The sequence below is a fragment of the Aedes albopictus genome, chromosome 2, assembly GCF_035046485.1.
Source record: "Aedes albopictus strain Foshan chromosome 2, AalbF5, whole genome shotgun sequence".
Classification (NCBI taxonomy): Eukaryota; Metazoa; Arthropoda; class Insecta; order Diptera; family Culicidae; genus Aedes; species Aedes albopictus.
In genome coordinates this window covers 403,301,856-403,373,944 of record NC_085137.1, presented here as the reverse complement: position 1 = coordinate 403,373,944, position 72,089 = coordinate 403,301,856, and positions in this window count along the sequence as shown.

Sequence of the window (72,089 nt, the reverse complement as noted above, 5' to 3'; positions counted from 1 at the left end):
CTTCCTAATGTTCATATTTCCAGCTAATTGGAGATATACACAATCGTTGCACATTTTCCTTTCGACACAAAACAGGACCGGTGAAAATAAAACAAATAAGTTCACTTGTTTGAGCGTTTAAATGAAAAAAAAGTTCGAAGAGTCACCAATCTTACAACACAACACCGTGAATTACTGACACGTTGTAAACAAACAAACTAATTAGCATGCATGCCTTATGATTAAACGTTGCGGTTACAATTATTCAAACATTGATCAACTTCAATGTTTATGAAGGCAATTAGTTGAATAAAATATGTAAGCAATGTTTAAGCAGCATATGTACGGTAATGTATTCGACTTAGGAATTGAATATTTATATACTGCTTTAAATCTGCCGATTCGTGTAATTCGGATTGAAGCGGAGCGGATGCAGACGAGTGTGAACCCAAAGATCCAGAGTTCGAGTCTTTCCATTGATGTGATTTGTCCCATAAAATGTAATAAAATAAAGATGTTGGGAGTACATAATCAGAGCTATTCCAGACACAAATGCAGAAATGTTGAAAGTTAAATCATTTTCTCATTTTATTGTTACATGATGTAACATGATGTTGAAGAAACGTTTAAGAATCGTTTTTGTAGCAATTATAAAATCATATCTATAAATAGAAATAAATTTCGTAAGTTTTATCACGGCTCCAGCATGTTTTGATTGTATTATGGTGGAATAAATATCGAAGAAAGCTTGTTATTATGCGCTATGCTGCTAGTGCACAATAACGGTTTCTAAAACCATTCTTAAATTATTAAACAAATAGCGTCATACAACATTGTTTAATAAACGTTGAAGTAAAGTTTATGATGTTTGTGTAAATTGCTGATGGTTCTAACGTTGAACAAGAGTTTCACAACCGATGTACGATCATTGGATAAACTTTCATTTCATCGTGCTTATAGAACGGTTGACGTTGAATAAATTCTCATTTTTGGGCGAACAAGAGTTGAAGAACAGTTTCATTTTAAAATTATTCAAATATAATACGACTTCCAGTTTAATAACGTTGCTTTGAGAAACATTTCTTAAAGCAAAAATTGTTTCTTGGGACTACCGCATGAAAGTTGAACTTTCATCCGCAGATAGCGCTGCGATAGTGTTCCCCCCAGCATAAGCGGAGTGGGCATTCTTGATATTCTTATTCTTTGAAGAAACTCAGAGAGTGTTATTACTGCCCAAGCAACACACATGTCATATTATGGTTACGGCAGCGCAAGTTTTGGTTGTATAAAAGTTATTTTTACGTTATTTTAACATTATGTTAAAATTACGTGAAATTTACTTCTATACAACCAAAACTTGCGCTGCCGTAACTGTTATATGACATGTGTGTTACTTGGGTGAAGTGCAAGATAGTATGGATAGGAACGATATGCGAAGGTTTTTTTTTCGTAACTGTCAGTAGTTTGCAAGGCTTTTGGAAAGCACGAGATCCCAGTCAAACTTCTGAAGCACGGGACACACAATCAATCCACAAGATTTTATGAAGGTATGGGAGGATTAATTTTCCACCATTCAAGATACTGTCGTGAGTCCTGTTCAACAGACTGAGACCTCTTCAGGAGTTCGTTCATCGGTGGATAGGAGGCTAGTTTTCGTGAGGGCTGATCAACGATGGATCAAATGCTTAGGTGGAGACTTGACGAAGCCACACCCTGTATTTTCAAAAGCACAAAACCTGAAGAACCACATGGCGGTTTGTGCTGAAAAGTTGAATGGTTTACTACCACTAGCGGATAACCAAAAAATGAACTATTCAGCGCAAATCGCCATTTTATCCTTCAGACTTGTTCTCTTGAAAATTGGGGGTGTGGTCTCGTCATATCTTAGCCTGTGAATAATCCTTGATAAATTTCGGGATAATAGCGTGCAGCCTTATCGCTTGATACGTAGCGCAAATTCCAGGTAGAGATCAGCGATTTCATGGGCGATCGCGAACGCGCTAGCTGCACGCTGTTAAAGTAGACCTGGGGACCTTTACCTTCTACTCTACGCTCGACGCTGGAGTAAGGTTACTTTATGGTCAACAAGGTGACAAGAATGGTTTGGTTAATTGTTTAACTTTTGTCCTTACTTTTTCAACTCCTAACTAGGTAACTTGGGAACCTCTGCCACACCGCTACTATCAAACCGATCAACGAAGAAACCCGAAAAAGTGCTTTCATGTGTATATGGAGAGGCTGTGGTGGTCAGTGGTTGTTACCTATACCGTACCTACATACGTGTTTGCTCTTTTGCGGTTTCATTATTGTCCAAGCCCCGTGATATAATTTGAGGGTTGGCTTGGATTTTTAAGTGGCACGTAATTAACGTTTTTTTTTCTCCTCTACATGAGGCGCAGCCTATTCGCATCATTGGCGGGATTTCTTCGGTCCATCCAGTACCTAGTGCGACGCTAGGCCAAGCCAAAGGAATGTTGTTGGTTGTTGACCCATTCGTTCGTGGCTCGTTGTTTGGCATGCAGATGAAGGTGGACAGACGGGGATTGACATCCAACAACGGCCCGGGTAACGACTTTGGCTAATTTTAATTTTCGGCAGGATTAGCGCAGGCTGTAAAATGGAATCGTAAATGATTGCTGTTCGGCTGACAACTTGTTTTTGTGGCTGTCCGAAGAATTTCATTCAAGAGGGGGAATTCGATTCCCAGGCTTTTGCGAGATGTGACATATTTTTTTTAATTGCACGTCGACTGAAAGGTACTAATTTGATGTCACTGTTAGTACTAGCAGTCATTAACACCGGTTGTAATCGGCAACGATGACGCGATTGAGAAAGTGATAACGTCGGTGGAGGTGCATGGTAGATTGCAATCACCATATAGACGAACCAAAACTAGTGCGTAGAGTAAGCCTGCTGGTATAGTAGTACGCATTGTATTCCTAAACCGTAGCCAAACACTGTATGTACCCATGTCTCCGTCTTTTTCAACCGATTGATCTAATTTTCATTCAATAGTTATAGCAGCAAGAACGATTTTTATCTACATTCCCGACGTTTTGGCCCAAGGTTTTGGCCTTTTTCAAGGGTCGTAGTGTCTACCGTCTATCGTTTTTGGGGCATTTGCATATGTTATTTTAGATTTTTAATTTTTGCATAATACACTGTGCACTGGTAACGACTGATTTAATTTTTTTTTAAATTCTTTTAAAACAGCCGTTACCAGTGCACAGTGTATTATACAGAAATTGAAAATCTAAAATAACAACATAGGCATTTCAAATGGTTTACGGGGATTTCAAAAGCTTTTCAATTGGATTATGATGCTTTCAGGGGCATTTCAAGGCGTTCCAAGGTTTTTTTTTTTTCTGGGGGAGTCTGAGGAGCTTGAGGTCGCTTCAAGGAGTTTCATAAGGCTTCGGGAGGTACTAGAAGTAGCCTTTTAGGGGCGTTCAGGGGTATTTCAATGGGTTTACGTGGATTACTGGGCTGTGCCGATAGTAGAAGCAATGGCAATTCAGAATGGTCTCAGGAGCCTTTAAAGTGCAATACAAGAGGTGTTTCTAGATAATTGAGAGAGTTTCAGAGGATTCCAAGAACGTTATAAGGCCCGAGGTGAATTTTAAAGATGGCCTCTCAGTAATATCTACACGCCATCATAGTCAGTTAGTTCAGTTGTTACATTTATTTGCTTGACATCACATTTAAGACAATACATAATCAAAAATAGTACGCCACAATACTCGGTTCGTGGCTGCCGTTCTCCATCCTCGATCGCGCTCAATGCTCGTCAGGTCACGCTACACCTTGCTCTCTGCGCTCCACGCCTTCTTGTGCCAACCGGATCAGTTGCAAACACCAGCTTTGCAGGGTTGTTGTCCGGCATTCTTGCAACATGCCCTGCCCACCGTATTCTTCCGGCTTTGGCCACCTTCTGGATGCTGGGTTCGCCGTAAAGTGCAGCGAGCTCGTGGTTCATCCTTCTCCGCCACACACCGTTCTCCTGCACACCGCCGAAGATCGTCCTTAGCACGCGTCGCTCGAAAACTACGAGGGCTTGCAGTTCTTCCTCGAGCATGGTCCATGTCTCGTGTCCGTAGAGAACCACCGGTCTTATCAGCGTTTTGTACATGGTGCATTTGGTGCGTGGGTGAATCTTTTTCGACCGCAGTTTCTTCTGGAGCCCGTAGTAGGCCCGACTTCCGCTGATGATGCGCCTCCGAATTTCACGGCTCACGTTGTTGTCAGCCGTCAGTAAGGATCCGAGGTAGACGAATTCCTTCACCACCTCGAAAGTATCCCCGTCTATCGTAACATTACTACCCAGACGGATCCGGTCGTGTTCGGTTCCGCCTACCAGCATGTACTTTGTTTTTGAGGCATTCACCACCAGTCCGACCTTTGCTGCTTCGCGTTTCAGGCGAGTGTACAGCACTGCCACCGTTCCAAATGTTCTGGCAATAATGTCCATGTCGTCCGCGAAGCACACAAATTGACCGGATTTTGTGAAAATCGTTCCCCGGCTGTGGAGCCCGGCTCGTCGCATCACACCTTCCAGAGCGATGTTGAAGAGTAGGCATGAGAGTTCATCACCTTGTCGCAGTCCCCGGCGATATTCGAATGAACTAGATAGTTCACCCGAAATCCTTACGCAGTTTTGCACACCATCCATCGTTGCCAGAGTTGATGTACACGTGCTGTAGTCCCATGTACGGGAGCCACATTGCAAGCGAGCTCCCAGGAGCACAGTACATTTTGAGACTGAAAGTTGTGCGCCTCATTTTTCTCAAGATGTGTCTCATGAGCTTCGTCTCATGCGCTGATTAAATTAGAAAATTTCACGACAAAAACTTCCTAAACGAGCAAGAATGGAAACCTTAAGCTTTGCATTGAGAGTCGCTAGTCGTATCGCATAGACCAACCAGACACTTGAGTTGTGTACGGAAAAAAGTTGTTGATGTGCTTCGTTACCAAGAAGTTGTTTTTCACCTTAGATACCAACAGCTCACGCAGCGCATGAGACGAGCTCCCCGGGAGCTATGTGCCTAGCTCGCACCCCCCAGATTTTCGTGAGCCTCCTAGCAGCGCAGCACACTGCGATTTTGAAGAGCTGTGAGACAATTTGGTGGGAGGCTCGCTGTCACATTTAATAACACTAGCCTGGTACACGGTTTATATGGGAAGATATAAAAAATGGAAAAAATCCAACTCCTGTATACTTTTTGAGTTCCATTTTGGTCCCATATCAACTGTGCAAAATTTCAGATCGATCGAAGAAACTATATTTTAGCGCCCACCATTCTTAGTTTTTCATACGATTTACTATGGGGAAAGTTTACTTCTTCAAAGAAAAATCGCTTGAGGTTACCCATTGAACCCTAAAAATAAATCGTTGAATGATTTCTGTAGATAACTTCTCGAGGAATCAGACCTCCGAAGACTGCAAAGCGATGCGACATTCGTGGAAAAAGTTATTAAGCCTTAAACGATCGATAAATTGACGAGATTTTATTATTTATTGTTATTCCTTACATGTTAAACAGCGTTTGCATGCCATTCGGTTTTCAGTCAATAACTTTTTCCACATGCCTTAGATCGCTTTGCGATCTTCAGAAGATTTGTTCCTTGTAAAATTTCCAACAGAAATCATTCATCGATATATTTTCAGGGGTTAAGAAGCAACCTGTGGCGATTTTTCTTTGAAAAAGTGATTTTCCCCATACTAAATCGTATGAAAACTTAAAATGGCTGGCGCTAAAATATAGATTCTCCGATCGATCTGAAATTTTACACAGTTGATATGGGGCCAAAATGGAACTCAAAAAGTGTACAGGAGTGAAATGTCTTTTAGTGTCCCACGCTAATGTACACATGAGCAATCGGAAACTCTGATCGTTGCTTTAATCAGTCTAGTCAGCTTCCCAAGAAAGCCGTTTAAGTCCATGATTCTCCATAGCTCTGCGCGGTCCATACTGTCGTATGCCGCTTTGAAGTCGATGAACAGGTGATGCGTTGGGACCTGGTATTCACGGCATTTCTGGAGGATTTGCCGTACGGTAAAGATCTGGTCTGTTGTCGTGCGGCCTTTGATGAAGCCGACATGATAACTTCCCACGAACCCTTTCGTTTTAGGTGACAAACGACGGAAGCGACCTTAACTTCCCTCAGCGCGGGAGTTGGTTCATTTTCGTCCGCCGCTGCACTGGCATCGTAGAAGCGTGTATTCCCCGAATCAACATATCACTGTCGTATCTCTAAGAATGTTCCAAGGGGTTTCAGGGACATTTCAAATGGATTACGGGGATTTCAATAACTTTTCAATGGAATTATGGAGCTTTCAAGAGCACTTCAAGGCATTTAAAGGGTTTCGGAAGGTCTTAAGAGGAATCTTTTAGGGGTGTTCAGGGGTATTTCAATGGGTTTACGGGTTTGCTGGGATGTGTCAATAGTATTACGGGGTATTCAGGGTCGTTTCAAGAAGCGTTAATGGCAAATCAGAGGGATCTCAAGGCAATACAAGAGATTTCAAAGGTGTTTCAAGACAATTTAGAAACTTTCAGAAGATTTCAAGACTGTTATAGGTAAGTGTTTCAGAGGCATTTGATACAATTCTAGGAACGTTTAGTGGATTTCATGATCGTTTTAAAAGCTTCCCAAGGAGCTTCCCCTGAGACCCCTGAAACACCCTTGAGACCCGTGAGACTCCCTGAGACCCTCTAAAACACCTCTGAGACCCCCACTGGTAGTATTTTAAACTTTTACGAAACTTTCTGAGATCACTTTTAATTTATGTACTTTATGTATTTCTGAGATCCTCTGAAAAGCCCCATGAGACCCAGTGAAGCGTCAATGAGATATTCTGGTACGCCTTGAAATCCCCTGAGACACCCATGAGACCTCCAGGTACCCCCTGAAACCTTCTGGGGCCAGAGCTGCGCAATATCAGTCATAACAGTTGACTTCTGATTTTGCACCACCGTCACTATCACTTTTGACACGACCCACATGCAATATTTTTTTTATTTTGTACCACATATTAAAACATAATCTCGGCGTTTATTTGAATTTTTAACGAACTATCTACACGTCATTTTAGTCAGTTAAGTTGTGATAAAAAATGACGGTGACTCAACGGAGCACACGCTGTCTTGGATCGCAGTTAGCCTATCAAAATCGTCGATTTACCTACCATTGCTAGAGACCGAACGCAACTCTGCCAGGGCACCTCACTCAGGAAAATTGCCTCATACTTAATGGCAAATATCCATGTGCCAAACCACATCCAAAGTATATGAAACCAATACCCGATTACGCAGGCAAATTAGCGCATGAATAGTATGTGCTCTAAATTGTATGAGTTGCTGCTGTATGGTGCCTCATCAAAAGTATGTGTTGCACTAATGGAAAACATTTGTTTACCCCCATTGCAAAAGTCCATGTCCCGGACAAATAGAAGGAATGAAGATTTTTTTCCCAGTGCTCAAGACGCCCCTGAGATTTCCTGAAGCTACTCTGAGATCCCCTTGAATCCCTCTGAAATGCCTCTGAGACCTGCAGATAACTACTGAGTCTCCTTGAAACGCCCCTGGCACCTCCAGGTGCTTCTTTAGGCCCTCTGAAACACTCTTTAGGCCTACATGTGCTCCACTGAAACGCCCTTAGAACCTTTCAAGACTCTGGGACCTCTTGAAATGCCCCTGGGACCCCCTTGAAATTCCCCTGAGACCTTCTGGCGCCACCAGAAACCCCATGAAATGTCCCTGAGACCTCCTGAAACGCCCATGTGATCATCTGAAAACCCCTTGAAGCGCCTCTTAGACCCCTTCCTGGAACTCCCTTGAGACCTCCTGGAACACTCTGATAGCACCTTAAACGCCTTTGAGATCTCTTGGTACCCCCTGCAACCCTCTGGGGTCCCTTTGAAACACCCAGAGACTCTCGGAAACCCCGCTGCAACCTCCCTTTGCTCTTCCCTATAAACGCCCCTTGACCGCCGTTACTATAGCTACCGGCACTATTACATTTTCTTATGCACAATATTGATTCTCAATAGTTCGGTGTTATGGGATGAGGTTCAATGACGTGAGGGCGATTCCGATTTTAACGAGAATAAAGGAAAATTTCAAATACCCCGAACCAACCTATGATCGGTGATTTCGCTAAAGATCGCCCTTAGTACTTGTCGGTTGAATACTTCGTGTTTGCCATCCTTCAAAACCTTCTAGGTATCATGACCGTAAATAACCACCGGTCTTATTCGCGTTTTGTACATGTGAAGTCTTGGTGCGGTGGTGAACTTATCTTGAGTATTGTCCATATTACCCACAAAGCAGACAAACTGACCGGATTTCGTGAAAATGGTAGCTTACTCTATATGGCAACGGCCACATAGATTTTACAAGATAGTGAACGTGATCTTGAGAGTTGAGGACATAAATCTGCATAAATCTGCAAGCCTAGTTATTGGTCTAATATTGATGTTTAGATGTTTGTGATAATTTGAAAATCAATTGAATTATCATTTCCCAGCTACATTTTATACTAACCAAACACATTTCGTTTAACTGTTGTTCAGCATGCAACCCTACCATGAACGGTCAAGCAAACTTATGTACGTTAGCCACCGCGAAGTCGAAATCATTGTGCGAAATTCGACTGTGATAATAATGAATTTTGGTCGAGTCTAAATGTGTGCAAATGTCTCAATATGTAGCGTAATTTGACTTTATTTTCTCTGTGTAATTTGTAATTGTAGTTGAATTTACACTGTATTTTTCCATCTACTTTTCTCTCTTTCTCTTCTCTACATATACAATTCATGTATGTTCATAGTTCATAGACATCGCTAGAACAGAAATGGGTTGAAAATGTCATGCCCCTTGCTTCCTACTTTTACACAGTGCTGAACGTGTAATTTCGACATATCTAAATTCAACCACCTGCAGCTCTTTTGGAAGCTGAACCTGAGAATATTCTTCTTCTTCTTCTTTACGGCACGAAGTTCTCACTGGAACTTGGCCTGCCTCTCTTCAACTTGGTGCTCTTTGAGCATTTCCAGTTATTAATTGAAGGGCTTTCTTTGCAATTGCATGAATTTGTACATTGTGAGGCAAGGACAATGATACACTATGCTCAGGGAGTCGAGAAAATTTTCCCGATCGGAACGGGAATTGAACCCGCCGTCTCCGGATTGGCGATCCATAGCCTTAACCACTAGGCTAACTGAAGACCTGAGAATATGGAATATGTTAAACTTGTGCGGCTAGACCAGTTCTGCAAGAAAGTCACGAAAATCCGCTATTTTTCGAATATTTAAGGTAAATGTCATGGACTACCTTCGCAAAATGTTAATTGATATTCACCATGAATATCAATGTGCATTTTCCGAAAGCAGCTTGTGACATTTACATTAAGGGTACTCACTAAACAAATTAAATTGCTGCGTATGCCATGATTTTCAGCTTATTTTAAATGTTTCATAATTTTGCGAATGAAATAATCATAGATTGCCTTGGTGATCGCGACGTTTAATCAGTTCACGCTGTTAAGTGAATCCCCCTATTAAATACTAGCTGTCCCGGCAAACGTCGTACTGCCTGCCTACTGTGTTTTTTGACATACAGCTCCATAGGGACGTCCCCCGCAAAGTCATCTGTATGGGAGCCCCCCATTCCAAAGACCGGAGAGGTCTCACACCGAGCTAAGAACCTTCCCCGGTCCCAACAGCACTCACGTACAAAATTTCACACCGATCGGTCCAGTAGTTTCTGAATCCATAGCGGTCAGACAGACAGACAGACAGACAGACAGACAGACAGACAGAAATCCATTTTTATATATATAGATTTGCAAAAGAGCGGGTTTTCGGTGACTTTCTTGCAGAACTGGTCTAGCCGCGCAAGTATTTGATAAACCATATTCTCAGGTGCAGCATCTAAAATGAGCTGTAGGTGGTTGAAATTGGATATGTCGAAATTACATTTTCAGCATTGAACGTACAATGAAACAAAATATATTTTCAGTGTAATTTACAAACCCTTTTTTTTATAGAAAACTAGGTGTCCCGGCAAACGTCGTACTGCCTGCCTATGTGTTTTTTGACATACAGCTCCATAGGGACGTCCCCGGCGAAGTCATCTGTATGGGAGCCCCCCATTTCAGAGACCGGAGAGGTCCCGCACCAAGCTAAGAACCCTCCCCGGCCCCCAAAATACCCACACACAAAATTTCACACCGATGGGTTCAGTAGTTTCCGAATGCATAGCGGTCAGACAGACAGACAGACAGAAATTCATTTTTAAATATATAGATAGATAGATTTTCCCCATAGTGCCACTTACAGGAGTTAACTTTTTTGTTAAATGTAAGTAGCACTATGGGAAAATATCTCGAAAACAGGGTTTTGTAAATAAGGTAATTGATTTTGAAAATATTTTAGATTCTCTGAAGAAGGTTAAATAAATATAGCCGAAACGTCGAATGTAGGAGCGAAACAGCCTTTTGTTGAGTGGGTAACATTGTCGGCTAAATTACTATCAAGTGTAGAATCCACAGTCGTAAAACCAAACGTTAATAAAAATAAGAAACAAAATAAACAACGCTTCAATCTTTAGTTTTGCGTAGGATGAAAATAGGAGCCACATGCCTAATAAGAGAATCAATACTCAAGTACCTAAATAAATAAAATAATTCATAACATTTGTTACGGGAATTCTAAAGTTGTCTGAGTTGTTTTCTAAAGCCTGATTGAAATTCGAAGGCCAACCGAGAGTATCTATAGATTTAACGGTCTTTAGAGAGACGGCAGCATGAAGTGTCAATGATGCCCCTAATCTTCCTACTATGAAATGTTCTTCAATAAGTCTCAATATAGCTCCATCAAAATTGTATTTCTTTTCTATCATGTAAATATCCATTTGCTAAATCCAGTAGTCGGCAGAAAACGATAACTATCAGTTTAAAATTAGAAAACAAATGCAGTCTGGAAACTAGCATTCATCTCTGCAGCAACAACCTTCAGATGCAAGCTTGCAAGGAGGTCCAATCAAATGGAAAAGCCAAACACAAGCTTTGCACATTCAATTGGCTCACCGGCTCCGACCGGCAAGATATATCCTTTTAATTTATGTTCATGGGCGCGATTATCTTTAGCTGAGCTCTTTTTACCCCCAAGCTTCAGCGCCCCCTTTCACCCCTTGGCCGCATAATCCCTTCGGATATCGCATGCAATTCGCCCGCTACAGGCTCGGTAAATGAAATATTACAAACGATAAACGGCGCCATTAAAGCGAATAATACCGTGCGGAGGTCTTTATTTATAACGTGATTTTTCCTGCGTGTGCAAATGATGACCGTGTGTGTGCGCGCGCGCGGGGGTGTGGCAACCGGAGACGGCCGGAAAGCTACTCTTTCGATCAAACACAGGGGAGGAGTTGCTCGGGGGAGGTTCAGATCAGGTCAGCCAGCATCCATGAACTCTGATGGGGGCCGGCCATTTTGAGCCGACGTTCTTGCCCGCCGACTGCTGCTGCTGCACGCATTCGTTTTCTTAAGTTTAAGATATTCACGTTTCATCCTAGACACTGACTGTCTATTTAGTAGATAGGTACCACCGATAGATTCCGATTCAGAGATACGCCGCACGCTAAGAGGCCTTAGGCCATGCGCTTTGACCTTGTGTGCTCCACGAGCCGGATGCCTGATCCGAGATGCTGGGCCGAGCACAGAGCAGGCAGAGAGCAGATGCCAGAGGATCTCTAGCATAGGGCAACAATGTTTCAATTTATTAGCAACAATAATATAACGCTTAATTTATGCCCACAAACGAGAATTTTGACAGGCATTACTTGGCAATTTTTGGTCTTCTTTTAATCGTGGCCGGCCGGCATATCTCTTAAGTGGAAGACTCGTAGGGGTACACGGAGAGAAATGCGTACCCTTTTCTATATAAAAAATTTCTGATGAAAAAACTCTTGGTATTATCAGGCATCAGATATTATCAGGTAATCCTGGAGAAGTTCTTGGGTATATCCCTGAAAAGATGATTGTAGGATTTCTGAAATTTCCGAAGGAACTCCTAAATGAACTTTTGAACAGAACCTGAGAGGAATTTCTGCAGAAACTACTTGAGGAATTCCCGGAGCAATCCCTGCAAAACTTCCCTGAAGAAATACTTGGATGAATTGCTGGGGAAATTCCTACAGGAATGCCTAGAGGAAACCTTGTAGAATCCCTGGAGGAATTCCCGAAGGAAACTGTGTAAGAATTTCCCAACATATACCTGGAGGAATTCCTGGATAAATTATGGGAGGAATACCTAGTGAAATTTCTGAAGAGATTTCATGAGGAAATCCTAAATAAATTTATAAAGAATTCCTTGGAGAGAATTCTGGAGAAATTCCTGGAGGAATTCTGGAAGGCATCCCTAGAAAAATTTCATTAGAAAAATCTTTAGGAATTCCTAGAGGAAATCTTAGGAAAAAATCTGAAGGAATCATTGAAGGAATTCCTGTAGAAATCCGTGAAGCAATTCCTGGGAAAATCTCTAGATAGAGCCGTGAAGGAATGCTTGGAGAAACTTCTGAACAAATTCCTGGCGTAATTCCTAGAGGAATTCTTGAATAAGACCCAGCAGGAATTTCTGGAGAAAGTCCTTAAGAAATATCTCAGATGAGTTCTTGGAGCAATCCCTGGAAGAATTCCTGGAGAAACCTCCAGAACAATTTTTGGAGGAAATGCAGAAGAATTTTTTGAAGAAAATACCTTGAAAAATTCCAGGAGGATTTTCTGAAAGAACCCTTGGAGGATTCCCTGGTGGAATCTCTGGGAATATCCCTGGTGAAATTCGTGGAGAAATCCCCAAAGCAAGTCCTGTAGGAATTGGTGGAAACATTCATGGAGGAATGTCTGGAGGAATCCCTGAAAAATTCCTTAAAGTATTCCTGGAGAATTTCCCGAAATAATCTCTGAAAAAATCCTTAAAGGATTTCCTGGAGAAATTTGTGGACGAATTGCTGACATAATTTCTGACGGATGTCAGGATCAATTTCTGGAGAAATCCTCTGGTGAATTCTTGAAGAAATGCCTGGGGTATTTCCTGAAGGAGTTCCTAGATAAGTTTCTCATTAAATTCCTGGATAAATTCTTGGATAAATTCCTGGATAAAATACTGTAGGAATGAATGAAGAAATTCCTAGAGGTATTCCTGTGGAATTCGATGGAGGAATCTCCAGAGGAATTCTGGGAGGTTTCTGTTTCTACTTCTGTTATTTTTCTATTTGTGAAAAACATCCTTTGAGAAATTCCTGGAGGAATTTCTATGCGGAATTTCTGGAGGAATTCCTCGAGAAATCCCCGAAGGCATTCCTGAAGGAACCCCTGGGGAAACCCTTGAGGAAATTTGTGAAGAAATCCCTGGAGGAATTCCTGGAACGGAGATGAACCAGCCTTGAGCTGAATTAACCCATAATAAAGAGCTTATAATAATAATAATGATTTCCTGGATGAATCCTTGAAGAAGCTTCTGGGCGATTTCCTGGAGGAATCTTCGAAGGACTTCCTGGAGGAATCACTGGGAATATCCCTGGAGAAATTGTTGAAGAAATCTCTTGAGGAATCGCTGAAGCCTGCTGACATAATTTCTGAAGGATGTTCAATAGAAATTCCTTTATAAAATTCTGAAGGAATGCCTAAAGGAATTCTTAGAGGTATTCCTATGGGAATCACTGCATGAATCCATTATGGAATTTGTTCGGCAATGAACACAAGTAATTTTAGGCGAAAGCACTGGACTGTATGGCACAGGGTATAGCAGAGAACGGGGGATTTCGGACCGCGAGGAAAAATTCACTTGAGCACTTTCACTTTCACTATTTTATTCTCTACTGTTTACTACTATTTACACTTGGGTAATTTCACTACGCGTTGTCCAAGCCACGCGTACGCTTGTCACTTGTTCACTTTCAGAATTCAACTGACTCGCTACTGCAAACGGGTCGCATATTTATATCAAAAAATCAATGTTCCAGAATCACGTGGAAGGCTCCACGCGTGCCTAGAACCCACGCGACGTCTCGGGAACCACCATCACCACGCTAGCTGCAGAGCGACGAGCATCGATGATGATGATGATGATGGCTACGGCGGCGGCGTTCGCTGCTGCTCTCACGGTTGGATCTCACGGCACTCACTCTCTCGCTGCTGGTCGCTGCTGTCCCGTATGCTCGGGTGAGTGCGCGTGCTTCCTGACGGTCATCGATGACGGTTCCGATGCGATGGTTGGTGTTGGTTGCGCATCTCAGCATGCTGCTGCCCACGTTGGAAGCGCATCTTCGCGAACAGAATTCCTAGGGGAATCTCTGGAGGATTTCTTGAAATAATTACTGGATGAATTTTTAGAGGAATTCTGGGAGATTTCTATTTCTATTCTATTATTTTTATACTTCTAAAAAAAAACCCTTGAGAAAATCCTGGGGGAATTTCTAGCGGAATTTCTGGAGGAATTCCTGGAGAAATCCTCGAAGGAACCCCTGAGGGAATCTCTGAAAGAATCCCTGAAGAAATATGTAAAGAAGTCCTTGGAAGAATCTAGAGAGAAATTCCTGGAGGAATACCTGTAGAAATCCCTGAAAGAAAACCTTAAGGTATTCCCCCAGGAATTTCCTGGAAGAATTTCTGAAGAAATCCCTAGAGGAACTGCTGGAGAATTCCCTGTAGGAATCTTCCAAGGATTTCCTGGAGGAATCCCTGGAAAAATCACTGGAGAAATTCGTGGAGGAATCGTTGGAGGAATTCCTGAAGTAATTCATGAAAGAATCTCAGGAGAAATTCATGGTGAAATACCTGGTAGAATCTCTGAAAAGTTCCTGAGGATATTCCTGGAGAATTTCCTGGAAAAATTTATGAAAAAATCCTCATAACATTTTCTGGAAAAAAATCCTGGCGAAATTGTTGACATAATTTCTGAAGGATGTCCAGGAGCAATTCCAGGATCAATTCCTGGAGAAATTGCTGGAGGAATTCTTGGGGTAATTCCTGGAGACTTTCCTGGATGAGTTCCTGGAGAAATTCCTGGAGGAATTCCTAGAGGAGTATCTGAAAGAATTCTTGCAACAATTACTGGTAAAATTTCTGTGGGAATCTCTAGAAGAGCTCTGGGAGAAATTTCTGAAAAAAAATCCCCTGAGTAGTTCCCTAGAGAAATTTCAGGAGGAATTCCAGGAGAAATCCTTGAAGGATTTTCTGATAGAATCCTTGAAGAAATTCGTGGAGAATCCCTTGAAAAATCTTTGAAAAAGTTTCTGGTGAAATTCCCAGCGGAATTCCTGGAATTTCTGGAGGAAAATCTGGAAGAATTCTTGGAAGAATACTTGAAAAAAAAAATCCAGGAGGTATTACTAGAGAAAATCCTGGAAGAATTTCTGAAGGAGTCCCAGAAGGATTTCCTGGAGAAATTAATGATGGAATTACTGGTGAAATTCCTGGAGGAATCCCTGAAGAAATTCCTGGGGAAATCTCTGAAAAAATCCAAGGAGGAATCCCTGGAAAATTTCCTGGAAGATTTCCTAGGATAATTCCTGATGGGATTCTTAAAGGATTCCCTGAATTTATTCCTGGAGAAACCTTTGGAGCAATTCTCTTGAAGTCTCTGGAAAAAATCTTTTGAGGAATCCGTTGAAGAAATCCTGGATATATTTCTGTAATCCTGGTTAAGTATATCCTAGAGGAATGCTTGTAGGAGTTTCTGAAGGAATCTCCAGAGGGGAACTCCTGGAGAAATCTCTAGAGGAATTTCTAGCGAAATTGCTGGAGGAATCTGTAGATGAATTTCTGGAGGATTTTTTAGAGACATCCGTGCAGGGATGCCCAGAGAGATCCCTGGAAAAATTCCTAGAGAAATTCCTGAAAAAATTCGTGGATGAATCTCTTAAGGAATTTGTAGAGGAAAACCAGAAATACACTCAGTTGCAAAAAAAAAGGCCGAGCTGAATTTTTCTTCCAAAATCCGTCATGTTCAGTCTGCTGCAACTTTGTCAATTATCTATATTTTTGGCTGAAAATTTTACCACTTCATCATCAATATATTGATAATGTATGGACAAAATCTCAAATTTATACAAATTATATATTTTGAGTTATAACAACTTATATGAAAAAATCCATTTTTGGACATATCTTTTTCAAAAATCCGTATTTCAGTGAAACATTTAAGTAGCTTCATAAAAATTTCACTGCAGTGTCAGTAAATATATGAAATGTTGTGGTAAAAATTTGAAATGTTTTCCTCAAGCGGTTTGGGCCACAGAAATCGTCAAAGTTGAAGTACCACTGTGGGTGCCTACAGTTTTCACTCCATATTGACCACGCTGAAACACCGGTGCAGAAAAAAAGCCGAGGTCAATTCGTTCCATTAATGTTTAGATCTAAGTTTTAATAAACAATCCATATTATATGATATATTTTTATAAATTTTCGTGTGGTTTGCTAGTTGTTTATGACATTCTGCACGTAACACATACTGCGTTACGCGTTACACGTAATGCGTTACAAACATACATATGTTAGTGAATATATACAAGTAGTTTGTATAATTTACAAATTTTGGCTACTGTTAAAACCTTAACATAAGCAAACAAGTGATGTTGCATGCCTTTCTATATCATACTGTGTGGTTCTAAATTATACCCCACAACTTGTTTACTTATAATTATTTTTTACAGTTGCCAAAATGTGTAAATTATACAAACTACTTGTATATTCACTAATATACATATGTTTGTAACGCATTACGTGTAACGCGTAACGCACTATGTGTTACGTGTAGAATGTCATAAACAACTAGCAAACCACACGAAAATTTATAAAAATATGTCATATAATATGGATTGTTTATTAAAACTTAGATCTAAACATTAATGGAACGAATTGACCTCGGCTTTTTTTCTGCACCGGTGTTTCAGCGTGGTCAATATGGAGTGAAAACTGTAGGCACCCACAGTGGTACTTCAACTTTGACGATTTCTGTGGCCCAAACCGCTTGATGAAAACATTTAAAATGTTGATCACAACATTTCCTATATTTACTGACGCTGCAGTGAAATTTTTATGAAGCTACTTAAATTTTTCACTGAAATACGGATTTTTGAAAAAGGTATGTCCAAAAATGGATTTTTTCATATAAGTTGTTATAACTCAAAATATATAATTTGTATAAATTTGAGATTTTGTCCATACATTATCAATATATTGATGATGAAGTGGTAAAATTTTCAGCCAAAAATATTGATAATTGCCAAAGTTGCAGGAGATTGAACATGACGCATTTTAGGAGAAAAAATAAGTTCGGCTTTTTTTTGCTACTGAGTGTAATTCTAGAAGAAATCGCAGATGGAATTCTTGGACACATTTTTGAGGAATCCTTAGAAGAGTTCCTGAAAAACTCCAGAAGGAATCGCGGAAGCAATTTGAAGAGGAATTACTAAAGCAACTCCCTAAACAGTTCCTGGAGGAAGTACTGAATTAATTCCTGGAGGAGTGCCTTAAAAATACAAGGAGGAATTCCTGGAGGAATCCGAAGAAGAGTTCTTGGAAGAATTTTTGAAGGGATTTTTAAAATAAGTTGTTCCAAAAAAAATCCTAGAAGGAATTTCCAAGTTAAGCCATGCAGAAACTCTTTGAGGAATCCCTGGCGGATATCCTAGAAGAATGCAGAATGCCTGTAAGGATTAACGGAGGAATCTCTAGAAATACTCCTGGAGGAATTTCTAGAAGAATTCCTGGAGGAGTTTTTGGAAGAATCTCTAGAGGCATTTTTGAAGGAATCCCTAGATGAATTTTTAGGGGAATCCTTGCAGCAATTCCCAGAGGAATCCCTGGAATAATTCCTGGAGGAATCTCTGAAGAAATTCCTGGATGAATCCCTTAAGAAACTCCTGGAGGATCCCAGGAAGAATTCATGAAGAAATTGCAGGTGGAATCCTTGGGGAAATCCTGAAGGAGTTCTAAGAAAAGTTCGTGGAAGAACTTCTTAAGGAATGCTTGTACCATTTTTTGAAGGAATCTCTGCAGGAGTTCCTGAAGAAACTTCAGGAGGAATCTCGGAGGCAATTCCTAGAGGCATTCCTAAGGGAATCTCTAAACAGTCCTCGGAGAAGGTTTTTTTTATCTGTACTAACGAGATTTTTAGCCCTAGGCTAGTTTATCTCGGGACCCACGCTTTACTTCCCATTTTGCGAGTTTGTTGGGAGTGGGATTCGATCCCAGGTCTTCGGCGTGATAGTCACGTGCTTTAACCATCACACCAGATTCGCTTCACCCCTGGAGAAGGTTCTGAATTAATTCCTGGAGGAGTTCCTGAAAGAATTCCAAGAGAAGAGAACTCCTAAAGGAATTCTAAAATGTGTTCTTGGGGAAACTTTTGGAGGAATTTTTGAAATAATCCCTGTCGTTGTTTCTGAAAGAAACACAGAAGATATTCCCGGGTTAATCCCTGGAGGAATTCTCGAAGGAAAACCTTGAGGAATCTCAGAAGCAATCCCATGAGGAATTGCATAGAAAATTCCAGGAAAGCTTTCTTAACAAATTCCTGGAAGAATTTCTGAAGGAATACAAAAAAAAGGAATCCATGTCTGCAATAATTTTTAGACGATTTTTTGTTGGAATCTTTGAATGGACTCCCAAGACTGTTCTGTACAATGTTTCAAGGAACACCTGGATTAATTTTAACCTAATCTCTTGTGAAATTTCCTGTTAGAGTTCCTGGAAGATATTCCTGCTGAAATACTTCAAATTATTCCAGATTGAATTATTGGAGCAATCTCTTGTTGAATTCTTGAAGGAATATATGGAAAAACTCCATTATGAAATATCTGAATGAACACTTGCAGAAATACCTTAAAGAATTTCTGTTGACATTACTTTGGAAATCCCTGGAGAAATTCCTGGAGGAATCCTCAAAAAAATCATTGGAACAATCCCTGGAGGAACCTTTAAAGATAACACTAGAGAAATTCCTGGAGAAATGTTTGCGAAAAATTGTTTTAAGCAATCCATGCTGAAATCATTGAAGGAAACTATGGAAAAATTCCTGGAGGAATTCGTCGATGCATCCTTGCAGAAGTATCTGTAAAAATCGGAAGGAATTATTGAAGCATTTTTTGGAACAAACCCTCAAAAAAAAAAAAAAAAATAATAATCTGAACCCTGCAAGATGCCCATAGGTGAATTCACGGAGGAGAAACTCCTGGAGAAGTCCCTTGAAGAATTTCTGAAAGAATCCCTGGAGAAGTTCCTGAATAAATGCCTAGAGGAATTTTAGGAGATGTCCTTGAAAGAATTCGTAAAGAAATCCCAGGTATTTTGCTCTTCGTCTGACGTTTGTTTGAATTGAATATTAGTGAAGATTCGTGTAGCAGTTGCACATAACTGCACTCTGTAGCAGCATATGTTCTACAAAGTCCTTCTTTTTCCCTACCGGAACTGGTTCCAGCATATCTGGAAAATTTGGTATGCTGGGTTTGTATTCCATGAATAAACATCACAAAACTCAGCCATTCAACCGAAGTTATTATTTGGTATAATTCTATGATAAGATTGAAGTGGTTCTCGTGTGGTTTTCCTGTGGTTCTCGAGTAAAAATGGTTTGAGAATTGTGGATAAAAACTTTAATTATTAGAATAGTTTATTTTTAAAACATTTTCCTTGAACTCTGAGTTATTGATAATCTGTGAGTTGGGTTGAATTAAAAAAATGACGGAGTTGTCGGGTTTCATGCTGCAGCATTACCGCTCGTGCTGCATTCTACTACTTGAAAACCTCTCTGCGCTCTTAATCGAATCATTCGTTTGTAGTCTTTATTCTACATACCCGATGGTGATCTTATCAGTAATGCCATTATATTTGGTTTATCAACTCTAAATTAAAAAAAAAACACTAAACTGCTGTTACCCGGCTGATTATTAGGAAAACTTTTATGATGCAAAATTGTTACTAAATATTTTAAAATAAATCTCCCAAAAACTTTTTCCTAATAGTGCTCTTATTGAACTATCAAATTTCCAACTACAGAATACGTTCAATTGTTTCATTGTACAACATTGTATGCAGTTCCTGAAAACCCTTAAGGGTTCAACAAGAAACCCTTCCTGTGCTTTGTCTTATCTTTGATTTATTTCTTCAATTAAAGCGTACCGAATCTCGCGGCTGTAAACTGCGGCCGCCCGCCGTCGCCGTCTATCGCGGAAAATTGAAAATTTTTGACAGAAGAATGGTGGTGCGCAGCGCACACAGAACCTCTTTTTTTTTTTAGTGGGCACCTCTTTCCTTGCACTTGGCCACCTCGTGCTCGCTTGAGTAGGTACCTAACGTACTTACCTACTCGCCCACCTTCGAAAAAGAAAGAAAAAAAAAACTCGATGATCGGTTCCAATGTGAAAGCGCAGAAACAACAAAAATAAAAAAGTGAACTCATCGTTAAAAGATGCTGTTTGCCTCCCGCGTCGGCTTCTTCCTCCTCCTCCCGGAGGATACGTGTTTTTCAAACTTCTTCAGTAAGTATATTCTTGTTTTTTGGCTTCGTAGCTCTCCGGAGCAGGGGTTTCCAACCGTGTTTGGCTGTAAACGTATAAGTTTTGCTTAAGGTTATACATTAGAATTTGGAGCGGGATAGTTTTTCCCCGGAAGGTATTTTATACCGTAAAACGGGGTATCTTTGATAATGCGGGTAACTTTGGTAGTGCGACAGGCATTGTATAGTTTACCTTATAACTATAATTCTTTAAACCAGATAAGAAAAAGGGAAACGTCGATCAATTCTATACATATAAAAGTTCATCTTGGACGTATTTTCTAAAACCTTAATTATATACAACTTTTTGACAAAAAATAAAAATTGTTGATGTTTTTGTCATTTGCCCTTATACGTTATACGACTTCGTTTCAACTATTTGTTTTTTAATGAATGGACTCTTATTCTCGATAATTCATCATAGTAGATTCCAAATCTGGCCTTGCAACTCTTAACGAAGTGTGTTTTTACGAAATCTCCATACTTTGATAAACACCTAAAAATATGCAATGCCCTTGTAATTTCATGTTGATAAATCTGTGTTGTTCAAAATTTGTTACCCAAAAAAAGAAAACTCACCACCATCATATGTTGATGTACCGTTGAATTAGTATATATTTTTACAAAGATAATGATTTTTGATAACTAAATTAACTGTGTTTTTCACTCAGTACTCCACAATTAATTTTTATATGTAGGATTTAGTAAAAATTCAATGTTTTGATATAAATTCTATCATTGATTTGGTATGATTCTATCTGATAAATTCCTTCAACATCATGTTCATTCTCATAATATTTCAATCTGTGATGATTCGTATAAGTTTTGATGGTTTTTTTTCAGGGCATTATCAAAGTTACCCCAAAATAAAAATCTGATTCTCGATCATATGGAAAACTAAAAGCCACCCAAAATGTTTATGATTACCGAATCTTTCAAGGGAACGTCCATAAATTACTTCACGCTTTAAGATGGAAGGGGGGGGGGGGTTCATCAAAGTGTGGCGACCCATACAAAAAAAATTAAAGGACTCATACAAAGAGTGTGACATAGGGAGGAGGGGGATTGAAAATGGGAAATTTTTGCGTGACGTAATTTATGGACGTTCTCCAATTGCAATTGGTAACTGCTGCCCCAGTACTTGTTTTGTAAAAAGACGCGGATACCGTCTTGAGTCAAAGGCTGCACAGACTGAATTAAACTTAACACTAGACGGAGCATGCACCAGTGGAGACGGAGAAGAAACTATTCTCACACAAAGTTTCATTGCCCGGAGCGGGAATCGAACCCTCACCCCACAGCATGATGCGATTAGAATCTTGGTGACCCTAACCAGGCGGCTACAAGGCTCAAAAAAAAAAATATAAAACTCGGGGAAATACTGTTACATGGAAAAATATTAAGAAAATTCTCTGAAAAACTATCAAAGTTACCCCGTTTTACGGTACATTAAAATTTGCACTTAATTCAAATTTGTTTATATGAAATTTTTTGCTGAAGTGACAATTCATGCCGCCTCAAAACATGAAGTTACTTGCATAAAATACATCGGGACAAGTTAAAACAGCGGGTTAATGTGATGTTATCTAATCATGATATACAGTTTGAATGTCATAACACATAGTTTTTGAATCAAACAAACTTTTGGGAAATAAACATTTTTAAAATTAAATCATATTCATTTCAAAATTTCGTATTTTGTCTAGCCTTACCCGCTTCAACTTGCCCTGGTGTACTTTAAATTTTTAAGAACTAATGACAAAATATAAACGACTCATAAAAAGTGATAATTTTCCATAACAATTTCAGAAAGGGCCAATAAAGAAATAGGGGAGCGAATTATAAAAGTTCCATAAATAAATCAAGTAAAAAAGAAGTTTCATGAAAAAAAAAATCAAATCAACAGGTGTAAAAACAGGTTCAAACATAAACTCCCGGTATGACAAGTATCGTGCCGGTTGAAATTAAAAAGTTTGTCCAGGGGCTTTGAGGGTTAATTTAGGTAATGAGTCGGGACTGCCTAAAAAGAATCTGTACCTAAATGGATTTCAAGCTGCAAATAAGTTTAAGAAGGGCAAGTGGCTAGCAGATGCAAAGGGGAGGAGCGTTAGAGTTATTTCAAGGGAGTTTTAAAGGGGTCCGGGTGTCAGCAGCGTTTCCATGCGTTTCAGGAGATTTCAGAGGGCTTTAATGGGGTTTCATAGGCTCTCGAGTGAATTTCACGGGGGTTTTCAGAGGCGAAGCGTTTCAAGGCGTTTCAGGAAGCTTCAGAGGGATTATAGGGGGCTTTGATGAGTATCACGGAGATTTCATGGGGGATCTCAGAGGCGTTTCAAATCGTTTCAAGACGTTTAGATGCGTTTCTGAGGCGTTTTGGGGGACTTCTCGAGTGGGTATCACGGAGGTTTCTGGGGAATTTTAGAGGCGTTTTAAATACGATTCAGGGCGTTTGAGGAGGTTTCGGAGCTGTTTTAGTGGATTTAGAGGCTCTCAGATGATGAATTTCACGGGAGTTTAATGGGGGTTTCGGAGGCGTTTCAAAGCATTTCAAGTCGTTTCACGACGATTCAATGCGTTTCAGGGCATTTCAAGGCGTTTCAATGCGTTTCTGGATGTTTCAAGAGGTTTGTAATATGCTAGCATCTTGGTAGCAATCGATGTGGCTTTCTTCGGCCGTAATATCACTTGGATAGGTTGAAGTCTGTTTGCCTAGGCAAAGATTCACGAATCTTTGTTGGTTCCAAATAATTGTTACAAGAAACCTAACTGGAGACACTTGAGGCATCGATACATGAAATGCTATGTATAACGATCAACAATCAGCGATCTTGTACCGACTTTTCGAACCCTTTAAAAAGAATACTCTCTTCGAATGAGAGTAATCAGTTTTGTACCTTTTAATTCCGCCCTATTTTGCTTATCCTTTGACAGATACGCGTATTTCGACAACCACTTGTAATCTTCCTCAGTGTGATAACTGACACTGAGGAAGATTATAAGTGGTAGTCGAAATACGCGTATCTGTCAAAGGATAAGCAAAATAGGGCGGAAATAAAAGGTACAAAACTGATTATACTCATACGAATCAGCGATCGTTTTCCATGCGTGTTCTGGCAGCACTGCATGAGGGCCGCTTGTCACAAGGTAGGCGTTCGGTCGATGAGGCATCGGTAAGTGTCTTTTGACAGGTGTCAGAATGACAGTACACTGAAAAACAAGAAAACCCAAATTTGAGTATTTTTAAACTCACTTTTGAGTTCTTTTTTGCATCCTCTTTCATTCGCTCTCTTTGTTGTTGTCAAAGAAAGAATAGCAAAACAACCCAACTTTGAGAGTTCGATGCGGGAAGCCAAAATTGAGTAAGTGACATAGAACCGAAAGTTGAGTAAATTTAACTGACAGTTGAGTAAAAAGAACTTCGACTTTAGCTACTTTGGCCGCATACGCCTAAATGCAAACTACCCACCTCAACATCAACTCCATCAACTCAAAATTGGCTTCCCGCACGCAACCTCGAAGTTGGGTAGATGGAACTCACTTTTGGGTACTTTTGTTTCTCCGTGTAGAGATGACTCGGAAAGAAGAGAGAGACAGGTAGCTGTCAAAGGTAGGAGGTAAATATCAACAAAAGCTAGGATTAGAATGAATTAGTTGGGAAGATACCATTTTGCGATTGTTGGTGATAGAATAGTTTCTTCGGTGATTTAGAAGTAAATTAAAAGTGAAATAGTTTCGCGAGTGATTGATTGTCAAAATACAGATGAGATTTGGTCGGATGATCACATACGAATAGAGTGAGTAGAAATGTTAACCCGTTAACGCCCAAGGTGTCTCACAATTTAAATCTTCAAATAAATTTGTTATCAAAGCTCAAGTTCCAATAAAATAAGCATGATTTGATGAAAAAAATGGAAGTCTATGGTGTAGTTCCAAAAAAATTCTACATTGTAGGTCCTCAATATCTGATAATTTTCTTGAGTTCTACTTCAGCACAACTTCCACGCTATCGTTATATTCTGATCCGTATAGATAAAATGCAACTCTAAACAACTCTAATAACTCTAATAACTCAAAAAGAATAGAAATAGGACTTATAAATATAGAATATAGAAATATAATAGAATATAGAAATATAACCCGATAAACGCCTAAAAGTATGCAATGCATGGTTCTTGTAATTTCATGTAGTCTCGACTGCAGTGTTCATCATTTCTCATTTTTTTTTAACAAATCAAACAAAGAGAGCTCACTATGTGTGGCGTAAGCAAATGTTAAAATGCTTTAGAAGTTAGATTTTACACAGATAATTATTTCTAATAAAGTAATTGAGTTTTTCCTTCAGCACCCCACAAACTCTTTTTACGTACTCACCATACGTAAACTTTTCAGAAGTTTTTTTATATTTAAAAAAGAAAATCGTGTTAAGTAATGTTGCATTTAATTTGTCTCCTTTGACAGATACGTATTTCGACCTCAACTATATGGTCGTCTTCGGTGTCTCGTATTTACAGATATTCTACTAACACGCCCAGGTTCATCATCATTCCATGTTTTGATATAAAATTTCAACCAGATATACTCTACACCGCTTTTTTTTTTTTTTTTTTTTTTTTTTTTTTTTTTTCTTCTAAACCATAGGGGGATAATCTGCTCAACAGACACCCTAACAGAAGGTTAGGGTAGTGTAGGTCTGACAGGCCGTCTTCTACAACAAAAGTAAAATCCAGGACTACTCTCTCCTCGTACCCACTAAACCATTCCTATGGTCGCCAAACCCTACGTCTCTCCGGAACCACCAAGAAGGTATTGCTTCAGAGAGGGGCTAGTGCACATCGCACCCACAAGGTTAGCTGCGTAGCCTGCAGCAACGAACATCGATGACTCGCTTTGGAGAGTCCATCACGGTAGCATGCTGGCGCTTAGCCAGTTTCCCGAGTGGTCCTCGCCACTCCCTTTGTCCTCGGAAGGCGGGCAGGGTCAACCCCGCCCGCGCCCTACTGCTGAGCGAACATCAAGAACTGATGCCCACGTGCAACCCGATCTGACCTGCCCGTAAGGAAGGGTATCACTACCCTTCAGGCCCTATCAGATGCACCCGTAGGTTGCAGACAGCAGGATCTCACCTACCCCGACCCTTGCCGGGGACCCCTTTCCAACCGCGGGCTCGGATCCAACCCAGTAGACCGACGCCACGACAGCACCACTACCGGGACTTCCTCTCCGCGGCCACTTAATCGTTGTAAGGGTCGATCTCGACCGCAGGGCACCGGTATGACCTACGAAGCCGACTCCGAACCCCTGGACCACCTCTTGTACTGCATCTGGACTAGCCATTCTCCGAGTCCACGCGCCACCTCCTCTGTAGCTCCCAGACGATGTGGGTAATAGCCGTTGAAACGGCGTTCCAGCCAAACTCATCCCTACACATCCTCTGGACCAAGTTGTCCGGAGTTGTGTCCTCCCCGCATGTGGCAAGCATGCGGTCACGCATTGTGCGAAAACGCGGGCACACGAACAAAACGTGTTCCGCCGTTTCCTCTAAACCATTGCACACTGGGCATTCGGGAGAATCCGCATGCCCGAAACGGTGTAGATACTGTCGGAAGCAACCATGACCTGTAAGGACCTGTGTCAGGTGGAATGTGACATCCCCATGGCGCCTATTAATCCAACTATCTACCCTCGGTATCAACCTATAGGTCCACCTTCCTTTGGTGGAACTGTCCCACGCGCGCTGCCATTTGACCATAGAGGCCATCCTGACAGTCCTGCGTATGCCTCTTGTGCCGCGCATTTCGAAGCACTCCATGTCCTCACTGATAAGAATGCTGATAGGCACCATACCAGTAATGACGCAGAGAGCGTCGTGTGACACGGTACGGTACGCGCTCGCAACCCTCAGGCACATAAGCCTGTAAGTACTTTCCAGCTTCCGTCGGTAGCATTTAGTACTTAGCGCGGTGCCCCACGCCGGGCCGCCATACCTAAGTATGGATGTAGCAACACTAGCCAGAAGCTTGCGCTTACTGGCGTACACCGCAGAGCTATTGGACATCATCCGGGACAGTGCCGCAATAGCTGTGGAGGCTCTTTTACAGGCATAATCGACGTGGCTACCGAAGGTAAGCTTATCGTCGATCATCACGCCCAAGTGTTTGACGGAGCGGTTTGACAGGATAGTACAGTCTCCTACACTGATCTCCGTCTGCTGCTCCGACTTCAGGTTGTTAACAACCGTCACCTCTGTCTTGTGGTGAGCCAGCTCCAGTTTCCTGGACCGCATCCACGCCTCCACAACCTTGATCGAGTGGTTGGTAGTCAACTTTACCTCCTCGATCGTTTCACCGTAGACTTCGAGCGTAATGTCGTCGGCAAATCCGACAATCACCACTCCCACTGGATACTCTAACCTCAACACCTCGTCGTACATGACATTCCACAACACCGGACCCAGGATGGAACCTTGCGGGACTCCTGAGGTTATGTGAAAGCACTTCCGACCCACCTCCGTGTCGTAGACTAGTACACGATTCTGAAAGTAACTTCCGAGAATCTTGTACAGGTACTCCGGTATCCCCAGACGCAAGAGCGCATCGGCAATAGCAGACCAGCTGGCGCTATTAAAAGCATTCCTTACATCCAGAGTCACTACCGCGCAAAAGCGAATTCCCCTCCTCTTAGGCTCGAGTGCTTTCTCGGCGGTTTTTGTAACCGACAAGATAGCGTCTACGGTGGACCTCCCCTTCCGGAAGCCGTACTGGTTACTCGAAAGACCATTTTCGCCCTCGGTGAACCGCAACATTCTATTGAGGATGATCTTTTCGAGCACCTTCCCCGCCGTGTCAATCAAGCATATTGGTCTATATGCCGACGGGTCTCCGGGTGGTTTCCCCGCCTTTGGCAATAGTACCAGGCTCTGCCTCTTCCAAGCTTCTGGGAAAACTTCCTCGTCCAGGCATTTCTGCATAGCAGACCTGAACATCTCGGGAGCCTCTGCAATAGCTACTTTTAAGGCCAGGTTCGGAACTCCGTCCGGACCTGGGGCCTTACCTACGCTAAGGGACTTAGCTATCCCCGCAAGTTCCACATCGGTGACCCTCTCCTCATCGCCAGCCCCAGTCCACGGCTGTCCTACGAAAGGAGGCCAAGGACTAGGATCATGACGCGGAAAAAGTCCTCCAATGATCCCCTCCAACATCTCTGGAGATTGCTCTGTAGGAGCCATCACACCTCTCGTCTTGGCCATAACGATCCTGTAGGCGTCACCCCACGGGTTCGTATTGGCACTCTGACAGAGACCCTCAAAGCAGGCCTTTTTGCTTGCTCTTATCTCGGTCTTAAGCGCGGCTTTTGCAGCGGCGAACACCACCCGCCGTTCGTTTCGCTCTTCCTCTGATCGTGCTCGCTGCATCCGCCGCCTAGCCCGTAGGCAGGCGCGGCGCAGGTCCGCAATCGCGTCGGTCCACCAGTAAGCCGGTGGCCTCCCATTTCTAGGGTGGACTCGCCTAGGCATGGTCGCATCACACGCACGTGAGAGCACCGCTACCAGCTCGTCGCCGTCTAAACCGATTAAGTTTCGCTCACGGCGGAGCGCCTCCCTAAATACCCCTTCGTCGAAGTATGATGTCTTCCACCTGCGAGGGCTTGGCCTTGGCCTAGCCGCCTCTTCTTCTATCCGCTGTCTGCTGTTATTGTAGTCGATACTGTAGCGAACCGCCAGGTGGTCGCTGTGAGTGTAGCCATCATCTACTCTCCAGTTCGAACTACTTGTTAGGCCAGGACTACAAAAGGTCACGTCAATAATTGACTCCGCTCCGTTTCGACTAAAGGTACTCTTGGTACCGACATTAGCCAAGTCGACATCTAAGATGGCCAGTGTTTCTAGCAGGATCTGACCCCGCTGGTTCGTGAAACGGCTTCCCCATTCCACGGCCCAGGCATTAAAGTCGCCCGCTATTACCACCGGCCTTCGCCCTGTTAGCACGGTCGTTAAGCGGTCCAGCATTTGCGTGAACTGCTCGATCGGCCACCGCGGAGGCGCATAACAGCTACAGAAGAAGACCCCGTTTACTTTGGCGACCACGAAGCCCTCATAGGTAGTAGACACCAACTCCTGAACGGGGTATTTACCCGTCGTCCATATCGCCGCCATTTTTCTGGTCCCATCCGCGACCCAGTTGCCGTTGCCGGCGGGTACTCGGTATGGGTCCGATATGATGGCGATATCCGTCTCCCACTCAGAAACTGCCTGACAAAGCAGTTGCTGAGCCGCATCACAGTGGTTCAGGTTCAGCTGCGTTACCTGCACTGTGATTTGTTGTTCACTGCGGCTTTCTTGAAGGCCGGGCACCTTGGGCCACCCATCGGATGTCTGTTGTTCGAGGATTTCCCGGTACAGATCATGCAGATGGGCGGACTCGTGCAGCTTTGGGCCTTATGACCTTCAGCGCCGCATCGCCTGCACAGTTTGCGCCTGTCGGGGCCTTTGCAGTCCCACGACTTGTGTCCTGGTTCCAGACACCTGAAGCAAACCTCTGGTGGCTCGTGGAATGTCAGGTGACATACACACCAACCCACCTTTATGCTCCCTACTTTAACGGACTTTTTGACGTCCGCCACAGGTAGCTGAACCAAAGCTATCTGTGTCCCTGCTGGCCCTTTCCGTAGCTTAACGGCTGCGGCGGCCACCTGCACATCGCACTGTTGCCGCAGTGCCGTGACGAGCTCTTCCACTTCGGTGATCTCATCGATGTCCTTGACCTTCAGAGTCGCCTCACGTGTCAGAGCCCTCACCTGCACACCCTCACCAAGGACCTCTTCTGCCAGCCTCTTATAGGCGGCGCCCTTGTGCTCCTTCTGGCGCTTCAGCTCCAGGATCATCTCGCCCGTACGAGTACGTCTAATACTGCGTACGTCGGCTCCAAGACCCTCAAGCTTGGCTTCGCTTCGCATCATCTTCAAGACGTCCGAGTACTTGGACTGTTCCGTCTTGATGACGATAGCGTCGCCTTTCTCGCGCTTATGATGAAATACATTTTAACGTAAGATAGACTAACTCTACACCGCTTCTCCACTCATGTTTGTACTACTCCATGATTTTTTATTCGTGAACAATATGTGAATTTTATGGTGTTCTTCTTGGCACTATCAAAGTTACATCGAAAAGATAATGTGAAATCCCCGTATGAATCCCGGGAGGATATACAGAAGGAATTCTGAGAGTCATATCTGGTAGAGTTCTAAGGGAATCTCAACTGAAAGCTTGGTAGGAATCCCTGAAATAATCACAGAAGAAATCCCAGGAGGAATTACTGTATAAGTCCCGAGTGAGTCCCGGCTCATAGAAAGAATTCCATTAGGATTCTCTGAATATGTTTCGACAGAACACTTTGAAAGTATACTAAAATGAATCTGTGAAGTAATTCCAGAAGAAATCCGTGAAAGAATGCTGGGTAAAATTTCTGAAAGAATCCTTTCAGGATTTTTAAAAGCAATTCTGACAGAAATCCCTGAAGTTATTCCTGAAGGAATTCCGTAAAGAATACCTGATGTATTCCTTCGAGAGATCATGACAGGAATGCCGGCTAGAAGCTGAGCAGACATTCCTGCAAGAACCATAGAAGATGTCTCTATGATCTAGGGTTGCCTGAAAACAATCTCGGAAGAAACATATATTTTTTCGTTTTTTTTTTCGGGAGGTATCCCTTAAGGAATCATGAAAAGATTCTTTGAAGGAATTCCAGCACAAATCCCTGAAAGAATGCAGAAAAGAATAAATAACAGAATCCTTTCAGGATTTTCCAAAAAAAAAACACCTGCAAAAATACCTGAAAAGAACTCCGGAGCAATCCATACAGCAATCTCGGAAACAATATCTGGAGGAATCTCGAGAATTAACCTGAGAAGATTCTCGAAAGGAATGCCTGAAGAAATCCTGGAAAGAATTCCTGAAGGTATCCCAAAAAAGAACCTCAGCTCATCTAATCTCATCTCAATTCTTCACTCTATTCTCTAGCCTCTAGCTTACTGTCTTCTTTGCCCTCTATTCCAACCCTCTATCCTACGCTCTATCATAACCTTCAACCCTACCATCTGCCCTACCTTCAAAACTATCCTCTACTATAACCACTGCCATATTCTTTACCGTACCCTCTAGTCTATATTGTGCTTAATCGTACCGTCTACCCTACACCCTACCCTAACATTTTTCCTACCCTCAAACTTATTCTCCATTCTACCCTTCTCCCTACTGTCTACCCTATCCTCTACCCTAACCTTCTACTCCACTCCCTCTACTCTATCATTCACCCAGACCCTCTACCCGACCGTCTGCTCCACCTTTTATCCTACCCGCTACCCTTTAGATACGCATATTGCATGGTATTATAGCTCAAACTACCATTCCGTGGCCACTAACTTGGGTATGGTCCGCCATCTTGGGTTTCGAAATTGCGTCGGATCACTGGCGTAGCCACGGGGGGATTTAGGGTAAACCCCCCCCCCCCCCACAGAGACAAAAATTTTGGAACAAATTTTCAGTATAAAGCGCTTTGCGACGAAAAAATTTTTCGGCTGCGCCGCTCTTTTTAAAAACTACGAATACAATTGCTTATTACTGTTTACAAAATGTAGGTGGCAAATCAAAAAAGGTATCATTGACCATTGAAAACCCCTCCCAGAGACAATTTCTGGCTACGCCACTGCGTCGGATATTCATTTTTGAGTTCTACACATGAAGCCCGACCGATAGATACCCATATTGCATGGTTTCATAGCTCAAACACTTATTCTGTGGCCGCCATCTTGGATATGGGCCGCCATCTTGGATATGGGCCGCCATCTTGGATTTCTAAACAGAGTCAAATATCGTTTTTTGACTTCTACTCATAAAGCCCGATTGATCGATACCCATATTGCATGGTATTACATATAGATAAAACTGCCATTCCGTGGCCGCCATCTTGGATATGGTCCGCCATCTTGAATTTCAAAATGGCGTAAAATACCGATTTTTACTTCTACTCATCATGCCCGATCGATAGATACCCATATTGCATGGTATCATAGCTCAAACTACCATCCCATGGGCGCCATCTTGGATATGGTCCGCCATCTTGGATTTCAAAATGGCGTAAAATATCGATTTTTGACTTCTACTCATCAAGCCCGATCGATAGATACCCATATTGCATGGTACCATAGCTCAATCTACCATTCCGTGGCCGCCATCTTGGATTTCAAAATGGCGTAAAATATCGATTTTTGACTTCTACTCATCAAGCCCGATCGATAGATATCCATATTGCATGGTATTATAGATCAAACTGCCATTTCATGGCCGCCATATTGGATATGGTCCGCCATGTTTGATTTCAAAATGGCGTCAGATATTAATTTTTGAGTTCTACTTGTGAAGCCCGATCGATAGATACCCATATTGCATAGTATCCGAAGCAGCATTGTCGTTAAAAAGCATATATTCTGAAGTTTTGACCGCCATCTTGGGACCCAAGCCGCCATCTTGAATTTAAATATCCTTGCTACCACCTTCACATCCTAAGGAATGAGTGATTAACAACTCTGCCGAAGAAATGAACTGTAAATTATTAACCATTGTCAAGATTCCAGGGAAATAACTTTTTTTTCGCATTGGAAATGATGCTCACAGATCGTGACAATATGCATTCTTTGCAGCATCGTTTACGCCACCTAGTGAACCAGTCACATACTATCCACTATGAGCAAGGTATGGGTGTAGAGAACATCTTCTCTGAAGAAAGTATTCTAAAATTTTGCATAATTCTGGAGATATTCACATCCAAAGGACTGTCCTATTTATAGGACGCTGGGCGTTCGGGGCATCTGTCCTATAAATAGGACGCTGGGCGGATATGGGTTAATATGCTTTTAGAGCGGAAAGTACCACAGTTGAAATATAATCCGTAGTATTTTCCGAGCTGCGAAAATTGGATAGATTGGAGTGATTGAATAGTTGAGGCCCGACGGGACAAGACAGGTTGGACAACAGACTGATAAACCAGATATCGAATACGCACGACGAGGACGAGACTTCCGGCACGGTGATCCGAAACAGAATTCATTGAGGACAAAATTTGTGATTGCGTTGGTAAAAAGTGAAAGGAAACCAGTAGAGGAAGGAAAACAAGCTAAAATTGTAAGTGTACTCATTTTAAATAAGTAATACCAAGCTGTACGATTATTGACAAAACATTAAATTAATACTTACAGTTTGATCTGCCAACAATAAAAGGCCGATTTACAAAAAATGTTTGTTCCGATTTGATCCGAACAATGCGAAAGCGAGAGAGACAGAATCCCTCAAAACTGCATAGCTGTACCGGCATGGTAACGGCATGGTTCAATAAATTTCTAATGCGACGCTTCTGTTTGTCACCTAGAATGTAAGCCATTGAACTGGTTTGAATTTACCTTCTCAGCATGATTCCACTTGTGTGGAACCTCACATGTGGGATTAGGGGGCTTCAGAGACGTTTCGATGGGTTTCAGGGCGTTTAAGAAGGTTTCAAGGCGGGTTTCAGAGGGTTTCAGGTGAATTTCACGAAAAAGGGAATCCAGAGGCGTTTTTAAGTGTTCGTACAGCAAATGACCTAAACTCCAGGAAGTGTTTGGATACTCCTAAGCGATAATAGAACTTAACACTCAGGGCCGGATCTAAGGGGGGCCGGGGGGCCCGGACCCTGGGCCCCCACATTTTAGGGGCCCCCACAAAAACCATTTTTGGTTGCTAACATTAGCTTTATTTTTCATATTGCTTAAGTACTGTTCGAAAATAAGGAAAAAAACATTTTTGGTCATCTCTCCGAGGGGCCTCCACATCCGCTCGGGCCCCGGGCCCCCACAATCCTTAATCCGGGCCTGTTAACACTTGATAGAACATAGCTATCTCTGCCTGTGTGAGTATGAATAGAACTAAGAATGCACTTAAATACAACTTGTAGCTCTCATAGATTTGATGACATCTAGTCAAGAGACTCAACTTATAGAATCATTGAACTCAACATTGGTAAATCATAGTTACCTAAGACTGTGTGAATATAAATCAGAGTGTTAAAACTCTTAGAGATAACAAATTACGTTGGTAGATCCGATGACCTATACTCACGGGAATTCTTGGGTGTCTTCAAACATATATTTAATAAGCTTTCCACTTGACAGCTAATATTTAGTTGCATGAAGCTATGCAAGCATAAATTTCATTCATAATACCCCAATGGATCACTCATTACGTTTGTAGATCAGATGGCTCAAACTTCAGGGAGTTCTTGGATGCTCCTGTACAGTCATAGAACCCACCACATAATAGAACATAGATGCCTGAGGCTGTGTGAGCATGAACCTCATTCATAATTTCTGTAGATTTTTGGAGACTAGTTGTAGACAACTAGTAGCTCTAGTAAATTCGATGACCTTTACTCAATGGAGATGTAGACCCTCAAAGAATCACCGAACTCCCCACTTGATGTATCTAAGGCTGTGTGAGTATGAACCTCAGTCATAAAACTCTTAGAGACCACCAAATACGTTGGTAGATGGTAGATCCGATGACCTATATTCAAGGAAGTTTTCGGAGATCCTCAAACTGACAATTAACTCACCACTTGACAATACATAGTTACATGAGGCTGTGTAAGCATAAATTTCATTAATGTTGCTTCAATAGATCACTGAATAATCTTGTAGATCAGATAGCCTAAACTCCAGGGAGTTCTCGTATACTCCTATATTATCATCGAACGTAAGACTTGATAGAAAGAACATAGATGCCAGAGGCTGTGTAGTATGAACCTTATTCATAATCCTAATAGATAATAGTGGTTCTCGCGGATACGATAATCTTTACTCAACTCATAAAAAATCATTGAACTCACCACTTGATAGATCATAGCTACCTGCGGCTGTGTGAGTATGTATGTACCTTAATCATAAGGCTCTTAGATACATCCAAATACGTTGGTGGATCCAACTCAAGGGAGCTCTCGAAGGTCCTCAAACAGAAAATAAACTCACATTTGACAGCACATGCATAGTTGCAAAGGGCTGTGCAAGCATGAATTTTATTCATAATGGTCCAATAGATCACTGATTACGCTAGTAGTTCAGATGGCCTAAACTCCAGGAAGCTCTCGGATACGGAATGAAAAATTATTTTGACAAAAAATTTGCTGTACGGACAATTGTTTGATACACTGCCCAAGTAACCACAAGCATTATATCATAACATTAATTCAATCGCATTATAGTTTAGCTATTGCGTGATAACTTTTATTCTACACCTGTCAAGTAATAAAGCGTTTACTCTACATTATGGAAGCATTGAAGCATTATGGGATTTTGACAGTTCGGTATAGTTCTATAGGGACGTTGTTTAATGCTTCATTGCATTACCATGTTAAAAGCTTTATGACAATCAATAATGCAAGGATTTATTACTTTATATATGCCTTTACTAATGCTTTCATCGTTGTAAACAGAAAAAACCTTCAGCTTGAAAAACATTTTTAGAAACACAACCATTCAAAAGAAAAGAAAAACAAACCCAAATTTTCATGAATTGCTGCGTAGAACTTGGATTATTATGCTCAGATGTTGCTGTTTGAAAATTCAAATTTTTGTATGTTTTTGTTTTGGTTTCTGCTTGGGACATGAATACAGATGCTGAGAGAACAAAAATTATGTGGGGTTGAGATATTGGTTTCCTTATTTAACATAGTGCCCCGATTTCATAAAAGAAATGATAGAAGTGAGCACGTATGAAAACAATAATAACATTATCAACACAGACTAATTTATATCTTTACATTATCTTCGTTTGTGGAATCAATCGATTCTGTAATCGCTTGTTTTCGAATGGATTTGGGAGAGTAAGATAACTGATGGCATTAAGACCCTAGCACAACTTTTTAGAGCTGCTAAAAACACAACTCAATAAAGCACGAACTGAGTAGATATACGTTACTTTATGTTGCACATTTTTCCAGGTGCAAAATACATGGTAGTCGTAGCACAGCGTTAGCACGTCCGAGTTTCATCGCGGTCCAGTTCCAGCAGTCTAGGTTCAATTCCCGAAACAGAATAAAAAAAAACATCAGAGTGAGAGTATCGGAACAGGTATGAGTAGATAAAAATCACGCAAAAACGGCTACGCTCAAAAATGTGTTCGGCCTGCACATTTTTAGTAAACATCCATGCCGCACATGACTGTGTTGGAAACACACATTTTTTTAAAATTGCTCGTACGCTCACATGAGCATGTATTTTGCAATAATTTCGACATGGCAACCTCACTGGGTTTATAAACCACCTTCAAATACCGAAAAATATAGATATTTTGCAAAAATGTGAGCGTACGAGCAATTTAAAAAAAATGTGTGTTTCCAACACAGTTCCTGTGCGGCATGGGCGCTACTCAAAAATGAGAGTTTTTATTTAGAGAGATAGACAGAAAAAAAAAACTGTAAAAAAAAATTTGTGAACTGGTGTACATCAGTCGCGTCATAAAAGTGGTATACAAATTGGTATTCACTTTTTAAAATCTTGCCGAAAAATTTCTGAATGATCGTTATGATAATTCTTAATATGTATTAGACATCTACAAGAGAACCGCCATCAGTTAAAAGTTGAGCACCCCGTCCCACGGCGAACGAGCAAGGCGGCTGAAGAGATGATGCTGCAGAAGAGTTGAGTTTGGCCAACCATTGAACAAAAAAAAAACGAACCGAACACCGAGATCAACGACCGATCTTTTATCGTTGTTATTCTGCCTTTTCCCGCCTCTTCAAGATCGAGCGCGCCCGCGTGTCTTTCGGGATGAATGCCTTTCGCGCGAAACTTCAAAACCTCCAAAAAACCGTGCCTTCACGTTACCTGGCCGCCGCCGACCACCGCCGACTTGCAAGCCAAGTCATACGTAGTCTCAGTGGTTGTCGATGATGGGAGATGGACCCGACTACGACGGGCGGAGGCTGCAAGAAGAGTGCTTCAAACGCGGACGTGAAGAGAAAGACCGGGCGGACGCTAGTTATTTTCGCGGGTCTTTGTTTTTCTCCATCTTGAATCGGTTCAACCGACGAACGGTGTGGTACTCAGGGTTCCTCCGAGTGCAAAAATCTCCCCGATCGTTTACGGGGACGTTCTGCGAGCTGAATGCCACCCTACCCGCCGCCGCTCCACAATAAGCGAACACATTTCGGGAATAAAGGAAGCGCAAAAATTAAGCGTAACTTATTACAAACATGAAACTTAAGGACCGAAAAAATTGGCCACGTTTTGGGGATAGGCGAGCGTTTACCGAGCAAGATCAAGAAGATGGCAAGTTTGGTCGTATGGGGGGGAAGCGGGGTTAAATGTGTTCTCAAAGTATTTCCAAAATACGACATTTTTTTCGAAAAAGAAATTGGAGAACGGAGCCCATCTTATGCAAGTCGATAATGAATGGAAATATGATAATCTCTTTGAAATTGTTTTGACTAACTGTTTGAACCATGGCCTGGGGTGACACACTCTCAAAGTCCTCTGGAACCCACTGAGTTCTTCTGAAGTGCCTCTGAGACCCCTGAAGTCGCAGAAGATAGCCTGGAACCCTACCGAAAGTCCCTGAAACCCCCTGAGCTCCTCTGAATCGCTTCTGAGATCCCTTAAAGCGTCCTTGAGACCTCCGGCCTCCCCATGAAACCAACTGAGACCCTCTTAAACGCTCTTAAGACCTCATGGTACCCTTTGAAACCTCTGAAACGTTCTTGAGTCCTCATGGTATCTCCTGAAACCCCCTGAAACTCCACCAAGACCCACAACAACATCCCTGAGACCCCTTGGAACATTCTTGAGATCCTCTAAAACACCCATGAGACCCCCTATAACGCCCCTGAGTTCTCCTAACACCTCTGAATCCTTTGTAATGCCCATGAGACTTCTCAGTAGTCGCTGGAACCCCCAGGAGCGCCCCTGAAACACCCCTGAAACCCCATGGGACGCTCATGAGACATCGTAAAACGCCCTGAAACCCCTGATGCCCCTGAGACCCCCTGAAACGGCCCTGAAACCCCCAGGAACTACTTGAGATTCCATGAAGCGCTCCTGCGGTCTCCTAATATACACCCGAATACCCCCGAAGCGTCACTGAGACCTCCATCTATCTATCTATCTATCTATCTATCTATCTATCTATCTATCTATCTATCTATCTATCTATCTATCTATCTATCTATCTATCTATCTATCTATCTATCTATCTATCTATCTATCTATCTATCTATCTATCTATCTATCTATCTATCTATCTATCTATCTATCTATCTATCTATCTATCTATCTATCTATCTATCTATCTATCTATCTATCTATCTATCTATCTATCTATCTATCTATCTATCTATCTATCTATCTATCTATCTATCTATCTATCTATCTATCTATCTATCTATCTATCTATCTATCTATCTATCTATCTATCTATCTATCTATCTATCTATCTATCTATCTATCTATCTATCTATCTATCTATCTATCTATCTATCTATCTATCTATCTATCTATCTATCTATCTATCTATCTATCTATCTATCTATCTATCTATCTATCTATCTATCTATCTATCTATCTATCTATCTATCTATCTATCTATCTATCTATCTATCTATCTATCTATCTATCTATCTATCTATCTATCTATCTATCTATCTATCTATCTATCTATCTATCTATCTATCTATCTATCTATCTATCTATCTATCTATCTATCTATCTATCTATCTATCTATCTATCTATCTATCTATCTATCTATCTATCTATCTATCTATCTATCTATCTATCTATCTATCTATCTATCTATCTATCTATCTATCTATCTATCTATCTATCTATCTATCTATCTATCTATCTATCTATCTATCTATCTATCTATCTATCTATCTATCTATCTATCTATCTATCTATCTATCTATCTATCTATCTATCTATCTATCTATCTATCTATCTATCTATCTATCTATCTATCTATCTATCTATCTATCTATCTATCTATCTATCTATCTATCTATCTATCTATCTATCTATCTATCTATCTATCTATCTATCTATCTATCTATCTATCTATCTATCTATCTATCTATCTATCTATCTATCTATCTATCTATCTATCTATCTATCTATCTATCTATCTATCTATCTATCTATCTATCTATCTATCTATCTATCTATCTATCTATCTATCTATCTATCTATCTATCTATCTATCTATCTATCTATCTATCTATCTATCTATCTATCTATCTATCTATCTATCTATCTATCTATCTATCTATCTATCTATCTATCTATCTATCTATCTATCTATCTATCTATCTATCTATCTATCTATCTATCTATCTATCTATCTATCTATCTATCTATCTATCTATCTATCTATCTATCTATCTATCTATCTATCTATCTATCTATCTATCTATCTATCTATCTATCTATCTATCTATCTATCTATCTATCTATCTATCTATCTATCTATCTATCTATCTATCTATCTATCTATCTATCTATCTATCTATCTATCTATCTATCTATCTATCTATCTATCTATCTATCTATCTATCTATCTATCTATCTATCTATCTATCTATCTATCTATCTATCTATCTATCTATCTATCTATCTATCTATCTATCTATCTATCTATCTATCTATCTATCTATCTATCTATCTATCTATCTATCTATCTATCTATCTATCTATCTATCTATCTATCTATCTATCTATCTATCTATCTATCTATCTATCTATCTATCTATCTATCTATCTATCTATCTATCTATCTATCTATCTATCTATCTATCTATCTATCTATCTATCTATCTATCTATCTATCTATCTATCTATCTATCTATCTATCTATCTATCTATCTATCTATCTATCTATCAAGGATTCCCTCAGACATTCCTTCAGGAATTCGTTCTAGGATTTCTCCAGGAATTCCTCCACAAATTTCTCTAGAAATTCCTCCAGGGGCAAGGGTTTTTTTCAGAAATTTTAAAATAATAGGAATAGAAATAGAAATCTCCCAGAATTCCTCTAGAGATTCCTCCAGAATACCTCTGGGAATTCATCCAGGCATTCCTCCAGAATTTTATACTGGAATTTTTCTAGGAACTCCTCCAGAAATTTTTCCAGGAATTTCTCCTGGACATCCTTCAGAAATCATGTTAGCAATTCCTCCAGGAATTTCTGTAGGGATTTCTGCAGAGATTCTATAGGAATTTTTCAGGGACTCCTACGGGCATTTCTTCAGATATTCCTCCAAGGATTCCTTCAGCAAATCCTCCTGGAACTTCTCAAGCGTTTTTTTTTTTAATTTCTCCAGGAATTCTTCCAGGGATTGCTCCAAGAATTCAGCCAGGAATTTCATCAGGAGTGCCTAGTGGGTTTTATCCGATAATTGCTACAGGAATTCCTCCAGGGATTACACCAGGAATTTGTACACAAGTTCCTCCAGGCATTCCTCCAGGATTCTTCAAGGATTCCTCCAGGGCTTCCCTCTGGGATTTCCCCCAAAATTCTTCTAAGGATTTCTTTAGAAATTTCTCTAAGATTTCCTGTAGGAATTCCTCAAATGATTTCTTCAGAAATTTCTCTAGGGATTGCTCTCAGAATTAATCCAGATATTCCTCCAGGGATCGCTCCGGTAATTCTACAATGGATTGTTCCAGAAATTCCTGAAGTGATTTCTTCAGAACTTCCTCTCAGTTTTTGAGCAAACTGGATGAATAATTACTGAAAGATCTCCAGTTAGTCATGGAGGATATTATGTAGACATTTCGATAAAAAAATGGAAAAAAATGTTGAAATCATGAAGATTCTGGGTTAGTCGTCCAAAGAGTTCGTAATTTCCAAAAGAGTTCAACTACAATTTCGAATGTTTTGGAGAAATCAACAAAAACATTCTGAGCTCCAGAAGAAATGATGCACGAGTAAATAAAAATCCTGAATCTTTCAAAAATTGGTTACCGCTACCAGCACCACATTGGTTTGTATAGAACATGCGAGGTTTTTTCAACGTATTGTACAAAATACAACAGCATGACTGCTGAAGGGTTAAATAATGCATTTAGAACCGTTCGTCGAATAAGCGCGAGAGAATCTAAAACGCGGTGGCTTTTGCGCCACTCGCGCGAACGAGAGACCACCGGTTCATTCTAAAGTTTGCCCGACTGAGACGACTCTTACCTCAAGGCTTCCTCGAACGGCCGTGGCTCAAAATCTTTAAACGCACTAAAAACTTACTACAAATAACGTTTAAACTGAAACAATAACGGAAATTTACACAGAAACAGACTAGAAGCTGAATAAACTACAAACAATTACGAATCAATGAAGTGAATTTATTTAAATGGATTAAACAAATGAAAAAAACATAAAACCAAGAACAACAAACAATCAAATTCGTCTAAAATGTATATTATTTTTACAAAGCTCGTCAAGTGTGTGTTGTGTGTGTGTGTATGATCATGGCCATGATTGACGTACCTGCGCAGGTTTTTGGTCGTTGACGGTGCTATCTTCGTGGCCAATCGTCGACGACGGTGGGCTCTCCTTGACATTCGCCGAACTAAAGGTGCGGAGGGGTGTCGGCGCCGGTACTCTGCCTGATTTTTTTTTTTTTTTTTTTTATAATTTTTGTCAGTGTATTTAAAATATTTGCTTATAAACCTATTTCACAAATCAAATGAAATTCAAGTGCATTAACATCAATTCGATCAATCGCATTATCAATGAAATTTATGTAATGTATGAATAATTTTAGAGTTTGAGTTTTCTCAGCCTTTCGAATTCTCTGCAGCGATGGCCTTATGAGTTCATGGAAAGAAAGTCGTCTCCAACCTCCCAGAGTTGTTCGCACTTTCTGTTGCAGTAATTCCCAAGCAGCATACACTCTTGGGCATTCGCTGTATTTGTGTGCCATGGTCTCTGTTGCACCGTTGCAATGTTGACAGCGATCATCATCCGCTCTTCCGATGGTGTGGAGCAGTTTCCGATATGGTCCTTTTTCGTTCACAATCAGGTACAGCTTGCTTTTCTCTGCTGAACTGAAGCGGCGATCGTGAAGAGAGCGCCAGATTGTCTGCCAATCGCATTCTGGGTGAAGCCGCTCGATTCTGGGTGTATCTGTTTGCTCTATGAATCGTTGGTGGATGAGGTCCGAGGAGGGGTTCTGCACTATGTGCGGAGGGAGTTGCCGATATTGTTGGCAGATTATTTTGAGATCTGGGAGATCTGCTGGGATAGTTGGAGTAACGTTGGGAATAAGGAATGTTCTATAGAAAGGTAAGGATTCAATTTCACGTAAATGACGGTTCACGAGTAGAGCTGTGTTTTTCAAAGCCGGCAGATGCAATTTCAAGCCGCCTTGGGTTCTATCGCGTCCTAGCTGTTGCATCGGGATACTCGTTGAAACGTTGCTCCACATGAATCTCCTCATCGTTGTTGTTATTTTGGCAGTGTGTACCCCAGACGGAGGCAGGACCGAGGCCAGATACCAAATTTTGGACGTTACGAAAGTATTCAAAAGAATTACTTTCTGATGTAGTGTTAACGATCGCAAGGAATGAAGCCAGGTTCTTCGAGCAAAACTGGCAACCATCGCATCCCAGTTTAACTTTATCATCAGACGAATCGAATTCGCAAAAGTTATACCTAACACCTTGAGGGTGTTGTGCGTAGCTACCCATGGTATATGTATTGGATTGTTTTCCACGAAGCCGACGTCGATCGATTTTGTTTTGGTCCAGTTTATCTTTGCTCCGGAGACACGTTGGAAGCGGCAGAATATTTCTCTCATCTGCTCCATTCTGCTTACGGATGAGCATATCACTGTAATGTCGTCTGCGTATGCAACAACAAGGTCATCGTTGGAGAGTCGCTCTAGGTTGTTCAACAGTGGTTGGAGATATAACACAAACAGGTGCATACTCAGGGGAGAGCCTTGGCGGACGGAACGTTGAATTGCGAAAGGTGCCGAGAGGTGGCCGTTGATGAGCAAACGGGACGACGAAGCGTTATCAATCCGTGAGAGCAAGTCGATCAGGTTACGATGAATCCCGAGCGACCGCATGGTTCGATACAGGTATGCATGTCGAACCCGATCGAACGCGTGGTCGAAATCGTACGAGATCATTTTTGCTCTCTGTTTATGTCGGATCAATTGCGCCACGCGGTCTTTTAGAGAAAGAGTGGCTTGGAAGATGTTCCTTGGAGAATTGGCACATTTCTGTGTTGGGCTAATCAGATGGTGGGCTCTCATCAATTCTTCCAGCCGGACTTTGAGAATCCGGGAGAGGATTTTGAAATCAACGTTGAGTAGCGAGATGGGTCTGTACGAGCGGGCAGTCTCGTCGCCGTTCTTCTTTTTAACCAGTACTATGACGCCATCGACGAAGGAAGATGGAAATTGCCCCGTGAGTGCCTCGTTCAACACCAAGTTCAGTTCACGGTGGATAATATCGAAGGTTCGATGGTAGAATTCTCTAGGGATCCCATCGGGCCCCGGAGATTTCTTTGGTGCACTCGTTCGGATCGCTGTCAGAATTTCGCTGGTGGATATTTCGCTTACGCAGGCTTCGTTGATCTCGTCGTTTTCGGGAACTACTCTGTCGCACTCGAACAAATCGTCGATCTGCTCATCATTTGCTGGCTCGTTCTCGGTGTAGAGTTCGGTGAAGTAACGCAGTATGTGTTCCTCGATCGCAGCGGATTGCTGTATCATTTCACCTTCTTCACTCCGCAGCTGTGTGATCGTTGTTTTCTTTCTTTTCCTTTCGCCAAGTTGAAAAGATGAGATTTCCTCTCCAGCGACGAAAGTTTCGTTTATTCGCACGAACATCTGTGTAAAGCTGCGCTGTAGTTGGAGCATTTTTGCTTTGAGATGGTTGATTGTGGCTAGCATATCGGGATGTCCAGGGAAATTATCGTAGGCTTGTCGTAGCATTGCGTAAAGACGTTGATGCTCATGGTGGAAATTATCATAGGCTAGTTTGGATTTCCACCGAAAAAAGGAAGCAATTCGTTGTTTCGCATAGGATATCCACCATGCCATCCAAGAGCCATAATTTCGGCGCTGTCGGGTCCAGTATTGCCATCGGTAGCGAAAATCTTCGATGTTCTCGGGTGTGAGGAGGTGTGGACGGAGCGACCAGAATCCACGTCCCGGCGCTCTCCCAAGAGAAGGCAAGCATATTCGCATCGTAACCGCTTTGTGATCGGAGAATGAACACACATGAGTATCGGCGGAACGGAGATTATCGCGGAGGCTGTTGCTGATGTAGCAGCGATCGAGTCTAGAGGAAGAGTTAGCGGTGATGTATGTGTGACCCGGTAGTCGTGGGCATAGTTTGACCCACATGTCAGACAGCTGAAGTTGTTGGATAGCTGTTCGCAAGGAAGGGCTATCGTTGCGACCTGTTGCATCACATTGGCGTAGAACGCAATTAAAATCACCGGCTAGGATGGTATGCGGCGTGTCGTGTCGCAGGTAGTACGCCAGAGTATGGTTAAAAAAACGTTCTCTTTCGGCTCTCATCGCTGATCCGCTGTGTGCATATATACATACGAGGGTGGTGTCTTTTATACGCGGCGCTGTCAATCGCCCATCTAAACTCTTCTCCACGTGTGAGTACTGGATGTAATCCTTCAACGCGATCGCTGTCCCTCTTCGTGCGTGGTCAACATTGCAGATTACATTATATCCAGGCAGAGAGAGCTGCTCGTTTTCTAATTCTTGTAGAAAGATGATATCGGCTTCCATATTGCGTATGAAGTTGCGTAGGGCATCAAGTTTGGTTGGATTAGTGATGTTATTTATATTTATTGTGGCGATGTTATAGCTTGTTAGATCCATTAGTTCATAATGCCTTCATCATGCGAGAAATCTCCGTCGTCGTAGCGTGGTTTCTTGTCCAAATGCCGTCGGGAGCGCCTGCTGCCACTCGATGCAATTGAATCGTCCGTTTCGGCTCCGTCGCTGATCCGATTCAGCTTGTGATGTTGTTGTTGATGCTGTTGAGTTGTTGTCGTCGGCTTCTTAAATGCTGGAGTGAGTACCACGACAGGTACCTTCGCTGCGGTCGAGGTTGAGGCTGCTACAACGGGCTCCGCTGGGATCGCCTGCTTGCTTGTGGCTGTCGTTGTAGTTTGCTTGGTGGAACGAGGTGCAGTAGCTCTGGTTTTTGTCGATTGCTTCGTCACACTGGAGTAGGTTTGCTTTGAGGTTTGGTCTGCTGACAATTTCTGCAGTTGGAGTTTCTTGTTTTGGATACAAGAGGCACCATTATGGACATAATCACCACAATGCTTGCAGGTTTGGTGCTGACCGTAGTAGGACAGAAACGTTGTTTCTCCATCAATGACGACATAAGATGGGATGTTTCGCTTCACCAGCATGCGAGCGATCCATACTCCTGTTGATGTTCCACCAAAGGTGTATTGGTCGGTCCACATCTGTTCTCGTACCCAGAGTACCTCACCGAACGAACTCAAGAATTCGGTGATGCACTGTTCGGAGATATCTTCGGGAAGATCGAAGAGTTTTACCTCCACTGCACCATCCTCCATCCGAATTCTGAGCACATGTCGTTGTCCGTCGAGTTCGATGCCGTGCTTCTCGTCATGTTCTTCGCAAATTTTCTGCGCTAGTTCGAGATCAGTGACTTTAACGAACACGCAGTTCGCACTCCGACTACACTGAATCCGCTGTACTTGATGACGTTGCAGTCCAAGCTCGGTTGCTACAAAATGGTGTATCTCCTCGTAGCTTGGTCGTTTTGGAACGTTCGCCAAGTCGATACGAAATGTATTTTCGCGCCGCGCCATTTCACACTTATAACGGACGCGGGAAATATCACTTCTCGACTTCAAGCCGCCGTATGCACGACGGTAAAAAAAAGAACGCTCGCGAAAAGAAATAAAAACTTATAAAGCCCGTGTCTTCCGATAACTAGCGATGAGTTATCACGTCTGCTCCGCTTGGAAGATGAGCACAAACTCGCCTGATCGTGCCTCAACTGCACGCAGGTAGGCCGGAATTATCCGCTTGAGTCCGTTTAACTGCCAGTAACTGGCGGGCGAGGACGAGTACTAGTGGCTTAAAGCCCAAAATAAAAAGCGTCTCTTGGACGCTAAGGTCCAAGGACGAAACACAGAGTTAAAACAATATACACAAAAACGAATTCAAATTCACAATTACCTTTTTATACAATAAACTAACGCACAGGGAACAGAGTGTCTGCCCCTGGCGACAAAATCCAAAAAATAGTTCACTAAACAACGAAAACAAAGACAATTTACATTAAATTCACTTCAAACAACAATGAATTGCTAAATTACAACACTACACACCTTTACAAACTACAAAAGTGGCAGAAGGTCGCCGAAGCTCACTTCTGTTCACCAGCCGACTCAAACTGAAAGTGATGGAGTCAGTCGAAATCTCTAGTCAAGTAAATTTCCTGCTATTGAAGCAGTCGTCTATTCAATTTACAAACTATTATATACAAGTGCGCCAAATTTAAATCGCACATGGCGTAAAAACTATTTACGCCATCGAAAAGTCCTATAAGATACGTAACATGAATCGTCATTAGCTTAGCCTAGACACAAACCATATATGAAACGGATAATCTATACTAAATGAAACGGGTCAATCTCTAAGGCAAATTCAACGAATCCAATTCAATTAAGATTTTACTCAAAAAGATAAAAACGTCAAAAGCTACAAATTAACTATAATAATAATGAAAACTAATAATTAAAAAAAAAACAAATTCTAAACTCAAAATTGAAATATTCCAAAAATATAATAATTTAATCTAACTGAATACAAACTTTATTTTACTTAAAAAGATGAAAAACGTCAAACCGATACAATTATATACAATTTCATATTGTTGCGTTTAGTTCTAAAAGCTAGTAGGTTTCAATTTGCTAAGGATGCTTGCCCCCACTGACCGAAAAGCTGGCTACGCCCTTGTTCAGTGGCATTTTCGGGCGTTTCAGAGGGTCTCAGGTACCCTAAAAGGGGGCCGGCGGGATATCAGGGAGTTCTGGATGATTTTCAATGGGCTTAGGAAGTATTACATAGGACTCCAGGGGGGGTTTTCGAAAAAAAACGCCTATGTAACGCTTCTATAACGTCTCGGTAATTCGTTGAAAATCATCCGAAGAATTTTGAAAAGGCCTCCGATATACCCCTAAAACCCCCTCGGACACCATGTAACGCACTTAAAACCCTCCGAAACCCGCGAAAACGCCTACGTAACGTATCTCAAACCCACCAAAAATCCTCTGAAACTTCATGAAAAGCCTCCAAAAGCCCATTAAATCCCCCTCGAACCCCATGTAATGCTCTGAAACATCCTGGAACCCCCTAAAACCTCCCAAACGCCCTTGAACCCTCCCTGAAATGGCTGTAACTTATTGAAACGTCCCTAGTAGACCCTCTGATAAATCCTGGAGCCCCTTAAACCCTGGAACATATTCACATCAACCGTGACCTGTGGTCTTTTACAACGGTTTCTGAAATAACGTGTTTTTACGTGGTACCAATTACCGTTGTTAAAAAGTTTCAGTGCCTTATTCTTGTGCTTTAACCTTTACGAAAATTATCAAAATTATATTGTCACACTATCTAGTATTTTCAGCATGCGCGGTAAATCATGTCTTATGCCCCTGAAGCTATGTGGCCTCCTAATTAAATAAATATCAGGATCATTTCATCCCAATCGCACCTTTAGCCCCACATCCCCCCGGCAGCACAGAAGAAAATTTATGCACAGGGGGTACTTTCGAACGCTGAAGATACGATATCGACCAAACCCATTATTGGGCACGATTGGAACGACGACGACGATGACGACAACGATGGAGAAGACGGCGAAACCGCGGACCGCGCGCCGAAGGAAAGCGGCGGAACGACTTTTTAATGAAATCAGAAAGATTGTTTGAACTTTTGCAGACTCGACTGGTTGGCTGGTTGTAGGTTCCGCTGTTGCCAAGTGAGCGAGTGAGCTGTTTGCTGCTCCAGAGGAAAGGATGCAAATTTTTCGCTACAGTAAATGGAATGTCAACTTGGGTTGTTTGAAAGTTATCATATTGGTACGGATACGGTCGGTGCAGGGTACACAAGCCTTACAAGGATGGCGTGAATCGCTTATCTTGACACATCCGATAGCAGAAGGAATTCGAGCGTTTTATGATAACTACCTAGTCGATATGATATACAGAAGTGATCAGAACTACGCTTGCCATTAACGCGTTAACGCGTTACCGTACGTCGAGAACATTTTTTTTTGCAATACGATCCCTTTAAAATCATCTTCCAATGTTTTCTGACTTGCGAGTGAAATACACCGAGCTAAGGCATCCCAATAAACCCATTGAATTGCTGTTTGGTTTTGTTTATTTTTTAATACTGTTCATGCAGAAATAACCACAGCTCAGAATTTTATGACTACTTTTATCAAAACCCTTGATAAAATGGTTTTATAGCATTCTTAAAGGTTTCCATAAACCAAGAATTTAAGAGTAAACTAAACTCTTCAATATGGAAAACTTGCAACCGTTTTAAACTCGCAATAAAACTGCCAGAACTCTCAACAGATGACGTTCCATTCGATTAGTTAGGACATCTGTTAAGGTTGAAGGATTCACCATCGACATCACCATCATCTTTGGAATTTCGAAAGCAGTTTTCTCTTTCAAAATATTAAGCTTTATAACGATAATGTATTCACTGTATTCCATTCTCCATCTGGATAGAATGAATACCTTATTATAAAAAGCATTTGTGTTTTGAACGAGAAAACTGCTTTCTAAATTTCAATGATGACGGTGAAGTTAATGACGAGTCATTCAACATTAAGAACTAGGCAGTAGTTACAACAACACTGCGCTGGCCAACTTGTTTACGTTCGACTTTCCTCAGCGTGGGTGCCAAAAGGCTCCCGTCCTTATCCTTGCACATTTCGGGTCGCGGCACAAAGCCTTTGCACGGTGCGTTGAGCTTCTGGTAAAACTTCGACTCATTTCCATGTCCCGATGGTGTTCTCGGCTGCATCGCATCGTTGTTGGCTGCTTTTACTGTACTCCAGCAGTCATCCAGTATAGGGGTGCACCTCAAGCTCGCCCTCATCAGACAACACTGCCTCGAGATTCTACACATTATATGCTGAGCTGTTTATAGAAGACAGCAAAGGAAGATTGCAAGAATGTTTCAAAAGTTTCAAGATGGAAGTACCGTCCAGGATGTTTCAGTGACGTTTAAGGGGGTCTCAGGGTCGTCTCAGGTGGTCTCAGGGGTGTTTCAGGCGGTCTCTGAGGCGATCATGGAGTCTCGGGAGGTTCAAGGGGTACCAGGAGGTCTAAGGGGCGTTTAAGGAGCCCCAGGAGGTCTCAGCAGCGCATCAGGGGTTCTCAGGGGTGTTTTTTTTTGGGTCTCCGAAGGGCTCCAGAGGGTCTCTGGGGCGTTTTAGGAGGCTTCAGGGGATAATAGGAAATCTCATGGGAGTTTCAAGGGAATCTCTGGGGCTATCAGGAGGACTAAGGGGCATTTAAGAAAGTTCAATTGGCGACTCAGGGGTGCATTTTGGAGTTGCTTCAGGAGTTTCTGTGGCACTACTGGTGATCGCACCCGGGGATCTCATGGGTATTCTGGGATGTCTCAGGGGATTTAAGGGAGTAGCAGGAGGTCTCAGGGAGTACCTGGAGGTCTCAGTGGCACTTCAGGGAGGCTCGAGGGTTTTCTAGTGGTTTCAGGGGGTTCCAGGCGGTCTCTGCGCTGCTTCTGGGTATTTTTAGGGCGTTCCAGGAAATCTTCAGGGCGTTTCAGGGGGTTTCAGGGGTGTTTTAGGGGCACATGAATGCTTCAGCGGTTCTCGCGGGCTTTACAGGATGTTCCAAGGAGTGCGGTCTCCAGGTAGCCTAGTGGTTAGGACAATGGATCGCCAATCCGGAGACGGTGGACTCCTCCGGCATAGTATATCATTGTCCTTGCCTCACAATATACAAGTTCATGCAACGACAGGCAAACAAAGCCCTTTAATTAATAACTGTGGAAATGCACAAAGAACACTAAGTTGAAGAGAGGCAGGCCAAGTTCCAGTGGGAACGTAGAGCCATAAAGAAGAAGAAGAACACCAAGGAGTTTCAGGGGGATTTTCAGGGATATTTCAGGTACTTCTAGATTTCAGGAGCGTTTTAGCAGATCTCAGGCCTATTCAGGGGGATTCCAGCGGGTCCATGCCAGGGATAGGGCGCGACTCAAAGGTGTTTGCGCGCCGCACACGCTGACACGAGACAGCACAACAAACTAGAGGGAGGCGAGCACGTTTAATCGGTTGACAAGCACAGTGCCAAGCACTCTCTCCGTAAAGCTAATGCTGCGATTTGTCTCTCGCACGGTTACGAAAGCTCTCCACTCATACGTCTCTGTCTCTCGACAAAAACGGGAGACCAGCACTTCCAGTTGTGAGAAGAACTAGTTTTTTTTCGCACTGCACTGTACATGCCGACAATCCCTGGTTCAGGCCGCTTCAGGGGTCTTAGGGACGTTCCAGAGGGTCACAGGGAGATACCATTGGAGATCTCTGGGGCATTTCAGTAGGTGGCGGAGGCGTTTCAGGGGGTCCTAGGGAATTTTGGGACTCTAAGAGGGCTAGACCCAGGAAGGTTGCAGACGTTTTAGGTGCACCTTGGGGAGCGGGGAGGGAACTTGAATTCTAGGGGCGTTTCATGGAGTCCTAGAAGGTTTCAAGGGGTTCCAAAGGGGCTTATGGGTGGTTCAGAAGGTCTCAGGGGCATTTCAGAGAGTTACAGGAGCGTTTTAAGGGGTCTCAGTGAGTATGTGGAGGTACCATTGGAAGCGATCACAAAATACGCGAACAAGAGACGGAACATAACACTTATCGTTTTTGTTTTTACTTTTAATTAGTAACTTAAAAAATTACCTTATCGGTAAGTTTAGTAAGAACGATAAGAGTTGTGTTCCGTCTCCTGTTCGCGTATTCAGTGATCGTGAATGTTCTTACGTTAGCACAATCAACAAATTATTTGTGACCATTGGAAGCCTCAGGGGTTTTAAGGGGGTTTTTGGGCGCTTTAGGGAGTCTCTGTGGCATCCCCTGGGGGGTCAAGAGAATTTCAAAAGAGTACAAGGCGGGTGCTGCGGATGATTCCAGACGGCTTAAGGGAGGTTTCTGGGCGTTTCAGGGGGTCCCAGGAAGTTTAAGGGCTCATGGGGGTGGGGTGGGGATCAGGAGGGTTTCTGATGTCTCAGCAACCTCGGCTCAGGTCTCGGCTGGAGGGATGTGCATGCTCAGGGGTGTTTCAGGGAGTCCCAGTTCCATGAAGTTTTACGGGTGCTCCAGGGGGTCTCAAGGACGTTCCAGTGGGGTCTCAGGGGTTTGAAGGAGTAGCTGAAAGGTATCACGCACCTGCAGCCTCTTGGGATGACTTAGGATCCTGAAACCCCTCTGAAACGCCCCCGAAAACACTTTTAAGCGCTGCTGGAATGGCATCAAACGTCCCTGAAACGTCTTGGAAATAAGGTATCAGGTAACAGTAGCTCGGCTTCAAAGGCATGTTTTCCTCCGTTTTCGATATTTGTGCTATTGCCATGAACACGAGCCTTTTCATCATCTACCTGGACGCAGTGGCTTAATTTCCCCAACAGGGGAGTTTCACGTAATAAGTGGTCGGCGTTAAGTCAAAGAGGACCATGTGTTTTTTACCTAATTTCTAGAAAAACGACTTTAAAGTTTGCAACTCTATAAGTTTTGAGTTTTTCAACTAATATTCTTGAAATTTTGCCACAAAACTTAATAACTATTCATCAAAGCATCGCTCTGTATTGTTCGTGAAAAAACGTAAAAAAGAGCTTGAAACCGAGAAATGCTGAGTAATTGAGTGTACTTAGTCCACTCTGACTGAACGATTTTTAGAAAATCTACAATCAACTACAGTTCACACTCAAGTTTGTACATATTTGATGAAAAAATAATGCACAAGTAGAACAACAGTTAATAGGATTGATGTATAATGTGAACAGGAAGTTTGAAATTTGATATTTCTGTTATTACACTGATGATTACCATTTTCAATTTTTATGTTCAGTCAGAGTGGACCAAGTACAACAGTTCAATATCACATGAAGGGTAGTCAATTAATGAGCTATTTAAGAATTATTAACCTGAATATTTAATAACTAACAACTTTTGAACGTTTTTTCATCATTCGGTACGTTTTTGAAATATTGTAGTTACACAGTTCATAATAATTTATTCAGAAGACTGGCGTTTTTCAAAAATTCGTTCAGACAGAGTGAACCAAGTACACAATTCTTAAATAACCGGTGAAATCAATTTCTTTATGAAACAAGTATTGATACATTTCAATATGATGCCCAACAGCTACTAAACAAACATATTTTGATTTGGAAAGCATTGCGAAGAATAAGGTAATTTCAACTATTTTTCTTAGAGACACATGGTCCACTCTGTCTGCACGCGAAATGCTACAATATGCTTCAATACGATGATCTGTAAAATACGATATTGACCATAACAAAATGGATTTCCACGTGCTTTCTTGATCAATAATCATCAGAAAATGCGTTAAGGAGTCATTCGATTTGGGAACGTATTATATTTTGATGATAAACTATTTTGATTATTGGATTTTAACCAATACTTATTTTTTCAATTCTCTTGACATCGAGCATTTGGTCCATTCTGACTGCACACTATTATCGATTTTCGCAGTTCAATCAAAAGAAAATTGTGCTAACTCTCGTTTATTGTAACATTAAGAAAATCGGGTGAATGTTCCAAGTAGCTTAAGTAATTCTTAATCAAATGCCTTAAAAATCTAATTTCGTCAATTTTGGTACTTGGTCCCCTCTGACTTAACGCCGACCAAGTGTTAACCGAGTATTCGGTTCGGAAACGCAGTTACGCAAGAACTAGACAGTTACATATCAAATGATACGATGTTACATAATCGGATTCACAGCTATCACAAGCAAATGAATCAGCTTACTAAATATTCGCCATGTAATAGTTGAGTCGGCATTTATTCTGCATTTCTGTGGAGTGGTGGGGAATTAATCTTAGGGCCGTTTCATGGAGCCCCAAGAGATTTCAAGGGGTTCCATGGGGTCTTAGAGGTGCTTCAGAGGGTTTCTGGGGTTTTGGGGGAGGGTGGGCGGTGTTACCTGAAGGTGTCACGCTCCTGAAACTTTTTGGGACGCCTTCAAAATGATCGTGAATTCCCTCTGGAACGCCTCTGAAAACTCCTTGAAGCGCTCTCGTAATGGTATCACACGTCCCTGAAACATCTCGGAAAACCCTTAAAACTTTACTGAAACCGCAACTGGAACCCCCTGGAAACGTCTATTAATAGGTTTGGCACGTCCCTGAAAATTTGGAATTTAACCGTGTGCCCCTGTGTGTGTAACTGTGTCCCTGGAACTTCTCCCTGAAACGTCTGATCCTTTGCAGAGCTACAGTCGTACTTCCGTGTCCCGATTATAGCGGATACAGACTTTAGAAAACTTGGGTAAGGCAGACGACTGTGTTGCAAGCCGCAGACACTATGGCTGTTTGTATTTGAAAATGACCTAATGCCTGGTTTACATGGAGCAAGTGATTTGATTCAATTCAATGGAAAATGCCCAATTGAATGCGAATTGATCGTGTAAACATCACCGTTCATCTCAGTTGAGCAACTGACTTGACTTGAATGAAAGTTATGCCTGGTTTACATTGTTCAACTGAAACGAGCATTCCACTTGCTATCTTCTCAAAGATGTTCAATCCAATGGAATGATGTGTTTAGACTGAGCAAATGACTTGAGCATACGCGCCAACTTGTGACGTAGTTGGGGGGGCGAGGCCTCTCAAAATCAACCAAATTCGTAAAATTTCGACGCAGTTCATCTAGTTTAGGCATATTTACGTGAAAACTAGTGTATTGAGCTAAAAAAAGTTGAATTTTGTCCAATTTTGGAGAGCTTCGCCCCCCCAACTACGTCACAAGTTGGCGCCTATGGACTTGAGTGTTCACTTGAATGCTCTTGAATGCATCTCAGTTGATGCAAATGTTTACATTGTTCAACTCGTGCGGAGCGTAAGCAAACTGAATTGAATTCATCTCACTGACAGATGACTTGAATTCAGCTCACATGAATCGAGGGTTTAGACGGGGCAAGTGAGACGATTTCGTTTGACTTGAATGAAAAAGTTCAGCATGCTCAACTTTCGTTCAAGTCAAGTGAGCTGCTCATGTGAGATGAGTGGTGGTGTTTACACGTTCAATTCGCATTCAATTGGGCATTTTCCATTGACTTGAATCAAGTCACTTGCACTGTCTAAACCAGGCATTAATCATGTTGAACTTTTTCGTTCAAGTCAAACGAAATCATCTCACTTGATCCGTCTGAACCCGCGAATCATGTGAGTTGAACTCCAGTCATCTGTCAAATGAGCTGAAATCAATTCAGTTTGCTTACGCACCGCGCGAATTGAACAATTTACACAAATGCTTCAACTGAGATCCATTCAAAAGCATCCAAGTGGTCGTTCGAGTCGTTTGCTGAGTCTAAACACATCATTTTTTTTTATATCGAACGAATATTTTTGAGAAGTTTGCGAGTGAAATGCTCGTTTCAGTTGAACAATGTAAACAAGGCATGGGCACCTCACGACCAGGGGGACTGGAGTCAGTTGGTCAAAAGTAGGGTCCAGTAGGTATGGATCTTCCATCTAGTGAGGATGCAACGTAACAAGTTATTGCCCTTACCACAAGTAAAGTAAAGGCAGGCTACGTGAGTTAATTTGAATTTTTACAAAAACCTATTTTCATCTAATGCTTGTTGAAATCAGGATATCCCATGGTGGGCCGAGTATTGAATATTTACTATCATTTGTATCTTTATTGAAAGCCCTAAATAAAAATAAGGCATTCCGTTCCCCACCTTGCCTCAGACCCTCCGGAATCACCTTACGCCCATTCCGGAATCTTGATCACAATTTATTTTTCGGACGGCCACTGCTCTTTGGCTGCTGCTGCTGCTGCTGCGTGTTCATTACGTTCGTGTGATGGTTGCCAGAGGTTGGTCCCATTTATAACTGCCATTCCACCTCTGCGCGCGCAGCTTCAACTTTCCGCGGTTGTTGTAGGCCTTTCGTCGTACCTAGATAGTCAGAAGAACAGCGAGCGCAGCAGCGTTTTCTGATATTATTCGTTGATTGCCATCATCGTGAAGAAAGGAAAGGACCCCAAGACAAGACCCGGCTGAGTGGCAGGCAGACCCCGGCCGGCACCACACAGCATCCGTTCGTTCGTTGTCTTTTTCCGAAGCGAAGTGGTGGGCCCCTCTTGAAAAACTGGTTTTTTGGCTGCGACTCCCAATGGAGCGAATGATAAATTATATAATGACGCTTTTTATTAGAGAGACGGGGGGCTTCAGTTTTAACCAGCAACCAGCACTCAGCCAACGAGTTCTTCAGGAGAAGTCACTGACTTAAACTGACTATGGCCACGGCGCGGCGGCGACAGGAAAATGGTACTCTTCAACCCGCCGGGGAAGATGGACACCAAAGTTTAAATTATTTTTGGTTATTTTCGTTTAATGATGATTATGGCGATTAGCACGTTTATGGTTGCCTTAATTTCCTTAGTTTTCTGGAATGCAAGGGGTGCAAGATGTTGGAAAGCTTGAGAGTTTTGTTTTTCTCAGTATCACATCATAATGAAAAATTGCCACTTGAAGCAAATTATGTATACAGCAGGGAAACGGACTAAAACTTTTACGATGCAGTATCATATATCCCAAGTAACATTTTAAGTTTTGTTCGGTTCTACATATAAGAAATCTTCATGACTAATTTTATAAAACTTGCAATAAAACTGATTTATACATCAAAACCTCTTGATATCCTCTTTAAGAGCATCTTCCGGCTAAGTGGACCACTCTCGGAGAGGTTTTGCAAACCACAATAAGACCAAGCCCACTCATGGGCTCAATCAAGCGTTTTAACGGTAAGTAGAGCCCCGAACTAAAAACGAACCGCACCGGTCGCTGCTAAGTAGGGCTCGAAAGCGAAAAGTTTACGTACGGTTCGTAGCAGGGCTTAGAATATAGTGACACGCAAAGTACGGTCTTTATCCGTAGGCTCGTGCGCTCTCTCGCGTTTAGCTCTCTGGGTAGCGTAAAGAGGAGACGAAAGAACATGAGTATGGATTTGTTGCCCGGTATATAGTTTCTAGAGAATGATTTTCTTATTTTGTATAGGTAGAAATTTATTTTAGTTTGCATCAAATATTCAAAAATTTTATTTTTACTTGCTTTGAAATTTTTAACCAAATAATATAATAGATCGTTACACGAATAACTCAACAAATTGTCTGACATACAATTGTGATAGAGTGACAATACAAACGCAGAAAAATAATAGGTTTAAATTGACAAGCTTTGCTTAAGTATGTTTTGAATAAAGTTTTCCCTTCTTCGCCAATTTTAGGATCATGCATATCGAAAATGTATTGATTTTCTCTTAAAATAGTTACGATTGTTCATAATCGCACTTTTAGTTTTTGATTCGGCCGATCGTTTCGAAACTTATATTTGACATGTATAGTGATTCAGTGAGTTTTGCTTTTTTAACACGTACATGCTTGTGCCGGGGTTTCTACGCTGCAAGTAAAGTTTGGTTTCGCACATTTAGAAAAATGTCCAAATAAATAACTCGCGAAGTTCGTTCCGACAAGTTCCAAAATTATCGTCATCCGTCGCAGATTCCGGTAAGAAGATGTGCGTATTTTCTAACCCGAAAAGATACCATTTGACGGTAATAAGCGACCACAAGGTTTTCTTTCTTCACTTTCCGGACTGAGATCCCCCGTTTTGAAAGAGCTGTGCCTCGCGTTTCGTTTTGTCGTGTATATTTCGAAAAAGGCAAAGGAGTTTTGGTTTGATTGCTTTTTTTTTTTAAAGTGGTCGTCAGTGGGTGGTTTATTAAATATAAATTTGAAAATATAAATTAAGTAAACGAGACATTAGGAAGAAAGTGTGCGAAATGAGTAACTTCACCCTTGTAGAAACAATAGGGGAAAGCAGAAAAAAAAAAAATCTGCGACAACCCCATGTGAATAACACCGATCATACAGAATAGGAGGTTCGACATTATTTAGATCTATAAAATCAACCCAACAATAGGCGAGATTTTTCCAATATTACACATTTTTTATTCATAGCACTATTATACACATTCTTATATATTTAAAACATATTCATCAACATGTAATCTGGATCGTTTGGTATACGCATCCTTCCTCCCCTGTAAATTCGAGAAGTACCTTGCCGAAAGAAAATATTCTGTACTCCAAGTATTTCGAAGAACACTTTGCCCGTAAATACAACGCAATAGACCTGGCCGCTTTGATGTATGTGTCCTGATATGCTGCAAGCATCAATATTGACAAGAAAAGTAACACGATTGCTTTCCAGGGTGATTCCGCGTACTGGTTGCGTATGTATAAGATTAGATTTGAGTAGTTATGATTTTTCAAAGATGCTTTGACTGTACCTAACTCAATTCAGATATCATAGAAACACTACAGTTATTTTTTTTTGTAAAAATAAACTTTAATCATACCGATAAAAATCTAAAAAACCCTAATTAATCCACCTAGCGGTGATGGCGCCTTTCTCGTGCTTTAAAATATCCTTTCAACAAAACTCGAGCGACATGTTGATGACATTTTTTTTTTTTTTTTTTTTTTTTTTTGTCTGTATTAACGAGATTTTTAACCTTAGGCTAGTTCATCTCGGGACCCACGCTTTACTTCCCTTCCGAAGGAAGAACCCACATTTTGTGAGTATGTCGGGAGTGGGATTCGATCCCAGGTCCTCGGCGTGATAGTCTTGTGTTCTAACCACCACACCAGGTCCGCTCCACATTGACATTAATACAAAATGAAAACTGCTTGCTAAATCTACTCAATATGGATACATTTTGTATTAGCATAACATCCAATATTCAGAAAATATAAGACAACGATCCAAAACTCAAACCAAACAAGTGTCATGAAGCCGCAAAATTTTGAAACGTCATTTTAGATTTTCCGGTCATCATTTTATGACTCCGGATATCTACCCCAACTAAACTAACCGCCATCTTGAACATTGAGACACCATCTTGGATGTTCTGGTATTCATTTTTGGACTCTGCACCTAAAATTACATAAAATAGTCACCGTATTGAATTTTGGCATGTCGTTTATGATTTTCTGGTTACCAGTTTTGGACGAAGTTTTTCCCCATTCAAACTATAGTCATATTGCAGACCTTGTGAAACAGCGCACAGCTTGGGTTTTCTGATTACAAATTTTGAATTCCGGACATATTTTCATACAAAATATGCCCATAATGCAAGAATTAAAAATCCTATAAAATAGGCACTAAATTGAATACTGGGCCATTATCTTGGACTTTGGACCGCTATTTTGGATACTCTGGTGGACTCCAAACAAATTTCCCATACCAAATACACTTATTTTACATAGTTTTAGAGCTCAAAATTCCTTAAAACAGCCACCATCTTCTGTTTACGCGATCAAATTCTTATTTTTCCATTCAACGTTGACCAATCCTACTATATCTTTACACCTTAGGAATCTGAAATGGTACGATTTGATGAGATCGCTTTAGTTTTGTCTATATTTTGTTCTCATATATGAGAACTTAGACCTATTCGTCACTGTTGTTCATACCTAATGTTTATCAGGCCATTAAACAAAGCCACGATTTAATTTTTCACATGAACGTTGGTTCTGCTACACAACAGCTAGTCTCTAATGTGATCTATGGCTATTTTCTTGTTAACCGTTCATTAGATTATCAAAAAATCTACGATCTGATGTGTCGTATGTATGGGTTTGGTTCATTTTTATTCTTGGTAATTTCCGGTGGGATAGCCGGATCTGATTCCATGAGTCATGGACCATGACACTACCGGTTGTCCCAATAATGGTCTGAGAATATTTTATTGCTATTTATTCACCTTTACCTAATCACCGCGATTTGATATATCGCATGAATGGGTTTGCTTCACTTTTACTTCTAACCACTTTCGAAGCCACAGCTGAACCCGCAACACTACCGGGAATCTAATGTGGCCTGACCCTATTTTTCCATCAGGTTGCCGTTAAGTCGTGATCAGTCTTCGTTCTACTGCTCGTGTTGTGTGTAGGTAAGAGGTAACGATAGCGCAAGAATGTAACAAAGCCGACTGACACCCGACTGCGGCAACGAAATGAAGGTAGTAAAAAGTGTCGAATGTTTACAAGACTGGTCGTGATTTGATGTATTTGATTCTTCGCTAGAAGAATAACTTGACAATGTATCGTGTTCAACCAAAAAACCTGCGCTGTCAATATTGCTTTGTGACTTGTGTGTTACTAGGGAGGAGTCCTGATTCAGGACAACAGAGTAAACTACTACGCCAGTGCTGCAAATAACGGAAATGTTCCAACTCCCACTCTGAGAGAAGTTAAGGATACAGCGCAAAATCCATAAAGTAGTTAGTGGGGGGTATCGCAGCTGAACTCATCAAGATGGAACTAGAGGAATTGGTCACCTTCTAGCTTCGGCTTATAGTTAAAATCTGGGAAACCGGAGTAGAAAAAAGTCACAAGAAAGGCGATGAAATCGGGTCAATTTGTGTGCTTTGCGGACGACATGGACATTATCTCTAGAATTTGGAAGGGTGGTAGACATGGTGGTAGAACTGTACACCCGCCTAAATCACGAAGCAGCAAAGAATGAACTTACGGTGAATGAGTCAAGTACATGCTAGTAAGCAGAACCGAACACGACAGAATTTATTCAGAAGAAATTGTCAAGAAACAAGGATTCTTTCGAGGTAGTGCAAGAATTTATTTAGCTTGGATCTGACGGCTAACAGTAATATAAGTGGTGCAATACGAAAGCACAATATCCAGCATTTATCAACCGGACTTCCCAGGTAACAATTTGATGCTGTACAAACGTTTTACCAACTATTTTAAAGTAGCCTTTATTTGAACAAAAGCTGAGCACAAGAGGTAGCTTCTAAACATCTGATTAGGAGTTCATTAACCTTCGCGTACCCAACGTCTATTTCGGATGATTTTCGAATCTTGAATCAGCTATGAAAAAGCATTTCCCAACCGATTTTTTGAAGTCAATTACATTCGCTTCAGGTTTGTCCAAATTTTCAAGGACTACCATACGGAACCGGTTCACCCATCCGTTCCGGAGTTATTCCGGATTCCGTTGGGGTGATGACCGGCCGGAAAATGACACATTAATGCATTTTACTCTGAATCAAGGTTGCGACCATTCATTTGCAAAGATTTACATTCATTTGCTATTATCTCAGTTCAGAAGCATGCTATCGAAAAACAATGTATGGTTGAATTTAACCTTGTAGTTTTATCTGAAAGTTTGTCGAATAACATTGGGGTCGCAAACGTATACCAAAGTCGTGAGCGAGCTGTGAAGACAATTCTCCACGCGGTGAATGTAAATTACATTCACGCTGTGGAAAATTGCCTTCACAGCTCGCTCACGACTTTGGTATGCGTGTGCGACCCCAATGTTATTCGGCAAACTTGCAGATAAAACTACAAGGTTAAATTCATCCATACATTGTTTTTCGATAGCATGCTTCTGAACTGAGATAATAGCAAATGAATGTAAATCTTTGCAAATGAATGGTCGCAACCTTGCTCTGAATCTTTAGTTATTTTGAAAATTTGCACAAATAATATACGCCAGGAATACAGAAACTATATAACTGCAAGAAACCATTGACTTGAAATGACACAATCAAGTAGTCTCATGAACCGAATATGTCCCGGGTGCCCCAGGGATGTGTCCGTTCTAGCAACATTGTCAGAATCATTGATGCGGCACCTCGAACTTCATGATTTGTCGAAACATGAAGAAAAATAGTCCTTCCACGCTCCTAAGACCCCTCGGGAACGGCCTGGCCATACCCGGAATGTTCCGGGAGCCCCCTGGAATGTGATAAAAGTGGCCATTTCCACAATGTTATCAAAATCAACCGAGCGACACCTCTAACTTCATGATTTGTTGAAACCTAAAGGAAAATAGCCATTCTAGTCCTTCTAGGCCCATATGGCCACTTGGGACCGGTCTGACCATACCCGGAATGTTCCGGATGCCCTCAGAGAAGTGGTCATTTCTCAAACATAGACAAAATCAGCCGTGTGACACCTCAAACTTCATCATTTGTCGAAACATGAAGGAAAATAGCTATTCTAGGTTCCCAAGGTCCCTTGGAAACAACCTCGCCACACCGGATATGTCCCAGATGTCCCCCGGAAGGTTGTGGAAACCAATAGTGTGATACTCTGAACTTCACGATTTGTCAAAACATTAAAGAACATAGTGAGTCTTGATCCCTTGATTGTTAGAAATGTCCTGTATGCCCCGTGAGGAAATGGTTGAGGATAACATTACCTTAGGTATTAGTGCCTGTCCATAAACTACGTAGACTTGGAGGGGGACGTGGGGGGTCTGGCCAAAGTCTACGATCCATACAAATTTCGAAAATTTTGTATGGACGAAAGTCTACGATGGGGAGGGGGGATCTGAGATTGCCAAAATTGAGTCTACGTAGTTTATGGACGGCGCCTTACCGCAACGAGCCGAAATCAATCTTGCGACATCTCAATGTGCATGATGCTATGAGAAAAATCATCCTGAAGACCTTAGACTTTTTGACGCTTAGACTATCGACGCCCAAGCCGAATGTGGGTGTAAATGGGATTTCGTCCGGGTGCCGATGTCGCGTGCTTTTGCTCCGGTGGTTCGATTTTTCTTTTTCCCTATTCGGAAATGAGCATTTCGTTGTGTCGCATTTTTTGTAGCAACACTGAACGATCACCTGACGTGGGTGATCAGTTGTTTGCTTCTCATATGAAGTGAACAATAGTGCGTCAGCTTGCATGTTCGGTCGTGTCATTTGCAGTTAAATATTTGGCGACTAGCTTCCGCGGTTCGATTCGAAATATTAAGTGACCACCTGACGCGGGTGGTCGATTGTTTGCTTTCCGCGTAAAGCAAACAATAGCGCGGCAACCAGCATGACACGAAGGTCATATTACTTATCAAAGTGAATCCAGACCCAACGATACCTTTCCCACTAACAAACACTCCTTCCTGCAGCCTTTGGTGGAGTCGCAGCGGTAAACGCGGGCCTTCACTTAACAAAGGTTGTTACTAATATTCCTTCCCTCTTCCAACCTGACTGCAAGGACGTGGCCGGCGCCGTTATTGTACCGTTAAAGAGAGTCTCTGAAGCGTGCACAGTGAGAATATTGACCACTCCCAGTCAATTATTCAGTTGATTCATTGTGCAACTGTCATTGGTTCGGGTCAATCACGGAATAGCAACCATAGATGTGTGCAGTCAGTCTAAGCTAAGCTAAGCTAAGCTTAGACTATCGACGCCCAAGTCGAATGTGATCCTGATTTGTAATATGTTGAAAGGTGGTGTCGCATGTAAACGCAGAATCGAATGCATATCTTATTAGCGGCCAACCCTAATTACTACCGCAACGATAATAGCTGAAAACGTAAATTTCTGGACTGACTTGCAAAAGGAGTTGGCCCTTGAACACGCTAAACAACGATAAAAACCTTTCGTTTTGTCAAGCAATGTAATCAATAAAATTTTCACATATCTGAAAAGTTATGAGGAAATGCATTTAGTTCACCACTGGACCATCGCACTAGTTTTCACGAGTGTGAAAACGCAAATAAAAGTACACGTTTGCAACAAATCAACTCGGTGTCTTCAGAGCACTTATTCAGCATAGTTCGTAGAAATAGTACGCCGAAGACATCAAATTGATTTGATGCAATCGCACATTTTTATTTATGTTTTCGCACTTATGAAGACTGAGTGCGCAGTCCAGTGGTGCACTAAATGCTGTATAAGTGTTCAAACATTGCATGCAAACCCATTCTTATACTGCTAATTTGATGTTGTGCCAACTTTATAAGGGTATACAAGAGAGGGTTTTGCAACCTGATTTCAGATTCATATCCGATCAAAAAATAAGGTTTTTTTTCTGATGCCGATCCAAGGATGTGAAAACTCATACTAAATGTTCCTCATGTCTCAAGGCAATTTGTAGAGAACATGGGACAAGCGGAATTATGCAAACATTTTGTTGCAAATGCTGGGCTAGCGAAGAAAAATGAATGCAAACGGTTGAAATATGAAAATTTAAAAGTTTTACAATTAACGTTATTTTTGAAGTTATGTAATTTACCCTGCATCCTGAATATAACTGAAGTTCAGACCATGCATGTTCAAATACAAAATTCTATTCATGTCTCAAAAATCTTATATCTCAATTTCACGATTGATGCTCTCAACATTGTAATCATCACCATTTTTGTGAATTCTTCGAAGCATATTCTACACACTTAATTCAGATTGTCGGGATATCAGCATTTTTTCAAACTTTTGCCGAGATTCGCACAGCCGAGCAATCAGCAAACAATCATTTTGCCGGGATCTCGGCAATTTTGACAGTTCATTGCTGATAGTCGGCAATCGTTTTGCTGAGAATCAGCTAACAATCGTCACTTTTTGCTGAGATACCAGATACAGATTTTGCTGAGCAGACGGCTGTGCGCGATTTTGCCGAGCCCGCGAATCTGTTTTGAGTGTGTATGCAACCAGATTAATACGAAATGCTCATTGCTCTCAATCTTCTTTTTTCTATTTTATTTTTCGAAAAAACTACAGCATTGTAAAGATGGCATCTCGGACATTTCGGGTTAAGTTTCAAATGCTTGAAGTTCTCCAGAATTATGAAGTTAGAAATCACACGTTTGATTTTGAGAACATTGTTGAAATGGCGAATTTGGTCACCTCCCTGACAGCCATGGTAGGTATGACCGTTCAGAAGGAGCATGGGAGCCTGAAGGTACTATTTTCCTTCACGTTTCGGAAAATCTTGAAGTTTGAGGTGTAGTACGATTGATTTGACCAAAGTTGTGGGAGTGAGGACATCCGAATCGGGTGTATCCAGGACGTCATAGGAACTTAGAAGGACTGTTTTCCTTTATGTTTCGACATATCATGAAATTTGAGGTGTCGTACGGCTGTTTTTGACAAAATTTCAGAAATGACCACTTCCCTGCGGCCTTACGGAATAGTTCGGGTGTGGCCAGACCGACCCCAAGGGGCCATAAGGGCCTCGAATGACTATTTTTTATACCTAAACATCATGAAGTTTGAGGTGTCGCATATGCAATTAATTGTATGCCTCAATAAGCCCACGCTCTGGCTAGTTGGCCCAGTCTTATTAGGGTCTACAGGACTTCGTATGCAAACCGGCTTAGGATTTCGGGTTGTATCATAGTTTTATCAATCTTCTAAATAAAACCATCTTCTGACTTGTCAAATAATTGTTTTGATTATTTTTCACTCTCAGTGTTCGATCGTCAGAATAAATTATGCTTGGTTGTTTATTCAGCCATCAATTGGAAAGATGCAGATATGGAATTCAGATTTGTTTTCCTATTTTTTACGTGTCAGGAGACATGCCACGGAAAATTTGTGGTGAATGTGACTGTAATAATGACGAAAACTAAGTGCGCCACACAAACTATATGCATTTAATTTACTCGGTGGAATTGGGTGCCAAAAAGGTTTTTTCAACACAGCGGAGTTTAAAAAAATATCTATTTTTTCTGACGAAATAAAATGACGGAAACGGTTGTATGGTTTAATTTGATCTTAAGCTGTACGTGAAATCATAAAATTGAGCAATAATTTTTCTGTATTTACATGAATTATCCCGGCTAGGCGACATATTTTTCTGATAAAACTCTGTGTTCCTGATGATTCCTCCAATAGGGCTAACCCTCCTGAGGTAGTCATAACTGAGCTCATGGTAGAACTAGCAGTTTTATCACAGCATTTTTTTGGTTTATGTTACGGCCACGAAATCTTTTGTTGGTTTTATGCATTGCCTCACAGTTTTGTGTATTTGATTGCAAAAAAAATCTCTCCGACAACAACCGCAAATGCAAGTTTTATTGAAATGGTATATAATAAGTGATAAAACCAATTCATGTCTACTTGCAAGTCTTTAATTGAAGATGTTTATAGCAGAAGTTATATGATAGTTTTATGGAACGCCAAAGGTTCAAAGTAAAAAACTACTACATAAAACTAATTTAGAACAACTAGCTTTTTGACATACTCGTATAAAACCAGGATAAAACATGAACATGAAATATAAAACATGAACATGAAGGATAAAACATGAACCTTCAAGGCATGCTGATTGTTACTTGGGATGGTTGATTTTGACAATGTTGTGGAAATTACCATTTTTGTCACATTCCTGGGGGCACCCGGAACATTCTTGGTATGGCCAGGTCGTTCCCGAGGGGTCATAAGAAGCTTAGAAGGACCCTCCATGTTTTGACAAATCGTGAAGTTTGAGGTGCCGCACGATTGATTTCATCAACGTTGTGGAAATGGCCATTTTGACCACTTTCCTGGAGGCATCCGGAACATTTCTGGTCTGGCCAGAACCACTCTAAGGAGTCATGGGAACCTAGATGGACTGTTATCCTTCATGTTTTGAGAAATCATGAAGTTTGAGGTTTCACAAGGCTGATTTTGACAATGTTTGAGAAATGACCACTTTCCTAAAGGCATCCGGAACATTCCGGGTATGGCCAGACCGGTCCCAAGGGACCATCAGGCCCTAGAAGGACTGTTTTCCTTTATGTTTCAACAAATCATGAAGTTAGAGGTGTTGCACGTCTGATTTTGATAACAATGTGGAAATGGCCACTTTTGTCACATCCCTGGGGCACCCGGAATATTCCGGGTATGGCCAGGTCGTTCCCGAGGGGTCATAAGAGCTTAGAAATACTATTTTCCTTCACGTTTTGACAAATCATGAAGCTTGAGGTGCCGCACGATTGATTTGACCAACGATGTGGAAATAGCCAATTTGGCCACTCTCCTGGGGGCATCCGGAATATTTCGGGAGTGTTCAGAACCATTCTAAGGGGTCATGTGAGCCTAAAAGGACTATTATCCTTCATGTTTAGACAAATCATGAAGTTTGAGGTGTCACACGGCTGATTTTGACTATGTTTGAGAAATGACCACTTCCCTGAGGGCATCCGGAACATTCCGGGTATGGCCAGACCGGTCCCAAGGGACCATAAAGGCCTAGAAGGGTTATTTTCCTTTAGCTTTCAACAAATGATGAAGTTAGAGGTGTCGCACGGTTGATTTAGATAACATTGTGGAAATGGCCACTTTTATCACATCCCAGGGGGCTCCCGGAACATTCCGGGTATGACCAAGCCGTTCCCGAGGGGTCTTAGCAGCGTGGAAGGACTATTTTCCTTCATGTTTCGACAAAACATGAAGTTCGAGGTGCCGCATCAATGATTCTGACAATGTTGTTAGAACGGCCATTTTGGTCACATCCCTGGGGACACCCGGGACATATCCGGTCCATGAGACCGCTTGATTGTGTCATTTCAAGTCAATGGTTCCTTGCAGTTTAATAGTTTCTGTATTCCTGGCGTATAGTATGTGCAAATTTCCAAAATAACTAAAGATTCAGAGTAAAATGCATTAATGTGTCATTTTCCGGCCGGCCATGACCCCAACGGAATCTGGAATAATTCCGGAACGGATGGGTGAACCAGTTCCGTATGGTAATTGTGGATCATTTGGACAAACCTGGAGCGAATGCAATTGACTTCAAAAAATCGGTTGGGAAATGCCTTTTTCGCGTTGGGTACGCGAAGGTTAAAGGGCTGATTCAAGGCTTAATTTGCGCTTAATCAGTAATCAATATTTTTTTTTTGGTTAAAAATAAAAGAAACGCTTTCGTAAGCATTGTTCACCATTTACGGCTTTCTATTTCCAGAAGAGATGTTTAGGAATGTATGAGTTAATCTATGGGGAAACTGGGAATTGGACTCGGACCTCCTGATTTATAGCCACTCACCTTAGTACCTACCCCACACACAATCGTATACATTAGTGTGGGTCATCGGAACCGTTTTCTCAGATCAAAGCTTTTTTGGTTCCGTTTCGGGTCCTGAGTATCTTTGCAAAATTTGAGTACGATCGGTTGCGTCCATATAGCCGAGGCGGTAAACGCACGGGTATTCAGCATGACCATGCTGAGGGTGACGGGTTCGATTCCCGGTCGGTCCAGGATCTTTTCGTAAAGGAAATTTCCTTGACTTCCTTGGGCATAGAGTATATTCGTGCCTGCCACACGATATACACATGCAAAATGGTCATTGGCAGAGGAAGCTCTCAGTTAATAACTGTGGAAGTGCTCATAGAACACTAAGCTGAGAAGCAGGCTTTGTCCCAGTGAGGACGTTACGCCAAGAAGAGGAGGAGGACGGTTGCGTCTACACTTTGCGCATTGCAACTGAAATTTGTATGGGATTTTGTATGGGAAAACATACTTTTTTGCATTTTTGTCATAAGTTGAAAAAGTTTGTCTGAAACTTTTTAATCAATACTGTAGATGATAGCCTAGGATGTTCTGAAAAACTTTGTTGAAGACCGCAAAGCGATCCGATGCTTTTAAAAATTGTTATAACCAACGAATTGCATGCATGTGTTTATGTTTTAACATGTAAAGGAATAATAATAGCAACAAAATCATGCTGTTTCGCCAAGCAATGCCAACGCTATAACTTGTTTCATAAGCATCAGATCACTTCGCGGTCTTCAACAAAGTTTTTCAGGACACCCTAGGCTATGTTTTCACTTTATCGGTTACGTGGTTTTAGACAAATTCGAGCTTGTTAAGAGAGAAATGCAAAAAAGTGTGTTTTCCCATGTAAAATCCCATACAAACTTCAAACGCGATGCGCAAAACGTAGACACAACTGATCGTGCCCAAATTTTGCACACTTATTTGGATCCTGAAATGGGATGAAAAAAGCTTTGATCTGGTGGGATGCCATTGAATTTTTCATTTTTCCATATAAACGATGACCCACTCTAGTATACATATCCTCGAAAATGAGAGCATTACTTGTATCATGAACATAAGTTGAACTAAGCCTGTATTAAGGCTGAAGAAGCTATGTGGACTCTACGAAAACATTGTTTGGGTCAACTGTCAAAAACAATTTGATTAAAGGTTGAACAACAGTAATTAATTATGCATGCTGGTGTCACAGCTGGTTACACAAATGAATAATATTCTATTTAAATGAGTGTAATCGGTTTTGTACCTTTTTATTCTACAAGTGGTAGTCGAAATACGCGTATCTGTCAAAGGATATGCAAAATAGCATTCGAAGAGGTTTCGAAAAGTCGGTACAAGATTCTATTCAACTTGATATTCATCCATCCATGTATTGCTGACTAAAGATGTTTAACAAGCCATATATCCGACCATTATTCTGCCACTGGCACTATTAACCAGCTAATGTTCAGCTAATACTCTCAATGTTCAGCATTTATTATTACTTGGGATTGGTTACTACTATTTAATTTATAAATCAAGAATTAGTACTTATCGTATTTAAATACATAAGTGCTCGACGAATCTACCAAGTGGTTGCTTACAGGCGAAACAAGACGATTTGGTAATTTCAAAGAAGGCCAAAATTTCATAAGCGCTGACCAACAGCCGCGCATTTAGGGTCCTCGAGCTCCTCGTGTGAACGTGCGTTACCTATCTACACACATTGACTATGGCGGTGGCGACAGCGACGTGAAGAACATGCAAATGTCCCATTAACTGGGCGATTAATAATTCAGAAGATTGCATAAACCCGATACCTCTTACTTATCCTATCGGTTCGCTGACACACACCGGGGCCCAGGGAAAAAGCACCGCCGTGTCATGAAGGCAATCTGAAATATCGTAATGTCCACCGAATGACTTAAAGGTGTACGTACACCTTTATGCTCCCTGAAACCGAAGTGAAAAAAAAAAACCAAAAGACGAAATATTGCGTGCGATAGTAAACTCCAGATTGAAATTCAAAACTCGCGCAAGTTCGTTGGCACGCCATCGTTCAAGTCACCAGGGCTCCTACACTCTCCCACAGACTGCAACGACCGAGCAGTCAGTGATGCGATACGACGACGGTTCGATACGTGTGTGCTGCAAGGAAAAATGGGGCGAACCTGATATCAAAACTCTGCCCTGTTGTGGTGGTACACCTACAGAGCGAGCGATTTAAATAAATTGTTTCCAATTCAATGGATGCGGGCTCAGCGCATTCCCGAAAGGCTTGCTTGCCCCAATCATCCATCGCCACATCGCTTCACCACAACGCACCATACCATGCCCTTCGACTGACTGTTGAGTGCGTCTGCGTATCCTGCTGCGTTCGCTTCTAGGTGGCAGGAGGGAGCGAATTACTCAAAAGTCATCTCCTCCGGCGCACTCGTCCATGGGATGGTTCTTGGCCGGAGCCGCACGATGATGCGATGGTGAGTTGTACACAAAACACAAATCTTTCCTTTCGATTAGAACGAACGAAAAGATGAGTTAGAGCCCGTCGTTAAAAAATCCATTTGATTGAAGGCAAACAGCATAGATATGGATAAAAGGGAAAATTGAAGCACTTTATACATAGTGAAGGCGTGGATGCAGATTTAAACAGTAGTTCTCAAATTTTATGAAAGATTCTGTTTGAGTTCGGTTTTTATCAAAACAACATTACATTCACTCTCATTTGGAATTCTTGGAATTTGGACTTTTGTGGAATTTCAACTTTTTGCTAGGTTTCACATGGATTTCATTTGTGTTTCAGAGGCGTTTCAGGAGGATTCAGTTTCAGAGAGGCTATTTGGTGCTTCAAAAACTCTTAGGTGATTTTCAGGAAGGTTTCATGGGGTTCCAGAGGCGTTTCAAAGCGTTTCAAGGTGTTTCAATGCGTTTAAGGGCGTTTCATGGCCTTTAAGGAGGTTTAAGGGTGCCTTCAGTTCAGAGGGTTCTTGACGGAGGTTTCATAGGGGTTTTTGGGGCGTTTCAAAGCGTGTCAAGGCGTTCAGGATGTTCTAATGCGTGTCAGGAGGTTTAAAGAAGGGCTCAATGGGACTTCAGAGGCTCGCAGGTGAATATCACGGAGGTTTCATGGGGGTTTCATAGGTGTTTCAAAGCGTTTCAAGTAGTTTCAATGCGTGTCAGGGTGTTTCAGGGCATTTCAGAAGGTTTCCGATGAATTTGAGGGGCTTAAGAGGCTCGTAGGTGAATTTCACGGAGATTTCATGAGGGTTTCAGAGGCGTTTTAAAGCGTTTCAAGGCGTTTCAATGCGTTTCAGGATGTTTCACAGGAGTTTTAGGGGGCTTCAGAGAATCTCAGGTACAATTCACGAGGGGTTTATAGGAATTTCAGAGGCGCTTAGAGCGTTTCAATGCGTTTCGGGGCGTTTCAGGAGGTTTCCGGTGAATTTGAGGGGGCTTAAGAGGCTCGCAGGTAAATTTCACGAAAGTTTTATGATGGTTTCAAAGGCGTTTCGAAGCGTTTCAGGAAATGTCAAAGGAGTTTTACGGGGCTTCAGAGAATCTCTGGTAAATTTTACTATGATTCAGGGATTTCAGAGGCGTTTCAGAGCATTTCAAAGTATTTCAGGGCGTTTCAGCGCGTTTCACTGGGGTTTTAGGGGGTTTCAGAGGTTCTCAGGTGAATTTCATGGAGGTTTTGTAGGGGTTTTAGAAACATTTAAAAGCGTTTCAGGATTTTTCAAGGGGTTTCAATGCGTTTCAGGGCGTCCCAGGAGGTTTCAGGAGCATTTAAAGGGGCTTCAGAGGCTCGCAGGAGAATTTCTCGTAAATTTCATAGGGGTAACAGGCGTCTCAAAGCGTTTCAAGAGGGTAAAGAGAGCTTAAGATGCTCATGAGGTTTAATAGGGTTTTTGGAGGAGTTTCAAAGCGTTTCAAGGCGTTTCAATGTGTTTCAGCGCGTTTCAGGTTTCAGAGTGGTTTCAGGGGGTTCAGAGGCTCTCAGGTGAATTTCACGAAGATTTTATGGGGGTTATAGGGGCATTTCGAAGCGTTTCAAGACATTTCAATAGGCTTCAGAGCTGTTTCAGGGGAATATAGAAGCCCACTTGATAGAATATAGATTCTTGAGGTTGTTTGGATATAAACCTCATTCTTAATGCACTTAGATACAACAAGTAGCCCTCGTAGATTCGATGACCTATACTCAAGAGAGTTCTTGAAGACCCTTAAAGATTCTTCGAACTCAAAACTTGATAGGCCATAATTACCTGTAGTTGTGAACCTTAGCCGTAAATCTCTTGGAGACATCAAAATACATTAGTAGATCCGGTGACCTATACCCACGGAATTTCTTGGATATCCTCAAAGTGACAACAAACTCACCACTTGCCAGCACACAGTTACATGAGGCTATGCAAGCCTAAATTTCATTCATGGTACTCCAATAGATCACTGATTACGCTTGTAGATCAGATGGCCTTAACTCAAGGCCTAAAACTCCAGGGAGTTCTCGGATACTCTTAAACTTTATACCCTTAAACACTTCGTAAACGTCCCTTAACTCTTAATTCTGCTTTTTTCCCGTAAACCAACTTTATTTGTAATCTTGAGTACTCCAATTGCGCTGAACATAATCGAATTCCTTTAAGTAACGTTATTTAAATGGATCCTACCTAAATGGAGGTTTCAGTGTATCTATATCAGCTGAAATGTTCGGATTGAAATTATAATTGATGTGTTCCATTTTGCATCGGGAGCATAATGAATACATTTACAATGCAAACATTTCTGCATTCAACGAGAAAACTTCTTTCGAAATGTCAATGATGATGGTATTAATGACGACTCCTTCAATCGCAAATCGGTACCACTTAAGGCGAAACTGGAAGGATTTCCTCACTTTTTGGTTTTTGATTTTTTATTAAATAACGAAGCAATATTTTCAAAATCGGTTTTCGTGCACATGTAGAGTATGGATCAAGATATCTTCTGATTTTTTTTGTAGTGGCAAATGTTTTTCGTTTTTGCAGAAACCATTTTTGAACAAAATTTCACATAAAAATGGTTTCTGCAAAAATGGAAAACATTTTCCACCTTAAAAAAATTCAGAAGATACCTAGATCCATACTCTACATGTGTACTAAAAACGATTTTGAAAATATTGCTTCGTTATTTGATAAAAAATCAAAAACCGAAAAAATGAGAAAATCCTTCCAGTTTCGCCTTAATTAGGAACTCCTTGCAGAATAATAACCCAAGTAACACCGAAAACATAATCAGAAGTCTTAAACTAATCATTTTGTCCTATAACAGTTGTTTCAAAGTTTTTCAAAACAAATGTTGTCTTGTATAAGTCATATTCATGATTCCAAAAACTAAGTCGTATTTGAGTAAATATTTTGTCTTTTCAAACA